This window comes from Podarcis melisellensis (genome assembly GCF_964234715.1).
Source record: "Podarcis melisellensis genome assembly, chromosome: 10".
NCBI lineage: Eukaryota > Metazoa > Chordata > Lepidosauria > Squamata > Lacertidae > Podarcis > Podarcis melisellensis.
The window spans coordinates 66,039,391-66,111,479 of record NC_138542.1 but is presented as its reverse complement, the minus strand read 5'-3'; positions in this window follow the sequence as shown (position 1 = coordinate 66,111,479).

Genomic DNA, 72,089 nt, shown 5'->3' with positions numbered 1-72,089 from the left:
TTTTCAATTCCACCATTGACAGGTAGGCTTGCTGTTCTCCTACCTGTCTTTTCAGAGGTCTTACTTCCCCTTTGATCTCCTCGACTTTTTTACACGCTTGCTCAGCTTTTTGGTTGGCTTCCGCAGCTAATTTATAGTTCTCTGCCGTAGCTCCTTGCAATTTCTCAATAGCCTGGGTATGCTGGGAAACCTGATCTGATAACTTACTGATAGTAGATGTAGCTCTATCAATTTTAGATGATTGATCATCCACCTTTTTATTCAGAAGTGCCAATTGTTCCAAAATTTGTTTCAAGACTGGATCAGTTCCTCCAGTTGCCATATCTTCTGTGGCAAGCGTTTCAGCTTCTTCCTCCTGCGCTGTCAACACAGTTGGTACAGAGGATCTGCGTTGATGAATTAACGTTGTTTGAACAAGCTGCCCAGCTCTCTTATCTTTTTCTTTAGCTTCCTTAGCTTTAGCTGCTCTTGTTTTCCCTGGGCCACTCATTCCCCAGCTGCCTCTGTTCAAGGTCAAATAGTCTTTCAATCCATGAGAAAGGCAAGTCCAGAATGTAAACAATTAAACCACAAAAAATCTCAATATAGCACAGTTCCCAGACCTCTATACCTCCGCAAATCCACTAGGGGGGGTGTTTCATAGGAAGGAAAGTTTCTTTTCCACCATCAAAGTTCCTATTTCAACTTTTATAGTCCCCAAGTTCAAAAAGGAGGCTTCCAGATAAATCTGTTTCAAGATATTGCCACAAGGTGACAGAAAGGTTCCAGTATCAGTATTAAAGCGAAAATGTATCCATCAATGCGACAATTTTTACTTCAAAGAAAGTTTCAACAGCCTGACAGTTCTCCTTTGCAACACTGGCAGTCCGACAGCTCGGTTATCCCCTTTAACTCCACATCGCTCCACAGCAGGGGGAAGGTTCCGTAGCAAAATAAACCCCCAAAAAAATTAATCCTTCAATCCTTTTAATTTCTAGAAACACAGTCTATTGATGCCCCTTCGTACTGCTTTCAGAGTCTCTTTTTAAGCGCTTCAGCCCACATCGAATTCTTTGCTTTGCTCTGATTAGCAGGATCGGGAGACGGACTTCCTGTTACTCGCCTCCCGTTTTCAGCCGAATTAAGTAAATTTAAGTCAATCTTTAGTACCCCTTACTCCCGGGTAAATTGCAGCCAATTCCGATGTTTTTCAAGAAGAAAGGTCGACGCTCATCAGCAGCAGCAGCGCGGCTTCACTTCCGCGAAAAGAGCGATGAACTCACAGCGCCGCTCCCCCTTTCACGCTCCGGAGCCTCTTACGAGGTCCCTTCTCCGTTTCTGGGGGGGCTTCTGGCACCCGCCGAGTCCCACGGCCGCAGGCTCGCTCTGCCTGCGGTTTATCTTAATGGGTCTCCGCTTTTCCACAGCGGACGACCCTTTTTCGCGGAGCCCCTCTTCACAGGGTAAAGAGGACCGCCATTGCCGTTTTGCGCCACCTCCGGAAGTCCTGATCGCCGAAGAATTGATGCTTTTGAATTCTGGTGCTGGAGGAGACTCTTGAGAGTCCCATGGACTGCAAGAAGATCAAACTTATCCATTCTGAAGGAAATCAGCCCTGAGTGCTCACTGGAAGGACAGATCCTGGAGCTGAGGCTCCAATAATTTGACCACCTCATGAGAAGAGAAGACTCCCTGGAAAAGACCCTGATGTTGGGAAAGATGGAGGGCACAAGGAGAAGGGGACGACAGAGGATGAGATGGTTGGACAGTTTTCTCGAAGCTACCAGCATGAGTTTTTTTGTTTAAGGTTTTTGGTCCTCAACTTTATTGATTACAGGAATGAGAGCGGTATTGGCTTAGGCATTGGCAAGACTATATCTGACTCATGTCCCCTTTGTGGGAAGTCTGTAAGGGTAAACCACCCAAAGGGAAATTGCTTCGGGGGAACCCGCCTGCATCTCCCCTGGTGTTCCCAGAGGCCTGGCATGGCCCTCACCCTTCCAGCGGACTTTGGACAGGAACCAGGCCCCAGATTCCTTTAACCCTTGAAACTGGAGGGGCAGGCGATGGCTGACCTTCCCTCCCCCATTCACCATAAGCCAATGCCTAACCGCCAAACCTTAGAAAGTTGTGACGATTGCTAAGAGGTAGGTAAAAACCAAGTGGCCCGTGCCAATTTGCCAAATGGAAAAATTCCTACCCGGCCCCCAACTCAAGACGGGAAACCAACCAAAGTCCAAAGCAAGGCCAAAGGATCTAAATTAAAGGAAGGAAGGGTGGGTGTGAAGCAGTGTGAAGCAGGAGCCTGGCACACGTCGCACTGTTGCTTTTATACTTTCCCCCACTATCACCCTTTGACATGATTGGGCAATAGCCCTAGGTGATTGTGGTGCCACCCCAGTGTGAAGGTGATAGCTCCACCCACACCAGGGTGGGGGGAACCAGGTTGAGGGCGTGCCCGCAACCAGACCATCTATTAAGATGATCCCATTTGTATGATAAGGGTTGGCATAAGAACGTTAGAGCAGCCTTGCTGGATCAGTTCAAACCTTTATCCAGTTCAGCTTCCTGTCCTCACAATGGCCAACCAAGATGCCTACAGGAAGCCTCCAAGCAGGACCTGAGTGGAACAGCACTCTACCCAGGGCCAGCCCAACACATTTTGGCACCTGAGGCGAATCACAAAATGCTCCCCACCTCTGGCCAGGGTAGAAGGGATGAATAAAGATCTGGAGATGGAGACCAGTAGTGCCTCCTGTTCACCAAGAGGCCACTGTAGGGGTGGAGTGCCAAGGAGATGGCAGATCCAGCCTCCAAGGAGCACACCACAGTTATCGCTACAACTGCAGCAGCGGTGGTGGGTGAAACACTCCTTGTAGGCAAGATCTGCTGCCCCTGTGGATCCTGCTGCTTGAGGTGGCCACCCCACCTTGCCTCATGCATGGGCCGGCCCTGTCTGTACTCATGTGCGAGTCCCAGCAACTAGTATTCAGAGGTATACTGCCTACAACAGTGAAGGGAGATCATGGTCATCGTGCCCAGTAGACGTTGACAGCCTTATTTCAATGAATTCGTCCAATTCTCTTTTAATCCCACCCATTTTGATTTTCCCCCTCCATTCCGGATTTGTACTCTAAGTTTTCTCCACCACTCCCAGACTCGGCTATACCCTCTGAAAAATTGCATCTATGCATTTTTAAACATTTCATCTCCAAACAAGCTGGTTAGGAGAACAGGGCTGGTGAAGATTTTGAATTCACTGTTTTTCATCCCCCCCCCCCAAGCTTAAGTTCAGTTCTCAACATTTCTATATCAGTTTGTGATTTTCTAAAAAGTCCTCATGTAAATTTCTCCTGATATAGACATCTTGGTATGGAATTTGGCTTAACATGCATATTTTTGAAAAGCAATCTCCCTGGATATAATGCATTTTGTATGCTATTTTCACTTACAGAGGGATTGATATACACTTCACCCTAGTATATGCATTTTTGCACATATCATTTCGCTGGAGAAATGCATTGCAAAATTCAGAGAAGTGCGAATTTTGAAGGACGGCTGTGTTTTTGTTCACATAATGCTTTGAGAAGTGTGAATTAGCCAGATTTGCCCCTAGGAACAAACTGAATCTCTCTCACACACCCCTTTCCTTGTAGAGAGGTACTACAGTCACTTTCCAAACATTCTCTACCTCCTGAGATTATAGTCTCCCCCAGCACCGTGGCAGTTTTGTATTTCAAGCAAACAGTAAGTCAATAAATCAAAATGTTTTCTTTTTGAACGCAATACATGGTCATTTGTAGCAGCTGCTCAAAGGTCAAATTGTTCAGTTCATGAGCTTGTCTGGGCTCTTTCCTATTCCATAGCTTGGAACTGGAACTCCTCATGGGACAAGCCATTAACTCAAACAAACTACCCAAAGTAAACCACAATATATTCCTCTGCTGTGTGATTCTTCCCTCAAGCACCATGCAATGAAATCAGTAAGGGATGGAATCAGCAGAGCTGTTCAGAATGAAGCGGTAAACTGAGGTGGAAGTCAAACGTATCTGGATTCTGTCCGTCACATAGATGGAGATGTGCAAATCTGTCAATGTTTTTCATTTTTCCCATCTTAAATTCAGTACTCCATGTCGTCGTCGTCATCATCATCATTAAAAAGTCCTAATAAGCCAGCCTCCAGAAATTCCCTTCCCCTTCAAAAGTGCAGAAGGGTGTTCATCTGTTCCCTTATTTTCTAGAAAAAGCGACCCCCTCCCCAATTCAGAGCTTTGGCATAAATCTGAGTCCAGGCCTTATTGAGCTATTTTAGCTTTGTACATGGAAACATCAGGATGAATGATGGTTGCAGGATAGCTATTTAAAGCTGTGCTACAAGAAATGACAGCCAGCCCATCAGACATTGTGCAGTGGCCACAAGACATGAATCAAGCTAAGCATATTATTGGAATATGGACTACATTCATTTCCTCCCCATTTTTGCTCAATGGACCATGCACATAGCTGTGCGGTTGGCATAATTCAGCTCTAAATGCATGTAATAATACAGACCAGTGGACGGAGACCTGCCAAAAGACAGGCTGGCTTTGCTAGCATTTTGGAAAGGATTCTATAGCACATGAATCAGAAACACGGCCAAAAGATGAGTTCTAGGTGACATCATCATCATCATCATCATTATTATTATTATTATTATTATTATTATTATTATTATTATAGTATTATTATTATTATTATTAGAATCTCTGAGCCAGATTAAACAATGAATAAATCTTGCCCACCAGGTCTCAGGATTATGGAGCAAGCTTCTGTTTTAATGGGTTTGTGGAGTGGCATCAGGAATATGCCACTTCCTTGTCTCAACCATTCCAGTTACACTTGCAATTTGGCCAGGAGAAAGGACAGCGAATCGCTTGCCAATCTGAGTAACTCAAGTGACCATGTTTTCCAGCCTTGCGCGTAGATTGCCGATGCTAGCGATTAGTCAGAGAATTCTATTATCCATTTCTGGGCATCCTGAAGGCTTGGGTACTGATTTGGTGTTCTCCATACTCTTCATTTGTTTGGGGTCCGCTTCTTCATAGGTCCTAGTGTGTCACTAGTGTGGAGCCCCTACTTGGGGGTGACAGTACACTGCTACATTTGAGCAGGGAGCCTACCAGAATTCATAATTCTCAGTGCTGAATGTGTGGATGTCAAATGCAGGGCCAATGGGACATGAGTTATTTTGAGCAGGAGCAGGAGGCAGAGACACACTCTTCCACCTACATCATGGGCGAGGAACCTCAAGCACAGAGGCCAAATGTGTCCCTTCAAACCTCTCTATTTGTCTCTCAGAACTCTGCCCTTCCTACACTTACCCATGAACCTGATTCACATTTTTGTCTGGTTGGGCTGTGTCCAGGCCTTCTATTCAGCTGGGACTTGCTGGAACTCACCAGAACCCACTTCTAGCATCTCTCAGGTAGGTGTCATCATACGAGAACAAGAGAAGCACTGGCCATGTCCTTAATATCTGAGATTGCCTCTTGCTTGTCTGGATGGAGGATAAAGTATGTAGAAGTTACACTACTGTATACAGGTAAAATTTGCATCAGTTGTTGCTTGCACCCACTTACGCTCGTGGCTCTGCCCACCACTGGCAAGCGGCCTCCTGAAGGTTGCTCAGAATAGGATGTGTCCCTCAGAATTAAAAAGGTCTCCTATCCCTGCCCCACGTTTTGGATATACATGTGGCAGGGGGACATTTGAAGACTTTTCAATTACCTCTCTGAGAGCACTTGAGGACCAAACAGGCAGCGGTTGGTGGAATAACCTATACGGTTCTTGCCATTTAGGTCAACGCATCCAGCATCCATGAAAGTCCAATTACTTTCTTGTCTGAGTCCCATAGAACCTGTGTGAATGCAATTCAGTCAGTTTCTGCTTGGGCGAAACATCCCAGCAACAACATCTCCCGGAGGAGGGGAGGGGGTGGACACCACAACATCTCCAAGTTGCCGCAGAGTTTGACCTGAAGTGAAATTCCTTTTTTAAAACAAAACAAAACTGTTTTAAGATATTTTGGCACATAGGGCTATAATAAGTAAGCTCCCAAATGCATGACAACAGTTATAACGAAACAGGAGGCAGCACAAACACTTGGAGGTTATTGAGATAATTTTGGAGGTTCTTCCTTAGTTGTACCATCTGAATAATTTCAAGAGAAGCAGGAAAAAAAGTTTAACAGAATGAGCAACTTTTCTCAGAGGGATCTGTGTAAGAAAAACACTGGAGCCTAATTTGATCAGTAGAATGTTTGGTAACTGGTGGGCTGGGCTTGTGTGTTATGCTCCGGAATCAGCTCCTTCCTTCAGTGTGTTCCGTTAAGAATGTCAGTTGTTGTTGTTTAGTCATTCAGTCACATCCGACTCTTCGTGACCCCATGGACCAGAGCACGCCAGGCACTCCTGTCTTCCACTGCCTCCCGCAGTTTGGTCAAACTCATGTTAGTAGCTTCCAGAACGTTGTCCAACCATCTCATCCTCTGTAGTCCCCTTCTGCTTGTGCCCTCAATCATTCCCAACATCAGGGTCTTTTCCAGGGAGTCTTCTCTTCTCGTGAGGTGGCCAAAATATTGGAGCCTCAGCTTCAAGGTCTGTCCTTCCAGTGAGCACTTAGGGCTGATTTCCTTCAGAATGGATAGGTTTGATTTTCTTGCAGTCCAAGGGATGTCAGTTCTTGCCTCTTGCCTCAGACTTAACTCAGACTTAACTCATATTGTTGTGTTTAGTTTCTCTCATTATGTTATTGCCAGGGACTCGTCTGGGCCTGAAGATAGGTCGTGGGAATATGCAGAGCATGTTCCTGCCCCAGAAATGCACAGTAGCCACCCCAACAGACTTAAACTGGAAGGGTGGAGGGAGGAAGAGGAAGAGGAAGAGGAGATTTCTGGAGAGGGGGATGATGTCAGGGGCTGGCCTGGATCAGAAGATTCGGGAATGCAATCGCAGGGAGATCAGCTCCTGACAAAAGAGGAGGGGGAATACCCCCCACTTCCAGCATTTCCAGAAGCAGAAAGAGACAGGCAGACATAGAAGCTGCTCAGTTGAGATAGGAGCTGCCCAGCTATGAGATAGTAGCTATGCAACCAGAAGGGAGGGAGCAGCTGGGCGATACATCAATTGAGAGTGGGGGAGAACCCCCTCCCTCCTTCCTCCCAAACTTGGAAATCCAAGCGTGTCAGAGAACAAAGGGGATGTGGGGGGGGGGGAGGAATTTCCCATTGCTGTGGAAGTGGGGAGGAGTCAGGGTAGGCAACTGATATCCTTGAGGAGGGTTGCCAGTTTCTGCTTGCAACATAATGTTGTAATAAAAGGACTATAAATCTACCAAATGCTTGTTAATTCTTATCAATGAGCTACCAGAAGGGAGAGGGGAGCTCCCGTACTTGACAGTTATTTGGTTACAATTTTTTTTTATTAAAACTTAGTTTACATTCACGTGAGCCACTTATTTTTTCTCAAAGTCAAAGAAACTCTGCTGAAGAATGGTGGGATATCCTAAACTTGGGTGAGTGAGGGGATATTCCCAGTTTGACAAGAGGATTGATTTTGTTACCCCACCCCACCCCCACCGCCTCCACAACAATCTGGACATCTTTGTGCACATTTTGGCAACCTTTCAAAAGTCAGTTAAACAATGAAATCTTACTTCTTCCAAATAGCCATGGGTGAACTCTCCAGACATCAATGTGGAAGCAGAATAGAAGAACACGAGAGAAGACCTGGTGGATGACATCAAAGGCCCATCTAGTCCAGCATCCTGTTTTCACAATGGCCAACCAGATGCCTCTCAGAAGCCCACAAACAGGACTTGAGTGCAACATCTCTCTCCCCACTGTGATTCCCAGCATCTGGTATTCAGTAGCACACTGCCTTCGACACTGGAGGTTGAACATAACTAACATGGCTGGCAGGATAAAGCCTTATCGTCCCTGGATTTTTCTAATCCTCTTTTAGAGCCATCCAAGTGTTGGCCATCATTGCATACTGTGGTGTGAAGACCTTTCCCATCTGTTCCCAAGAGACCTTTCCCAGCCTGGAATTACAGAACCATAAAAATGTAGAGTTGGAAATGACCCCAAATGCCATATAGTCCAACCCCCTGCAATGCAGGAATCACAATTAAAGAATTTTAATGTTGCCACCAACTGTGATCTGGGCATGCCCCTTGTCCCATTTCCCCTGGTAATTCTAGGTCCAAGAATCAGGTATGGCAGTTTGGAATGTCAAGGCCACTATATCCCACCTATGTCAAAACAAACAGATCTACAAACAAGGTGAGGGAAGCCTTGGACAGATTAATCCAAATAAAGAGAAGATACCCACCAAACTGAAGGCAGCTAAATGGGGTGATCTGAACTCATAGCTTACAGCAATCCATGTGAGTTTCATCTCATTACATTAACATTAAAGATTTATACTCATCTACTTGCAAAGCAGCTGACTCTGTACTTCCCATAGATTCACAGCTAACCATAAGAGTTCTGTTTTTTTTAAGGGAAAGGGGCAGCTAGATTAGTCTGAGCACTGAACACACATTTGCAAAATTTCACTTTATATTTCACTTCTGGCTCGGCAAAGCTAAGCATTATGAGCTGGACAACTTAATAAATTGAACCTGGTAATATACTGTAAGGCACCTTTCTGTAAGGCACCTTTTAACATATTGCCTGGGATTTTAGTTCATTTAGGATTAGGATTTTATAATGCATTTAGGATTAGAAGTAATTATTTTCAGTGTCTCTGACATTGTTCCCAGCCTTTGGAGAAAGATGTCACCCTGCTCATCTTCTTTTATTTATTTTATTTACTTTTATTTATGGTCTGCTCCATCTCAAAAGCTTGGGAACTATCTGGTTCTGCAGTATCCCTTCATATCAGAAGAACATGCAAACGTAAGAAGACTTCAGCTGCAACATGGGGAAGGTCCATCTACTCCAGCATCCAGTTTTCCACTAGGACCAGCTAGATGCCTCCAGGAAGCCCACATCAGGGCAATAGTATTCTCCCACTGTTGTTTCCCAGCAACTAGCATTCAATTGCATTCTTCTTTTCATCCTAAAGGGTTGAATATAGTCTTTCATGATCACTATCTATCAACAGATTCATCCTCAATGACTTTCACAAATTTCCTTTTGAAGTTATCACCACATCCCTAGCTCCCCTGGACTTTGGTGATTCTCCAGAGAAAAAGAGCTCCAGCACTGAGGAGCATCTACCAATATTGCCTCTTACAGAGAATGTACAGAATGAAAGAGACCATTTCTTTTCAATCTCAAAAGTGATAGTGCAGCACATGGGGTTTCATCAAGACTAAGTTAGTGTCTTAGTGTCTGTGCTTATAGTCCTCCATATGGCTTGCAAGCAGACTGAGAGGGAGAGACAGCAACAGCTGGTGAGCCATCACCCCCAGCTTCCAGATCAATCAGGCTAGAAGGTGTGACATCTCCAGTTCTGGGGACTCCTTCCAATTCATCTCTCACTGCCTCCATATCATAGGAGCCAATGGTTACAGAATGACTCTTTAAGCCACCCCACAGAGATGGCAGGGCTGATGAGAGGTTCACGCCAGCCAACTTCCATAAGACCTCAGAAGGTTTCCATATGCTGCTGAGGCAACAACTCTTCCAGATATGTAGAATCAAATCACAGTGGTAGCTGCTGTGAGCTCTCCAAGGTCCTGATAAACTGGCTTTTGCCCTGCCATCCTTTTTAGATTCTGACAGTGCCTGCTGGATTTGACTGAAGTGCTAGACTTGCCTTGCTGTCACTATGCTCCTCAAAGGTGGCCTCTGTCCCATACATCACCATACCTCCCCTGAGATCCTAAAATGGAACACTACAGGGCCATTGCTGGTACTTGGTTCCCAATATGTTTCTGAGCACAATTCAAAGTGTGGTCTGATCTTTAGAGACCTAAACGTCCTTGGCCCCGTACACCTGAAGGAGCATCTCCACCCCCATCATTCAGCCCGGACACTGAGGTCCAGCTCTGAGGGCCTTCTGGCAGCAGGAAGTGAAGTTACAGGGTACCAGGCACAGGGTCTTCTTGGTAATGGCACCTCCCTTGTGGAACACACTTCCATCAGATGTCAAGGAGATAAATAACTATATAACTTTTAGAAGACATATGTTTGATGTATTATTATGTTTTTATATCTGTTGGAAGCTACCCAGAGTGGCTGGGGCAACCCAGTCAGATGGGTTGGGTACAAATAAAACTACTACTGCTACTATTACTAGTAGTAGTACTTAGGTCCCACTGAAATGAGTGCAAAAAGTGAGTCCCAGTTAACCCAAGTACTATTGATTTCAATGGGCTTTACATGCAGTTAAATTAGTCAGCATCTTTCCCAAGAGTCATGGGTCTAGACTTTATAGCTTTATATATCCTCACCAGCACCTCAGATTGAGCCATAAAATCCACAGCAAACTGATAGAGGCTCCTTTATATAGCAAGAATTTGTGCTGTCTCTTCTCCATCTTGTCAAGGGGAAAATATTCAGCTCTTTATTGTCACCGCATCCACCCAGGCACCTGTTTTCTTTTAAAAATCTCAGAATGTCACAAAAGAGGCAGCTATAACAATGAAAGCCATCTTATTTATGGCTCTGACAAAACCAAAGCAGTACCTCTGGGATCCAGCAGTGGAGTTTCAACTTGCAGGGACTTCTAGAAAGCATCTCCAGGGAGTCATTGCTCAAAGCTGCCTTATATAACCACATTGGTAATGAGCAGGGTGAATGGAGGTAAGCAGCATGTTAATGAGATGCACAGCTAGTAGAAAGTTGAAAGGTGATGCCAACAGTAATGAAGACAGAGGTGTAGTACAAAATGGTCCTGAAGGACTTTGCTGAAAAGCTGCACTTAGACCAGAAGTACAAATTAACATGGGGAGGGAGGAGCAAGAAATAAGCCAAAATGGTACACATGAAACTATCCTATTTTAGAGGCTTAAGATTCGGGGAAGGCGGGGAGAATCAGAATTAAGGTTCTCTTAATTAGGTGGTTTTCAAACTGTGTTCTTGGAAGCAGTTGTGCTCCCTGAGAGCGTGGGATTGTCTCCAACTAAGTTCACCTCAGAATAGACTCGTTCAGATTAATAATGTAGGAATGGGTTTAGGCACCAAGAGAGGATTTATTGTGTAGTACCATCCTTTGAAACTTTAAACTTGGAAGCTAAGGCAAGATTGATTGAACCTTCTAGAAACAACAAACCAGGATGCGATAAGGCTGACTGGATTTTCCCTTGTCTCCCCCTTAAAAATAACAATCACGAATTGTTTTGTGAAGAAGCAAAAGTAGTATTTACTTACATAATCTAGGTCTTGAAGCAGCATTTTGTTGTTGTTTAGTCATTCAGGCGTGTTTGACTCTTCATGACCCAATGGACCAGAGCACGCCAGGCACTCCTGTCTTTCACTGCCTCCCGCAGTTTGGTCTGAGAAACAGCATTTACAGTAGCAAAATGAGGGCAGGTTTATAACTACTGCCTAAGTTAAAGGTAAAGGTAAAGGTACCCCTTCCCATACGGGCCAGTCGTGTCCGACTCTAGGGTTGTGCGCTCATCTCACTTAAGAGGCCATGAGCCAGCGCTGTCCGAAGACACTTCCGGGTCACGTGGCCAGCGTGATGAAGCTGTTCTGGCGAGCCAGCACCACCGCAGCACATGGAAACGCTGTTTACCTTCCCGCTATAAAGCGGTACCTATTTATCTACTTGCACTTAGGGGTGCTTTCAAACTGCTAGGTGGGCAGGAGCTGGGACCGAAAGACGGGAGCTCACCCCGCCGTGGGGATTTGAACCGCCAACCATACGACCGGCAAGTCCTGGGCACTGAGGTTTTACCCACAGCGCCACCTGCGTCCCTTACTACCTAAGTTACAAAAGTACAAATCTAAGTTCAAAATAGGGTCTGAGCTGTGGTGTGGTCAGCTTGGAGGCATGATGAAGAAAGACAGAGGTGCCCAGGCAGGAAGGAAGTATGTCATGTTACAGCTTCCTGCCGAGGCAGATAAAGGAAGTGATCTCACAGAGTTCTCTCTAGCAAATTTTACAGGAAAGCTCTGTGATCCTCAGCCCCTTCATGTGCCTATCTGATAAAACATGAATTGTTGGCTTGACTGCAATAATGCCCCAGTCATGTACAATAACCTCAATGGTCCACTCTAAGTAGGACTAACACTGGATGCAAGCCATGATCAGGACTGAGAATGCCTGCTATCAGGACTTTGGACACTCTTGCCCCAAAGAAGGAAGCATCTTGGACCAAGCTCTCATTACCCAAGGGCCAGCACCATATCTTCTTGGTCAGTCACAAGCCTGGCAGACTGAAAAATATGCTACAAGGATACTCCACCTATGCTTTGGTACCAACACAGGGTGAATACTCTGCCAAGGATCAACCAACCAGTCTCCACTAGGCCAGTGGTGGCTAACCTGTAGCCTGTCAGCCATATCTGGCCCCCACAAGCTTTTTGTGGCCCTCAGGAATCCCCAATTTGTATTTTTTCTTGGTCTTTGTTTAAAGTAATTGTCAACTGCTCCTATGGGGACCCTGTTGTGATGCCCTGATGCCAAAGTATCGTTTGTGCCCCCTCTCAAGTTGCTACGATTTTATGGGAGTTTTCTTAGGCCCCGATCACCGAAACAGAAATGCTTATCCAAGTTCTCATTTAGTTATCTATACACCTATTTAAAAGGCATCACTGTTCCCATGAAGATGAAACGACATAATTGTTGATATGCAAAAATATGCTCCCACCTCTGTTTGAGGCAATTCTCATCCCCCGGTGTTCCATCCATCCATCAAAAATGAGAAGCGTTTCTTTTCCCCTTTCATCTTGTTCATTGCAACCTACACATGAAGTCCTCGAGGACAACAGAAACATATGTGATATCATGCAATCAATGCTGTATGACAGCTGAACATTATGCAAGGAACAAGTTTTTACAAGGCTTATTAATGAAGTTATTCAACTCTTTCTTAAAGGAGACGGTGGTGCTCAGCTACTAAGCTAGCCTCAACTGCTATTGGTTGAAGCTCTATTACCATTTGGTTTATTGCAGTTTTATCTTGCCGTTCCTCTGAGGAATTCAGGACAGTGCAAATGGTTCACTTACAATTTTAACCATTGTAAGAGATACACACACACACACACACACAGAGAGAGAGAGAGAGAATTCAAGACCACCCATTGCTCCTTGCTCCCAAGTACTCAAATTTTGCACAACTTGAGTTTTCACTTGCACAAAGGCAAAATCTTCTGATTGTGAACATCTGCGGAGATTGACAAACTGATATTACACTCTCAGGGTTTTTAAAAATATATATTTGTGGAACCTATTCCTGTGACAGCTGCAAAAAGAACACATCAGTCTGTATTTTAGTGAAGGCAGCGGCTCAAATTGCACAACCAATTCCTTTGCCAGATCTGTTTTTCTCCTGCGCCAACTCAAATTGTGCTGGTGATTTCTGTCCCCCTGTTTTCCCCCTTTGAAGTGTATTTACATTTGCTCAATTTATGGCAGTCATCAACATTCTTTGTCATCTTCCCTTCCTCTTTGCTATCTTTCAAATCCTTCTGTTGATCTCTTAGTTATTAAAAATGAAATGCGGTCATCCAGGTCTCTATCCAGTCTTCAGAACTCTCCCCAGTCCACACCCCTCATTGGCTCCCCTCACTGGCTGTGCTTCATGCCCCAAGAGTTTTGCCTGGTTTGAATGTATCCTTAAGCTACAAGGATGCCTTTAACACTGTGTGTGTGTGTGTGTGTGTGTAGAAGCCAGCCCACCATACAAAGGTAACATTTACATTCCTTGCTCCGCCCACTTGTGCCTTTGGCCCTGCCCAAAACCAGCATGTGGGCCTTACAAGGGAGCCCAGAAGAAAATGCAGCCCAGAGGGGGGATGCCAGAGATTGAATCTGCAGCATTCCCTATGCAAAGCATGTCTTGTCCATTTGAACTATGCTCCGTCTCCCTGAAAAGAGTGGTTAAAATAGATAGCTATCCACCAGGGCATAGATATCTATTTGTATAGTTTATTCGTTGTACTCCTGATGGAATCCCATCTAGTTAGATGTCTGATAAGATTGATGGGAAACTAAGCCCTGTGGAAAACACCGCTTCTGAGTTCCTGGGCATATAATTAAAGCTTACCTGAGACCTTTGATGAGCAATCAGCAGCATCACCTTTTGAACTGCTCAGAATGACAAGAGATCTAATATTTTCATCTAAACTTTTCTGTCACAAAGTCTCCGGAGCAGCTGATGGATCAATACTAAACAAACTGGGCACTGGGCTGTGACCAAATGTCATTCTCTGTGTGAGCTGTCAATAGAAGAAGAAGAAAAACGCACAATGTATTGAGCAGTTGGCATGTTGTAGTCAGAACCAGGTTGTCGCCAGAACAGTGGATCATGAACTCCCTCTATCCCTGCTCCCCACTCAGTTCGCATCCGTGAATTCTGCAGCAGCATAGTACACACTTAGACCAATGGTTAATGAATTCCACCAGCCGATCAGGATAATGGGCCAGTATCTGAGCTTACAGGACTGGCTCTACAAATGAGGCAACCACCTCAGGAGACAGGTCATATAATTGTAGAGTTGATAGGGATTCAAAGGGTCACCTAGACCAACCTCCTGAAATTCAGGAACCACAGTTAAAGAATTCTTGGCAGATGGTCATCCTTTCTCTGTTTAAAAACCTGCAACGAAGGGGAGTCCACCACCATCCAAGGGAGTCCATTCCACTGTCAGCTGTATCACAGCTCTTACCGTCAGAAAGTTCTTCCTGCAGCCAATGGGAAGGAGCTTCCTGCAGCCAATGGGAAGCCAGCCAGCATTGCGGAAGGCAGGCCCTTCTCTGCTCGCTGCTGATTTAGCGCAGTGCACGGGAGCTGACCGAGCGGATGGCAGGAGTCCCCAAGAGGGCAGCAGGGGTCCATGGGCCTTAGGTTGCTGATCCCTGCCTTAGAGAAAGTGAAGATCTTTAGCTCCAGGCATTTAGCCTTGGACTATATCTAAACCACCCAAGTGCAGCTGGCATGCTAACTCTAAACAGTATCTAGATGCCGTGGGTAGGCTGCTCAAGACATGGACCCAGCACTTTGCGCAATTTCACCCATTTTTTTCCAAATTACACCCGTACCCCTCACTCTGAGAGTTTTCCCCATCTCTCCTCTGATTTCTCTCGACTTTCAACTGAAGAGTCGTCTGAGGAACGGGCCCTCAAAATGCACTCCCAATTTTGCTTCCAGTGAACTTTCAGCAGCAAATCTATTAAACTCCATTTCAGGAGAATCAGAGCAAGTGTGCCGAACTCTTCACTATCTCCCCTCCCCGATTTGTTTGGCTTTGTTTACTTCTGCAAATGAATGAATCAAGCAACGGGTAGCTGGGGAAAGGAAAAGAGAGAGAGAGAGATTCCCCGGCAAAACTGCAAGCTGCAGACTGATTGACATGAAAATGTCATTCCGATGCAGCCTCCACTCCTCTATTGATCTTCTGATTATTTTCTCATAACTTAAAGGACAGGGCTTGTCAAACTGCCAGTGGAGGCTCGCCATTGTTTCCAGGCATGTCGGAAAGCTCTCCGGAAACATGAGGCTGGTTTTGACAGTTATTATTGCCCTGCCTTGCAGACATGACTGATAATGTTGCCCAACACTTACTGCTGCTAGAGCGATAAGGTTGGGTTTCCTCTACAAACACTGCTTTTTATCTTTATTTTTTTTAAAAAAAAGTTTTAAAAAGAGAGAGAGAGAGAAAAAGCAAACCTCCAGCAAGGCTATTGGTATCGGCAAGAAGAAGAAGAATGAGACTTTAAGGAAGTCTCCATGCGTCTTGATAATTTAAGCAGGGATTGCATGGAAGTGACAGATTATCTCCCAAGCGCCGGCACTGAGTGCAGCAAGAGAATGAAAGATTCTTACTCTTTCGGAAGACAAGAAGAAAAGTGGGACGTTTCCTAATGAGCCCAATCCATTCCGCAATCGGGCACAGCCATCTTATCTAGCGATCAGACACTAAACGAAGAGCATCTTTTATTACCTTGCTCTGACCGATCGCCGAGAGTCGCCAAGTCCATCCACTAGACTGATTGCTAACCTCACCCCGGTAGTCACAGATCAAAGTAAATGGGCCTGGCTGGTCGACAGCACGGTCTCTGCAAATCCTTATTTCTGTCTCTGAAGCAAATTTCCTCACATGTCTTCACTCTGATTCTGCTTCCACAGCAGTCTGAAGTGGACAGGGCAACAGAGGGCCAACACAGAGGTGGGTAGGAGCCCATGTTCCCTACTTCAGGTCAATAGCAACTGCAAGGCTCGGGGGTGGGGGGAATTCAGAGGTGCCAGGTTGCCCCCAAGTTTGAGGGGGCCTGGTGCATGGTGCATGTGTGTGATGTCACATGCGTCTCTCGACACCACACAAGCTGGTGCTGGCTTCTGATAGGCTGTGCCAGTCCCCACAGTATCTTCTGACACTGTGCAGGCTTCTGTGACCCCTCAGCATTGAGGGGCCGGGCCCCCTTCAAACAAATATAGAGGGGGCTGAAGACGCCTTACCCCCCTAGAGTTGGTGCACCTGGGTGGACCTCAGACCCAGAGGTCAAATATGGTCTAAAGGCCTCACTATCTATCTTTCTGGAATCTCCCCAATGTCCCCTACAGGCCACACACATTCTTCTCAGGCCACACCCCTCAATTGACCCTCTGCTCTCCTTAAGTATTTTGCCTGGTTGAAATGTGTCCTTGAACTGTGAAACTGCCTCACCCTCCTATAGGATGATAAGAGTTGCTCCTCCTACCTCTGCTTCTGGCCACATCTGCCTCTGGCTTGTGGTTCTCATGTGGCAAGGCACAGACTTTTGCTTTCCCCTATTCTGTTAACCCAATTAAATTTCCCCTCCCCAAAATGCTATTTGCCCCATGGGCAAATTACTGACAGCAGTAATGAAATTAAAAGAAGCCTGCTTCTTAGGAGAAAAGAGATGACAAACCTAGACAGCATCTTAAAAAGCAGACATAAGGGACTGGGATAAGGGACTGCCCCACCAAATAAGGGACGCTTGACAGCTATGCTCCTTGCCAACAAAGTTCTGTATTGTTAAAGCTATGGTTTTCCCAGTAGTGATGTATGGAAGTGAGAGGTGGACCATAAAGAAGGCTGATTGCCAAAGAATTGATGCTTTTGAATTATGGTGCTGGAGGAGACTCTTGAGAGTCCCATGGACTGCAAGAAGATCAAACCTATCCATTCTGAAGGAAATCAGCCCTGAGTGCTCACCGGAAAGACAGATCGTGAAGCTGAGGCTCCAATACTTTGGCCACCTCATGAGAAGAGAAGACTCCCTGGAAAAGACCCTGATGTTGGGAAAGATGGAGGGCACAAGGAGAAGGGGACGACAGAGGATGAGATGGTTGGACAGTGTTCTTGAAGCTCCTAACATCAGTTTGACCAAACTGCGGGAGGCAGGGGAAGAAAGGAGTGCCTGGCGTGCTCTGATCCATGGGGTCACGAAGAGTCAGACACGACTAAACGACTAAACAACAACAACAACATCTATTGGGGCAAAGACTCCCTACACCGATGTCAAGACAAGGGAGGAATTTGAGGAATGGAGTTGCACAGGGCAAATCCAATGTATGAAATTTACTGACCATATTTATTCCTTTTTACATTTCGTCATTCTTGTCTATTGTTTGAACCAAGGGCCCCTCCCTTTCCCTAGCATTAATCACACTGTTTCTGTCAACATCTCTTACTCACTTATACTTTAAGAGTTATTGCTAGGTAATATTCAGCATTCTCCCTGTTTCCCAGTTTAAGGGATTGCAGATGGTGGCATAGGAACACCCAGAACAAGAGCCAAAACGCATCTGCATTTTCCAAAACTGCAAGCAGGAGTTTGGACAGTCTGTCACTGTTCAACAGTCACGCTGTTCACGCTGTTCAACAGTCGCAGTTTCTAAATTAAAAATCCCCATCTTTCCACCAGCTGATGATGCCATATGCTGCTGTTCTCTCTCAAGCACCCAACTTTTGGGGCTGCTTGTTTTTTTTTTGGGGGGGGGTTTTGTGTAGTTAACATTTCATTAGCCTTTTGTTTCTTTCATTTTTTGACATTTTGACATTGAGAATTCAAGCCTATACATTGGGGGTGAAGAATCTCTTGCAGGGGAGGTTATATTCATGTACTGCCCCTGGGTGTTGCCCAGATAGCCCTGATCCATGGCATCGTCTTTTCAGTGGTGTCTCCCTATTTGTGAAATAACTTTCCGGGTGAGGTGACACTCCCTCGTTGTTAATTTTCAGGAGAAACTTCAAAAACATGCCTGTTTAGCCAGCCCTTTGATGGCTGAAAGAAACTGTTCCTGGTAACCTTGAAATGGTTAGCTTTGAGAGCGTGTGATAGTTTTACATGTCTTAGAAGTTTTTGATTGTTTTAAATATCTTTTTAATTCATTGTTAATTGTATCACTTTATCATTTCTAGGTTTGCTGTCCTACGCACCTTTGGGAGAAAGGGCAGGATATCAATTTAAATAATATCATGTCTACTGGCTACCCTCTGCCTCCATGGTAGAACTAGTTTAGAGAAGAACAAGGCAGACCTGCTGGCTCCTTTGTTTTCCTACCATGGGGGCAGAGGGTAGCCAGTAGACATGATATTATTTAAATTGAACTAGTTTAGAGACTAGAACTAGAAACTAGTTTATATAGTTTATTTAGAGACTAGAACTAGAAACTAGTTTATATAGGATATATTGATTGAAAATGTCTAGTCCATGGGTAGGCAAACTAAGGCCCAGGGGCCGGATCCGGCCCAATTCCGGCCTTCTCAATCCGGCCCACAGACAGTCCGGGAATCAGCGTGTTTTTACATGAGTAGAATGTGTCCTTTTATTTAAAATGCATCTCTGGGTTATTTGTGGGGCATAGGAATTTGTTCATTCCCCCCCCCCAAAAAAAATAGTCTGGCCCCCACAAGGTTTAAGGGACAGTGGACCGGCCCCTGCTGAAAAAGTTTGCTGACCCCTGGTCTAGCCAATCAGATTGGTAGTTGGGCTCCTATTGAAAATATTCGGTGAGCCAAAAGGACAGTGATGTATCACTTTAGCAATTCTAGGTTTGCTGTCCTACATTGAGGACTGGAGTGACCCTTCTGTGATATTATGGCAGTGGACAAAGCTGTATTGTAACTTTTGAATAAGTGTTTTAATAAACATTGGGGGGGGGGGAGAAACCGAAACTTTTCTGTCCAAGTTACGTCTTTCCTACAATAAACAACTTTATTAGTTTCTTACCTACAAGTATTTTTGTGTGTGTAGCAAGGAAGTCTACCCAAGTAACACTTGCTTAAATGCTGCATGCTCTGCATACAGAAACGGATTTCAGCAGGTACAGTAACCTGTTTAATCTTAACAGTCATCTCATCGTGATTTGTGATATAATAATAATAATAATAATAATAATAATAATAATAATAATAATAATTTATTTATACCCCGCCCATCTGGCTGTGTTTCCCCAGCCACTCTGGGCGGCTTCCAATCAAGTGTTAAAAACAATACCGCATTAAATATTAAAACCTTCCCTAAACAGGGCTGGCTTCAGATGTCTTTTAAATTTCCTGAAGGAAGGAAGTTCCATAGGGACTGAGAAGGCCCTCTTTCTGGTTCCCTGTAACCTCATTTCTCGCAATGAGGGAACCGCCAGAAGGCCCTTGGTGCTGGATCTCAGTGTCTAGGCTGAACGATGGGGGTGGAGACACTCCTTCAGGTATACAGGACCGAGGCCATTTAGGACTTTAAAGGTCAGCACCAACACTTTGAATTGTGCTCGGAAACATACTGGGAGCCAATTCAGATCTCTCAGGACCAGTGTTATGTGGTCCTGGCGGCCACTCCCAGTCACCAGTCTAGCTGCCACATTCTGGATTAATTGCAGTTTCCGGGTCACCTTTAAAGGTAGCCCCACATAGAGCGCATTGCAGTCCAAGCGGGAGATAACTAGAGCATGCACCACTCTGGCAAGACAGTCCGCAGGCAGGTAGGGTCTCAGCCTACGTACCAGATGGAGCTGGTAGACAGCCGCCCTGGACACAGAATTGACCTGTGCCTCCATGGACAGCTGTGAGTCCAAAATGACTCCCAGGCTGCACACCTGGTCCTTCAGGGGCACAGTTACCCCATTCAGGACCAGGGAGTCCCCCACACCTTCCCGCCCCCTGTCCCCCCAAAACAGTACTTCAGTCTTGTCAGGATTCAATCTCAATCTGTTAGCCGCCATCCATCCTCCAACAGCCTCCAGGCACCATTGTTTTTATTTCACCATAAATCCCTCAGAGAACTCAAGTTCTAGAGCAGCATCTGAATACAGTAAATAAATAAATATTTTGCCCCCGCCCTTAACAGAAGGACTTAATTTCTAGAGCAATTAGTGCCATAAGCTTTTTTTTTAAAAAAAGGCACTTAAAGAAAACTTGCACAGAGTTCTGTTGAAACCTTCCGTCCTTATTTGTACATGTTAATGAACATGTGTTCCCACCACCTCTGCCTAATTGATAGTTTGGAGCAGACATGTGGACTCTCTTTGTTCCCTGTTTGCCTGCGCTATTGTTGTGGAAGTCTTTTAAATTGGTATCCTAGCACTTCATTTCCAGTTCCTCCCCTCCCCGCGTTGCAATTTCAGAGTCAGTTAAGTCATCTGATGATGTCTCTTAATTCGCTTAGAAATAACAGGTTTTGTTCAATGAGTGAACTCTGCTGCTAAGAAATTATAGCCCGTCAAAGCAATTGGCCCCATTTCAGGGCGGAGGTGACACATGAACTTTTAAAATTATTATTTTTAAATTATTGTTGTCCTCGCTGGATTCCTTATTTATTTATCTTTCAGATATTGTGCTAAGGAGTTGCTTTTCAACACCAGCTGGAAGCCCAAATTTGCCTGGCTTTGGCTGCAGTTCTGCTAATGGGTAAGCAGTTGAAATCCCCTTTCACTTCAACAGGATTTAAGTCATTTAAACTGTGCGCAGGATTGCAGGTTTTGAGAGCAGAATTATCCACTGATCTCAGTTGGAGGGTTGTTCCAGTCTGCGTTGGTCGAAAGTGATTGTGCTAAATGGAGAATAGTGAGCAAATAAGCTACCCTGAGGGACATCAAACTGGGATTTACCTCCCACTGGAGATGCCCTATGGTTAAAGTGAACTTTAGAGTTGGACCAAGGTTATCTGGGTTCAAATCTCTGTTTAGCCTTGAAACTCACTGCCTGACCTCGGGTCAGACTCTCCCACTCTAACTTATCCTACAGGCTCGCTAGGTAGATTGGGTGGGTGGGTGGGTGGGTGGGTGGGAAATCCTCATGGGTGCAACATTGGTCTCTAGGGTGTTACAAGAAAAAAACTGCTCCCTTTCCCTTATAGAAAGGTTGTGCTGTGGTCTAAACCACAGAGCCTAGGACTTGCCGATCAGAAGGTCAACGGTTCGAATCCCCGCGACGGGGAGAGCTCCCGTTGCTTAGTCCCTGCTCCTGCCAACCTAGCAGTTCAAAAGCACGTCAAAGTGCAAGTAGATAAATAGGTACCACTCCAGTGGGAAGGTAAATGGTGTTTCCGTGCACTGCTCTGGTTTGCCAGAAGCAGCTTAGTCATGCTGGCCACATGACCTGGAAGCTGTCTGCAGACAAACACTAGCTCCCTCAGCCTATAGAGCGAGCCTATGAGGGCGTAACCCCAGAGTCGTCCGCGACTGGACCTAACGGTCAGGGGTACCTTTACCCTTCCCTTTCCCTTATGGGCTATTCTGGAGCCCATATAGAGTCGCTATGTGGGTTCCCTATGAGTAAGAGAAAATAACAGAGGCCAACCAGAGTATATTGAGAAGCAGAGTGGCTAGTAAACCTGATCTTTATTCAAGGAACTGTTGCAACAGGGTCCCCACTCACCACACGCAGGAAGGAGGAGACCCCTGAACAATGGTGCGCAAGCCCTTATATAGACTTTTGAAAATGCCCACCCTATAGCCCAAGACCACCTCCCAAAAGATCATACATACATCACAGAAGGAGGAGGTCTACAGCAGAAATCACAGAAGGAGGCAGACTACCACAGGAATCCTGTGTGTCAGGATTCTAGTCACTGATTGCATTACCTGGGCAGCCTGGCCATTATTTTGTGATGGTTAATACTTTAATTCCTGAGTCCAGGTCTCAGGCTCACCCTAATCATACACCTTTAAGACAGGATTTGCAAGCAAAAAGACAATGAGAAGGCTTTCCCTATTTGCCTCCCTTACTGCAGAGGAATATTTGAGGTCACTGGGAGAGTCAAAATGGCTTCAGGATTGCTCTCCCATACTATTTCAGAAACATGGTTCATATACGTATTTAGATATGTGTGCATTTATGAATATTTATTCTGTTTTTGAGAACTTATAACATGGGGAACATTGGAATATAATTGCAGCAATAGTACTGTAAATAAAATCTGTTTCCATATGGAATTTTTTTTTGCAACCCATCTAAGTTTTCCATGGGCAAATCTGTGCCTACAGAGGGGGTAACCACTGTGGTGCCTTCTAGATGCTTCTGAAATACAACTCCCATCATTCCTGGCCATAGGCCATGCTAGGTGGGACTAGATGGGAGCTGGAGTCTATCACCACCTGGAAGGCTGCAGGTTCTCTATCCCTGATCTAACTAGATAGCTCATGGACAGTTAAGGGTCCAAATCCTGGAACTATGTCATATCCAGGGAAGTAGATCAATATGAGATGATTCCAGTTGCCACTGGAATTTAACTGGTAAGTGAAAGATAAAGCTCATTAAGAGCTGCCCCTCAGATGAAACAATAAAGGTATAATGGGAGATAAATTCCCAGAGTGGTTAAAGAATCCATCGCTCATCATGGGGAACTTGTTAGTTTTTAGTCTTTTGGTAGAAATACTTCAGGTATGGGAAAACAAAAGGGAAATTCAACAGATGTCTAGATCATGGGTAGGCAAACTAAGGCTTGGGGGCTGGATCCGGCCCAATCGCCTTCTAAATCTGGCCCACGGACGGTGTGTTGTGTTTATGTGTGTGTGTTACTCCAGACTCTTTTCACCTGCTCCTTTGTCTCCATGTTTCAGCTTCATGAAGGAGAAGGAACACTTTTTGCAACTCAAGATATCCACAAGCCCTGTAATGACAAGGCAGACACAGAGACATCCACAACAACCAAAATGGCTTGTGTACATATCTATATATGCCCCTTTCCCTAGCTGTCTTTCCCAGGCCTCTGAGAGCCCCGTAACCATGGCAACGTAACTACAAGCTGCTCAATTTTAGCCAATTTTGGTACATTGTTTATTTTTTCCCAGAGTATGAAGAGCAAATGGGACTCAGACGCTCCGTGTTTTGTTTGTCTTGTTAAGCAAAGTTTGAATAATCTATACAACAATTTTTTCCTCTATTGCGTTCATCTAGTATTCCCTTCCTCCTCCCCCTGTTCCCCACCCACTCCAGCACCGATATTGTAGGTGATCACATTTTTCTTCGAACAAATAAGGGTTGTCCTTACATTAATAGTAATGTATTCAAATGAAGCCACATCCTTAAAACACCTGGACTGAAACAAGCAACCAATGCCTAAAGAGAACGTCGATGCTCTCACCATTGAAAGTAATGCACCAATTTAAATCGGAAACTTGAGAACCTAAGAAGGGACTGCTGGATCAGACCAAAGGCCCATCTAGTGGTGTAAGAGAGCTGAAAAGAATGCCAATGTATTTCACCTCTGACAACCAATGTGCCCCTTTGCTTTCAGATAGTACATGGGTAAAGGTAAGGGGACCCCTGACCATTAGGTCCAGTCATGGCCAACTCTGGGGTTGCGGCGCTCATCTCGCTTTATTGGCCGAGGGAGCCGGCGTACAACTTCCGGGTCATGTGGCCAGCATGACTAAGCCGCTTCTGGCGAATCAGAGCAGCACACGGAAACGCTGTTTACCTTCCCATCGGAGTGGTACCTATTTATCTCCTTGCACTGGTGTGCTTTTGAACTGCTAGGTTGGCAGGAGCAGGGACCGAGCAACGGGAGCTCACCCCGTCACGGGGATTCAAACTGCCGACCTTCTGATCAGCAAGCCCTAGGCTCTGTGGTTCAACCCACAGCGCCACCTGCATCCCAGAAGCTAGCCTATTCTACCACAAATAAAAATTTATAGTTGCTTACTTACTTTTGTCTCTAGCCCTGCCTTCTAAGGGCATTAAGCTCCCAGAAAGTTGTCCAGAATGGAATTCGGCCCTTGGTTTCCCTGTGTGTGCTGGACCTCAACTTGTGTTCATTAGAGAGCTAAAATATATTTTCTTACTCCCCTTCCCTCTCCCTCCACCCCTCTCTCTTATTGGCATACTCAAGCTGGGTTTTTTGGTCTCGCTCATCATGACGCTATCTCTCTTTGTTCAGCGTCTTGAAATGTATTCTCTCAGATGTCAGAATTCAATCAAAAAGGGTTTGAAGTATAAGGTAGTTGAAGGGGGGGGGAGAAAGCAGATGAAAATGGCATTCAGGCTAATTTAAATAATAATCAGCTGCTTAATGTGAATGATAATGAAAATGCTATTTAGCTTCTGATTTAATTCTTAAAATTTTTTGAATACATATTACCCTTTTAATTGTCTTGCTAGGGAGGAATACATTGTATTAAAGGGTTTCTTTTCTTTCTTTCTTTTTGGCGGCGGTTTTTCGCGCCCACATCTTGCAAGGTGGGGAGCGAGCCAGCGAGCAAGCGAGATCATGGAATAAACCATTGCCTTTTGCCTTCCAGTTTTATTCTAATCTTAATTGGTTTAATACCGCTAGCTTTTCTGCTTTACTGAAGGAAACACTAGAATCTTGTAAGGCATGCATCCCCCTTTCCCCAATTTCATCTCTTGTAGCTGTAATAAAAGAACTTTCCCAGTTTCTCTATAATCGGCTTCATGTCAATTTCCCTCCGGTTCCTCGCCTCATTTTAATTTGATTTCTTAAACAAATGTATTTTGAGGCTTGTCGTTCGCAGCCACCCTTCCTTTAACCCCCCCAGTTTGACTCTACCTCCCTTTCTTGTTTGTCAATAATAAGAACTGCATGAGCAAGGGATAAGGAAAAAATAAATCTGCCTTTACTTCTTCTTTTTTAATTGAGAAGGGCTACGTTTTGTAGGAGTCCAGCTGATGCTACATTAAGCCTTTTGCCACTCTGATGTTCCACCCCAAAAGGACAACAGCTTATGAAGGGACAGTGTGGTGCAGTGGTTAGAGTATTGGACTAAGACGTTGGAGACCAGGGTTCAAATCCCTACTAAGCTGTGAAACTCACTGGGTGACCTCAGGCCAGTCACACACTCTCAGACTAACCTCACAGGGTTGTTGCGATGATGAAATGGGGAGCTACCTTGGGTTTCTTGGTAGAAAGATGGACCATAAATGAAATAAATGAATAAATTCTGGACATCCAGTCCATTGAGGTTAATATGGGTATGTCCCCTGCCAGATTGCAACATATGCACATCTGGTTGTTGTTGTTGTTTAAATAGTTTTTATTAAGTTTTAAAGTTTTATAATCATCACAATAGCATTATCTCAAAGAAAAAAGAAATACAGTTCGCCAGCTCTCCCACCCCCACGACTTCCCTCAACTTCCTCTTCTCGTTTGTTGCACAATAACTTCTCTTGCTTGTTTTTACACCTTAATATTGCATTCTTTAAGTTGAATATTTGACATTCTTATCATTTTTGTTATTTTCAATTGTTATATCTTTCTGTTTTTGTTTTGTTAATTGTAAGTCTTTACTCAAACCCTGCTAGTGAGTCCACCTCTTTACCATGTTTCTGTAAATACAACATAAATGGTTCCCAATCTTTTTTAAAGTCTCTATTGTCTTTATCTCTTAATTTTCCAGTTAGTTTCGCCATTTCAGCATACTGCATCAGTTTTTCTTGCCACACATCTGGTTTTTGTATTTTTTAAAAACCAATGCTTGACAAAGCTCAGGAGAGTTTTATTTCCACCAAGCATCTAAAACGGGGCTGAACAAATTATGGGTCGCTTGTTTTGTGAGCAGTGACAAAAAATAAAATTAAATTAAAAATCCCCATTTTGGGCAGTTTGGCGGAAAAAGGATGAGAATGTCCACTGTTCATATAAAAAACCAAAGGCATTTTTCCTAGGAATGTTTGGAGAGGACATTAAAGAGGAAGATCAGAAATTCTTCCTGTATGCCACAACAGCAGGAAGGCTACTCCTCTCACAGAGATGGAAACAACAGGATATCCCAACAATTGAAGAATGGCGACAGAAAGTATTGGAATATGCGGAAATAGCAAGGCTAACTGGAAGAATCTGACAGCAGGATGATGAGAAATTCCAAAAAGAATTGTCCAAATTGATGGTATACTTAGAGAAAACTGTACATAAATAAAGACACTCACAGGACTTAAATAAAACTCATAGCGTTTATTGTAAACATTTGGTTAGACCACAAGATGTAATGCTGTATAAGGAATGTATGTCTAAAGTATAATACAAAAAAATTATTAAGGAATTATAGACACTTATAGAATGTATATATAGTAATCACGCATAAGCAAGAGCAATGCAGAGAAGCCAGAAGAGGGGTGGAGGGAAGTTAACTCGGATAAGATATAGATTTAAAGGAGAATAATATTGTTAAGCTGTATTGTGTTTAAGATATTTGGAAAAATTTAATAACAATTATTGGGGGGGGGGAGAGTGTTCACTGTTCAAAACTGCAATGCTATGTACAGATTGGGCTGCACTGCATCACAAAGGGGCAACTGAAGAGGGAGGGTAATGTATATTGCAATCATTGCCCTCACTCTGAACAGACTTCCTTTACTCTCAGTGACATCATCACATATCACTGAACCTGATCAGCTCCATGGCATTGTGGCCTCCTCATGCTCACTATGGCTCCATCTGCGCTGTATATTTCAAGCACCATCATGCTACATTAAGTAGTCACAGCTTCCCTAAAGATTCATGGGAGTTCTAATTTGTTAATGGTTTTCCCAGTAGTGATGTATGGAAGTGAGAGCTGGACCATAAAGAAGGCTGATCGCCGAAGAATTGATGCTTTTGAACTATGGTGCTGGAGGAAACTCTTGAGAGTCCCATGGACTGCAAGAAGATCAAACCTATCCATTCTGAAGGAAATCAGCCCTGAGTGCTCACTGGAAGGACAGATTCTGAAGCTGAGGCTCCAATACTTTGGCCACCTCATGAGAAGAGAAGACTCCCTGGAAAAGACCCTGGTTTTTGGAAGGATGGAGGGCACAAGGAGAAGGGGAGGACAGAGGACATGATGGTTGGACAGTGTTCTCAAAGCTACCAGCATGAGTTTGACCAAACTGCGGGAGGCAGTGGAAGACAGGAGTGCCTGGCGTGCTCTGGTCCATGGGGGTCACAAAGAGTCGGACACCACTAAACAACTAAAGAACAACAACAATTTGTTAAGGGTGCTGAGATATTCCTACTCCCCTCACAGAGTGACAATTCCAGGAGTGGTTTAACAGTCAGCCTCTCTCCCTAGGGAACTCCAGGGATTGTAGCTCCATGAGGAGAATAGGCGTCTTCTAACATTTCTCAGTATCCTTAACAAACTACAGTTCCCAGGATTCTTTGGAGGAATCCTGAGTCTCCTAGTCACCATGCAACTCCCTCTCCCAGTCACTCCTAAATCACAATGATGCTAATCTCAGAGCCAATTCCCATAGACACAATTCCTAGAGTTCCCTGGAAGGGGAGGGATTATTAAGCCACTCCGAGCATTGTTACTGTGAGGGAAATGGAGGTCTCCTCCAACTGGAGCTCCCAGAATTCTCTGGGGGAAACCATGACTGTTCAAGTAGCATCAAAGAGCTTTAAATGTATGATGTACATGTGTCCATGGTATTTGAAAGCAACACCATCTCTCCCTGGCAATTATCCCTTCAGGGAGAAGAAGAGGCCTCTATCCTAAAGCTGTTAAAGCAGCAATAGAGAAGAAAAACTGTGTAACCAAAAATATAAGAGGAAGGAACTGTTTCAGCATCCCTTCCACCTTTTATTGCACTCACCAGATGCTTGTGGGTGACGACTGATACAGTTTTAATTCTCTGCTTATTTTTTGCTGTGTTTTCTCACTACATATATTTGTAATGTAGCTAATTCCTCATGCAGTGGTTCTCCAGAAATGAGACATCATGTTGTCTGGAGTTCTAAAATAATGAGGAGAAATTTAGATCCTGAGAACTGCAGAATGCTCACACTCATATCTGATTCGACGCACCTTTCCTCCTGGGGCAACACACATCCTTTTCAGATTGCGTCTGCCCAATGCCATATAAACTGTTGCTCCCTCCTGCGACATTAAACACATGTGTAGCTGAATGGAGCAATCAAATTTGGGCAAAGGGGAAACATCTGTCTCCCGCAGAAAGACGGATAACTCACTCCCAGCCAAATCAAAGGCAGGCTTTATTTAATAAAAGCAGAAGCAATCGCTCCAGTGCCCTAACATGGTAGCCACCCAAAGAGTGATAGTCCACCGGCGAGTGATAGCAAGTGGACTCCAGTTTCTTTCTGAAGCCAACCATCAATTATGTCGCGAGGGGATTCAGGGTATTGCAGAGAGTGATTTGGCTCAGCCACTACACAGCATTGCACTGTGGCTCCGAGAAATGTATTTTGTGTTACAGACTGCTCCATTTAGCGCTATTTAATATCACAGATAAATGACCCAGTTTAGCAGTTAAGGGCAAAACTCAGTTTGACACTTTGGTACTCATCCAGTATTGCTATCTCTCTCTCTCTCCCCCCCCCCCCTCTCTCTCATCATGAGGCATGAGAAGTACAAGGTGTTTTTTCTTGCAGGAAGTTGAGACTTAGAAAGGTTGCATCTGTTCTCAACAGAATATATGCGTTCCAAATATTTTAGAGCTGAATGATGGTATTCCACTCTGACTAGAGCAGAACATTCTTCTCTTTAAAGGAGTCCACTCTATGAAGAGTTTTCTAGTCCAAGTCTGGTTTAAAAATAAAGAACCATCGGAAGGGAGACTAGGGTTCATGAAGTAGCCCATCAACAGATAACACTCAGACAGCAGATAAAGCAAACATACAGGTCACCTGGACAAAAGCTTTGCTGTCATGGTAAAAAGAATTGCCTTTCTATTTGAATTACAGTAATGATTTCTAAAAATACATCTATACATATGGAATCTTCTTGGGCAATCACTCATAGCTGAGTAAGATTGTCTCCATGGATGTGGTCTTAACAGTGTGTCCATAAGTGACTGTGGAGTCAAATTCTGGATCCACACAACTTTCCACAGTGGGGACATAGGTTTCCGGGTGGGAGTTGATCACGGTGAGGATTTGCCAAATGTGCCTTCCTCTTAGTTTCTTTCTCCCTTTCGTCCTGAGTCTGTGCTTCTTCAAAGTCCATGACGCCCTTGGTAGAAGCTATTCTTGGAGCACTCACAGGCCAGTATTTCCCAATTATCTGTGCTTATACTGGATTCTTTAAAGATTTGCCTCGAGAGTAATGATTTCTAAATGTACATCAATCCATATGGAATAGCATACCATAGAATAGTGTGTTGCACTTTTGCACCTAAAAAGGATAGTCTGGTAAACTCAATACAGTGGTAATAATAATAATAATAATAATAATAATAATAATAATAATAATAATAATGTATTATTCTCCAGCCACTCTGGGCGGCTTCCAACAAAGATTAAAAATACATCAAAATGTCACACATTAAAAACTTCCTTGAACTGGGCTGCCTTCAGATGTCTTCTAAATGTCAGGTAGTTGTTTATCTCTTTGACATCTGATGGGAGGGTTTCCACAGGGCAGGCGCCACTACCAAGAAGGCCCTCTGCCTGGTTCTCTGTAACTTGGCTTCTCGCAGTGAGGGAACCATCAGAAGGCCCTCAGAGCTGGACCTCAGTGTCTGGGCAGAACAATGGGGATGGAGACGCTCCTTCAGGTATACTGGGCCGAGGCCATTTAGGAATTTAAAAGTTAACACCAACACTTTGAATTGTGCTCGGAAACGTACTGGGAGCCTGGTACCTTGGGTTACAAACACTTCAGGTTACAAACACTTCGGGTTCTGGATCATGTGGCCAGCATGACTAAACCATTCCTGGTGCAACGCGAGACCATGACAGAAGCCAGAGTGCATTGAAATGCTGTTTACCTTCCCACCACAGTGGTACCTATTGATTGATTGAATTTATATACTGCCCTATACCCAAAGGTCTTCTTTTCAAGGTCACAGAAGTACAATATTTATCTTCTTGCACTGGCGTGCTTTTGAACTGCTAGGTTGGCAGGAGCTGGGACGGAGCTCACCCCGTCAAACTGCCAACCTTCTGATTGGCAAGCCCAAGAGGCTTAGTGGTTTAGACCACAGCGCCACTCGTGTCCCTACTCTTTGCATAGATCCACTGTACACCCCCCTGCCCTGGTTAAGCTTCAACACATCCAAGTGTTCCCTCCATACATCCCAGCCACCAATGAACATTTCAGCAGCATTAGAGGTTCCCACTGTTTTTTGTTTTTTACATTCTCTGAGTTATATAAAAGCCACGGACTAATTTATCTCCATCCTCTCTTCCTACACCTTCTTCTAGTTAATATATATATATATAATTCAGAACAAGAATAGGAATGAGAGACAGTGCACAACCAAGTATGGAGATAATGTTCCCTGCACTATTAATTACTGGATATACCTTCTGCTATCATCTCTCTTGTTAGTCTTCTTTTCAAGTTAAATAATCAATCATAGCGCATTTAATCTCTCCTTGATGGAAGCCACCTCATGCCGGCAATCATTTTTTTAGTGCCCTTCACAGGACCTTTTCTATTCCTGATGCTTGCATTTCTGAAGATGAAGTGATCAAATCTGAATGTAGCATTCAAGGTGGGTGAATAAAATTGATTGTCATAATGAGCTGGTATTTTCTACCCAGATCTTACTTCACCCTAACATCATTATGGCTTTTTAAATACATATATCTATAATTGCTCGACAACATCACGTAGATATCACAAACATCTTCTTGGTGAGGCGTGGGCAGCTAAGCCCCAGGGATCACCTTTCGCTACCATGGAAAGATTGCTCTGTGATAGCTAACGAGACACCCATTACTTGTCAAGTAGAGTTGAGGTATTTTGTTCTCCTCGGCAACGATAAAGCTACACTTGCTGAAAGTTACACTGTTGGGATGAGCTCCTGTGAACATGAAGATTGAGAACACATGAAGAGCCATGCTGAATCAGGTCATCTGTGCTGGTCCCGGGGGTCAACTGAGAGGCGAGGTCTGAGTCCAGTCTGAGGTTGAAGGTGCAATATGGAGGCAGTCCGTAAAAAGCTGGAGCTGGGTGCAGGGCAGGGAGTCAGGTGAGGTCAGGAACGCAGGACAGAGTTCAGGTAGGAACTGGCAACCTACAAAGTTGTTCCCGCAACCTGGGATTGGGGCTGACTGGCTTTTATCTGCCCCGAGGCATAGGGCAGGTGACTCGCCTCTCCTGGCCTGGAGGTGAGCACTCCTCCTGCGGGAACTTAGTTCCCTCCGCCTCTCTGCCCTGAGCCTCTGCAGCCCAGGAGAGGCTGGAGGGTTACTGGACCCAGAGGCAACCTCCGCTTCCTCTGACGGGGCTGAGAGTGGAGCACCTGCAGGCAATGGGTCCTCCCTCACCTCAGGAGCCAGAGCAGACTCAGCTGGAGCCTGCGCCTGAGGATCCAGCACAGGTGAGGACCCTTCAGTCTCATGCCCCAGCCCCGGCTCAGCTGGTTCTGGAGGCAGGGAATCCTGTGCAGGCTGGGATTCCTCGGGTTCAGCATCCAAGTCCAAATCCCAGGCCATCACATCATCTGTTCCAGCCCTCTGCTCTCATGGTGGTCAACCAGATGTCTATGGGTATGTCAAAGGTGCAGGGGTAGTCTCCCCACCTGTGATTTTGAGCAACCAGCATTCAGAGGCATGCTATTTCTGATGGTGGAGGTAGAACACAGCCATTGTGGCTAGTAGCTACAGATAGACTTGTCCTCCATGAATTTGTCTAATGCCCTTTTAAAGCCATCCAAGCTGGAGGCCATCACTACATTCTGGAGGAGTGAATGCCATAGATTGTGACGATAGACTGCTCTGCCTCCTTTCTTTTAGTTTTGTGCCACTGGGGAAGTGGTTATTCTGTATCGATCTGTTTTTGATGTTTGTATGTGATGCCAATAAAAGGTTTGATGATGATGATGAATGCCATAGATTAACTATCAAATCAAGGCCCAGGTAGAAACAAACCGGGGTTGGCTACTTGGCCATCACTTTCACATCCTCCTTACAAGCTTCCAGGGGCATTTGGCTTGATTGATCAGATTCAGCTGAATGATGGGCTGGATGTCCCCTGTTTTCAGGTGTTCAATTACAAAGGAAGGAGACTGGTTGTTTGCTTGTGCCACTTTTCTCTTAGCAATTTGGACATTCCACCAACAATGTCAGAGAGGAGTCCACAAGTTGCAGCTGCACATTGGCTAAAATTATTATAATTTAAGTGGATGCCTGTTGAAGCTCTTCATGCTTTCAATTCAAACCTTATTTGATGTATAGATTCAACCCCAAAGCCCACTTTCCTGTTTTATCCATGCGAATTAAGAACCATTTGATTTGCAACATCTTCTATGTGTGTCCTTGCCAAGAAGCCCCCAACAAATCTTCCTTTGGAAGTACAGTGGCCAACACACCCACTCTTCCCTTTCCGTAACAGGACTCTTCAGTCCAAATTCCACCAAGCTGATTCCCATTCATACACTGGTTGCTGCAAATGCTGCCGTCAGTCCATTCCCTTGAAATTCATTCACATTCAGGGTAACTGGGAATAGATGGGAAGAATTAATCCAAGGGGCAGCAACACTGGAATGAGAAGATGTTAGAAAACAGGAATAGGGAAACTGACAGCCACAAGGTTATCTCTGTGTTATGAACTGGTTGGAAGCAGAGGAATGGTAGAAGCAACCAGCTGAAGAACCCCCAAAGGAAGAAGGCTCAGAGCTGACGATGCTGAGTGGTCAGAGGGAGAAGAGGGAGAAGACTGGAAAGAGGAGATGTTGGAAGCTAAAGAGGTAACAGGGCTTAGTGAGCTGGGAGAATATGTTGCAGACAGAAGTCCAGAATCAGAGATAGAAGCTGAAGCAGGAGAGGAGGGAGACCAAGAGGCAGAGATTGGTCAGGCTTGTAAAGAATCACGGGTGTCTCCTGCTGCTGCTGCTGCTGCTGCAACAAGATCCCCTCTCCCTTGTTCTCCCGGTAGCAGTAAAGGCATTAAGGGGGAAGAGCAAACAAGAGGTATGAAGGCATAATCTCTGATTGCTTGGAAAACACCCTGGAGCAGAAGAGACAACCATATGTGGAGAGGCAGGGACCTTTAGTCTTGGCAACTGCTTCATGAGGGCAAGACCTGAGTTGCCGTGCTCATTAGGCCTCACACTGCTGTGCAGATCAAGCTTTTTCTAATAAAGCCTTAACTCCAATGTGTTTGGTGTGATTACTGCTGGCTCACTCCTGTCACTGGGCAACCATCCCGGGGCCACATGCCAGTGACGGGCAGGGCCAGAAACAAAATTGGGTGGAGTATTGATCTTTGTGCAGTTGGCTAGTCTACACATACACACACACCCTACTCTACCCTTCATCCATCCAACCAGGAGGCATTATGTGAGCTTAAGGACACATTCCCACCAGGAAAAAAACATGGAGGGTTTTGAGGGGTGTGGCTTGGGGAGAGGGGTGTGGTCTGGGAGGGGATGTGGGCAGGATAACCCTCTCTCACTGTTGATTTCTAGCAATTAATATCCAGAGGCATGCTTCCTTTGAGACTATACCCATCACAACTTGTAGCCACTGGTATTCTCCATACATTTGTCCAATCTCCTTTTAAGGTTGGTGACCATCACCATATCTTGTGGCGGTGAATTCCACAGATTAACAGTGCACCATGTGACACAGTGCTTCCATCTGCCTGCCCAAAATGTCCCCACATTCGGTTTTTGCATTCCCTGTGAATTCTCCCTCCTATGTTACACCAAAGCAGCAGTTTGCAAATGTACCCCCCAAGTTTTCATCAGCTGAGGATCTCTGTATATTGTTTTCCTTTAAAAAAAGGAAAGAAACACATTGAAATGATTAAAAATAAATAGGTTGGCCAACAGCTTGTGAGCCTCTTATTGGCACTCGGCAGGCCTCTGTGGCAAACTGGATGCTGGACTAGATGAGTGTTTGACCTGAGCTAACAGGACTTTTCTTGTGTTTCATACCTCAAGCCCTGACATTTTAATGCAGGAATAGAATTACCCACATGTAATTAATATTGGTACATCATTAATATTCAAGGAAGGTGCCTCGATGCCTTTACAGGTCTGGAATATTAAGGATTCCACATGAATTTCTGTTGGTTATTACTCTAGAGCTTCTGCAGACCTTCAGGGGGATAACTTATTCTGCTTTATGTATACATAAATGTCCTTTAGGGCTCCTTTTTATTTCTTTTTGAAGCCATATATAAAATAATGAGGTCCCCAAAGAAAGTTGTGAGGGCCTCCTAAATAACTAGGGAGGACCACCACACACTGCCTTATGAGCCCTTGTGAAAATAGCAATTTGTTCATTAATCATGGAAGTAAAGCTTCATCATTAGTTAATTCAGCCAGCCTCAGTCCGTAGACAACAGAAATACCTTCGGCATTAAAAAGCAACAATGGCAGGGGGTGGAGGGGGAGAATCCACAAGCCTAATTCTCATGCTCCCTCCCCCTTGCTTTTAAACCTTCATGTGCTCGTTACAGCTGATTTGCATGCTACACTGAAAACAGAGTACCCTGTCAAATTAAGGACTGGAAAACAGAACACAAATGGGCACTGCGCTCATATGAAAGCCAAAACCCTTCTCCAGCAAACAGTCTGCAGGAACTCTTTGGCATGGAGAGGCCATGGTGGGAAGTACTTCATAGGCTGGATTTGCTTTCGGGTACAGAACTTTTTGGGTACAGGGATGCAGGTGGCACTGTGGGGTAAACCACAGAGACTAGGACTTGCCGATCAGAAGGTCGGTGGTTCGAATCCCCACAACGGGGTGAGCTCCCGTTGCTCGGTCCCTGCTCCTGCCAACCCAGCAGTTTGAAAGCACGTCAAAGTGCAAGTAGATAAATAGGTACTGCTCTGGCGGGAAGGTAAACGGCATTTCCGTGTGCTGCTCTGGTTCGCCAGAAGCGGCTTAGTCATGCTGGCCACATGACCCAGAAGCTGTACGCCGGCTCCCTCGGCCAATAAAGCGAGATGAGTACCGCAACCCCAGAGTCAGTCACGACTGGACCAAATGGTCAGGGGTCCCTTTACCTTTACAGAACTATCAAAGGAAGATTAGAGAACTGGTGGCCCTTCAGGTGTTCCTGAACTTCATGACAAAAATCCACCAACAGCATACAAAGCAATATGGCTAACCTGATCCAAAACACCCACCCACCCACCCCACTCACACATGAAAACAAAGATCACCGCAGCCAATCAAACAAACAACCACACCCTAGGCCAACCCCAACCTCTCTCGCCACCAAAGGAACACAAGTGAATAGCAGAGAACCTGCACAAGCAACACTGACACAAAACCCCACATATATTAAGTATAATAGAAACATCACCATCTGACCCCACCCCCACTCACCTTTCCCCCCCCTCCACCTCTTTCCCCTTTTTCTTCCTAATGTATCAAGAAATGAAACTGATCTGTAAAAAAATGTTACTTGGAGGAAGAAAAAAAACTCCCATTGCCCTCAACAATTGGCGATTGTGGCTGGTGGAAATTGGAGTGCAACAACATCTGGAGGTAGCTTTGCCAGGTCAGGAGCATCCCAGACCCTGAGATTTCAGGTCCCAAACCTGAGACCAAGGGGCGGCTCCTGGTGATGTCATTAAACATGGCACATGGACCACAGTTGCTGAGTGCATGTCATTCAAATAAAATAATAATAATACCTGTATTAAAGGAACAGAAGCACAACCCTATCTCAAAACAAAAACAAAAATCCTTCCAGTAGCACCTTAAAGACCAACTAAGTTAGTTCTTGGTATGAGCTTTCGTGTGCATGCACACTTCTTCAGAACTAATTTAGTTGGTCTTTAAGGTGCTACTGGAAGGATTTTTTTTTGTTTTGACTATGGCAGACCAACACGGCTACCTATCTGTAACCCTATCTCAGACAGTCCTGAAGGCTGCTTTGACTTTACAGAGATGGTGTAGCTTTCCATGCAGGGCATTTTGATACCACTTTAACAATCATGGCTTCCCCTCAAAGAATCCGGGGAACTACAGTTTGTTAAGGGTGCTGAGAGTTGTTTGGAGACTCCTGTTCCCTTTGTTGTTGTTGTTTAGTCGTTTAGTCGTGTCCGACTCTTCGTGACCCCATGGACCAGAGCACGCCAGGCACTCCTGTCTTCCACTGCCTCCCGATGGTAGCTTCGAGAACACTGTCCAACCATCTCGTCCTTTGTCATTCCCTTCTCCTTGTGCCAGGGAGTCTTCTTTTCTCATGAGGTGGCCAGAGTATTGGAGCCTCAGCTTCACGATCTGTCCTTCCAGTGAGCACTCAGGGCTGATTTCCTTCAGAATGGATTGGTTTGATCTTCTTGCAGTCCATGGGACTCTCAAGAGTCTCCTCCAGCACCATAATTCAAAAGCAGCAATTCTTCGGCCATCAGCCTTCTTTATGGTCCAGCTCACACTTCCATACATCACTACTGGGAAAACCATGGCTTTAACTATATGGACCTTTGTTGGCAAGGTGATATCTCTGCTTTTTAAGATGCTGTCTAGAAGTCCCCAGGGAAAGAGGAGTGGTTGTTAGCCCATTCTGGAAACTGTGATAGAATTTAGGGCTGAACCACTTTAGACTCCAGGTGTGGGTACCATTTGAGATCTCTGATCCCCAACAGAAAATATCAAGGTCAGTTGGGGATGCAGTAGAGGCCACGTGGACCTCCCTTGTCTCCAAGGGACCAGCTTTCATTGCTTTCTCCCATCTGAGCCCCCAGGGGTTGGCCTCTGTGAGAGCAGGATGCCGGACTAGTTTGGTCTTTGACCTGACCCAACAGGACTCTTGTGAGGACTTTGAAGGTTATTTTTTAGAGTCAAATGGAAAGCTCGAGGGACTCGATTCATTTTCTGAGTGAGCAAAAAATAATGACAAAGTTGCTTGCTTATTTCTACTCCTAAACGTGTTCCTCTGTTCATCTGCGAAATGCTGGAACGGTTGGTGTATATAGCTTCTAGCAGCCTTGAGCCTTTTGTCTTCAGAAAGTAACCTTTGTGCTTACAGTACTTTTATGAATGAATCCCATGGATCTGATTGCTCTTTTGATAACATTTCAAAGTTCTAGTTTAAGCCTACATGTAAGCATCAATATTATGGAACTTTTCTAACAGTGTATTGTGTGTGAAATGCTGTGTGTGTGCCTTGCGTCTTTCTGTATGCCTGTGTGTGTGAGAGAGAGAGCAATTGATTTCCCCCCCTCCTTTGTGTTGCGATAGCTGCCAATCCAGAAATTGTTTTCTCTTTGATCATTCAAAGTGTACTTTAGAAAATAGATTTTTAAGGTATCGATCTCTTTCCTTCTTTTTTAACAGGCTGGATTGTTTTTAATAAGATATGTTTGCCATGAGAGGGCCTGTCAGTAACCATGGGAAAAAGAGCATAAATCAAAATGCAACACCAAAAAAATGTGTGTATTTGTATATGTGCATGTACATGTGTGTGTGTGTGTTGTGCACAACACTATTGCATATATACCAGTATATGTGTGTGTGTGTGTCTGTTAATCAGCACTAAAGCGGCTTAGTCTTTAAGCTGATAGTTGTGCTATCCATTTAAAGCGTGAACAGCATTCTTGGTGCTGCAAAGGTTATTCGTGACTCAGGGTGTGATTTGCAATCTCTGTCATGCCAATAAAACCCACAGCAATTAGGGATGGGCTATGTACTTGATAAGGCTGGTGCTGTGGATTAAACCACAGAGCCTAGGACTTGCCGATCAGAAGGTCGGCGGTTCGAATCCCTGCGATGGGGTGAGCTCTCCTTGCTCGGTCCCAGCTCCTGCCAACCTAGCAGTTCGAAAGCACAAAGTGCAAGTAGATAAATAGGTACCGCACTGGCGTTTCCGTGCGCTGCTCTGGTTCACCAGAAGCAGCTTAGTCATACTGGCCACATGACCCGGAAGCTGTACGCTGGCTCCCTCGGCCAGTAAAGTGAGATGAGCGCCGCAATCCCAGAGTCGGCCATGACTGGACCTAATGGTCAGGGGTCCCTTTACCTTTACCTTTAAGTATTTGATGCCAGTCTGGCTGGCTGCATGAGCATCCCTGAAGGAATTAGATGAAGCAGAACTGAGGTGGGCACAACCCATTTTGTGCTAGGCTCCACCTCCATTTTGCTTGCACCCTATCTTTCCTAAGCCCTCTGTCCGCTATCTGCTATTACTTCTTTCTTTTTCTTTTTTTAATTGTTTTTTGATATGGGTTTTTCTTTTTAAGAAACACTCATACAAACGAAGACAAACAAACTGAAAACACTATCAGTTACCAAAGACATCACAGAAGAAAACAAATTAGGAACACTTGGAAAACCATAACAATATCGCTACACTACAATTAACAAAAGACTTTACATATTTCTTTGACTTCCGACTCACCTCCCTGTGTCTCTTACACGTCATTTACCATTTCACACTTTCTACTATTTCCATTCCTGACTATGTTTTTCAACATTTACTCAATTTCAGTCAAATCCTGTCAAAAGTTCCAAGTTTCCACATTCCTCTTTTAGATATTCTTTAAATACTATCCATTCATTATTTACTCTTTGATTTGAATTTCCTCTTATTCTTCCCATCTTTTTAGCTAATCCTAAAAACTCTGTCATCTTTACTTGCCAATCCAGTTTTGTAGGAATTAATTTAATTTTGTAGGAATTAATTCTCCCTTCCAATTTTTTTGCTATAAGGATTCTAACCACCCCTGTTGCATACATACATATTCTTCTACAATTTTTAGAAATGTCATTAGACATAATACCTAACAGGAAGAGTTCTAGCTTCTTCTTTTTTTTGAATGAGAGATTAAAGATTTTCTTAAAATCTTTATATATCATGTCCCAAAAAATCTTCTCACAGTCCCACCACATGTGCCTTGTTGTACTTCTTTCTTTTTAAGGCCATCACACCTGGAAATAGATGGCCCCAGCAAAGCAAGCAGAGGCTCAGCAGGCCTCCCCCAAGAAGGGGAAGTGAGATGTGCACTTGTAGGGAAATCATAATTTTATATTTTGTTTTGTTTCTGGCAGTCATTTTATTTTCCATTTGTGACCATGGAGGTGGCACGCTAAATACCGTATTTTTCGCACTATAAGATGCACTAGACCATAAGACGCACCTAGTTTTTGGAGGAGGAAAACAAGAAAAAAAATATTCTGAATCTCAGAAGCCAGAACAGCAAGAGGGATTGCTGCGCAGTGAAAGCAGCAATCCCTCTTGTTGTTCTGGCTGCGCAGCCTGCATTCGCTCCATAAGACGCACACACATTTCCCCTTACTTTTTAGGAGGGAAAAAGTGAGTCTTATAGACCAAAAAATATGGTAATTATGCATGGCATGGAGGAAACAGGAGGAGTAAAGAATTTCTCCCTCTCTCTTAATGCTAAAATTCATGGAACATATAGAATTCTGCGGTCCCTTAAATTTATTTTTTAATATCTTCTGCATATCCAAATTAATTTAACTTGCTCATTTAATTATCTAGTGTTAATATACACTCCTATGAAACTGCAGGTTATTACAATAATCCTGCTATTTTTTTTTATCTGTTTACAATTTATCTGTAGATAGCCAATAAACCATTTCCATTCTTTTATAAAAAGTGAAATATACTCAGAGTCGCAAAGTGATTTCATGCTCTTTATTCAGCTCATAGTGGTGAGTAGGAATGAATGAATGTCCCCTCAAAGTATCTGCTTTATATACATTATTTACACAATGGGCTGCACATGATTGGCTAATTCTGGAATTCTACTGTAAGCCAATCACGTTGTGGATTCACTTCTACCTGGAGCATGATTGGGTGGTTCCTGCCAACCAATCATACTGCTGCATTGTTCTAAGACCAATCAGACTGCTGCATTCTGAATCCTATTGTTCTAGGACCAATCAGACTGCTGCAGTTTGGATCCTATTCAATTCAGTACATAACAAAAAGTTTGTCATCTTGGTTTTTTATTCTTCCGGTAGGTTTTGCCATTTCTGCATATTCCATAAGTTTTTGTATCCATTCTTCCTTTACTGGGGCTTCTGCTTTGTTCCACTTTGGGACAAGTAGCATTCTTGCTGCTGTAGTAGCATACATGAATCAGTTTCTATACAATTTAGGTAGTTCTGTCCCCATAATTCCCAAAAGAAAAGCTTCTGGTTTTTGTTGTTTTTATATATGAAAGTTATTTTAAACATCCTTTTCAATTCATTGTTTATCGCACCACTTCTCCTCATCCAGCCAGTCTCTGGATGCGGGTAGCGCTGTGGTCTAAACCACTTGCCGATCAGAAGGTCGGCGGTTCGAATCCCCGCAACAGGGTGAGCTCCCGTTGCTCTGTCCCTGCTCCTGCCAACCTAGCAGTTTGAAAGCATGTCAAAGTGCAAGTAGATAAATAGGTACCGTTGTGGCAGGAAGGTAAATGGTGTTTCCATGCACTCTGGTTTCCGTCACAGTGTCCCATTGCGCCAGAAGCGATTTAGTCATGCTGGCCACATGACTCTGAAAGCTGTCTGTGGACAAACGCCGGCTCCCTCAGCCTGAAAACGAGATGAGCGCTGCAACCCCATAGTCGCCTTTGACTGGATTTAACTGTCCAGGGGTCCTTTACCTTTACCTTTTTTACATCTCCACGTAGAATAAGGGGAACCTATGGACTGAAACCATAGAATGTCACTGCCAGTGTAGACAATAGTTATAGACTGGCATCCTATGCTCCTAATCTGTTCCCTCTGCTAAGGACTTCCTGATTCCTTATTTGGCAACAGATTTTCCAAGTATCTCAGAAGTAATGATAGAGAACTCATTGGAATACTCTCACCAGATAGAGGTTTTGTCTTCTTTTTTCCTCTTCAAAAGCCTGCTTCGTAGCAAGAGGCCAAAAGACGGGTTAGATAGTTCTGCCCCGACTTCTTTCATAGCGGCCCTTTCCCCACCATTACTTGGAAACCATTAAAATATTGAAATGTCTATAAAAGCAATAAAATGATCACAGAGGTATGTGGTGATATTTAATTTTCCCACAAGTTAAATATCACTGATAATTAACAGTTAGAAGTTTATTTTGAAATGACATTTCACTGGAATATCAGACCTTTACAACATAATTAAAAGGTTTTTCATTGTAATGGTGTAAAATTCCTGGTACTGAAGCATTTTTATTTCAAATAAAAAAAATATTAAAAAGCCTACTTATACAGTGGTGGGGGAGTTTTCAGATCATTTCGTCTTGTCAATTCCCTGCTTTCACTTCCCTTGGTTTTGAACTATAACAAACACAATTTGGTACCCTGGCACTAAACCGACTTTAATAGGCAGAAACGTTTAAGAGATGCGGCGACAAAATTAATAGTGCTGCAAACTTTGCTTGCTTTAATTTGGTATATTAATCAGCTAAGCTGATTCGTCAGGGAGGGCAAGTTTCAGTTGGAGGGATAGGGAGCCGAATGCTTTCATTTACTTTCTGGGGCTATTTGGGTTCTGTATTCTATACGTTTCTGGGAAATGGAAAGCACAAACTAACTTAGGGCTGGGGCATTTGAAAAGCAATGTTGCTTTCTTTTAATTATCAGCTCCAGGCACTGAATCAAGTGACATGCTGTGAGGTGCAGGGTCAGAGATCTTGGGAACCAAATGCCCAAGGCTGCAGGACATCTTTTGGTTCTCACTCTTACTGGCCACTAGAGGGGGACAGAAAACTACTATTTTGAGTCCAGGAAGCATATTATTTCAGGGGTGTTGTGGAACACACACACACACACACCAGAAAGCATAAAAGTACAGGAGAAAAACAAATCTTGAAACTGCTGCATTAAAAACCACACAAAATTCCTCATCTGTTTTATTAGAGTCTGTTTGTGTGGCTGCGGTGTGCGTTGCCTAGGCAACTGCTTACAGGTCAGCCCTTGATTGGCTGTGTTGTCAGTTTGATTGCAGTGCTTCACGCGCCGCGTCTGCAGAGTTGAACGCCAAAGAGAGTTGACGCGAGCTGGGCTGAAAGCTTTTTAATTTATCAAATAAAAAAGGACGACCTTGATGCCAGGTTTGGAGAGGAGCATCAAGACGGGGAAGGGGGTGGAGTGTGAGGGGGGGCTGTTTCCTGGGTGAGAAACTGAGTGGAAGGAGGCAGGCACTGAGGGAACATGTTCAGGCCGTGCTAAAGAACTTGGAGCTGCCACCTTGCCCTGTAGAAAGCCAAGCGTCGCTTGCAGCTTGAATGACGCAAACGGATGATCTCCATAAATGTAGGTCAGGGTTCTTCGCTTCCCTCTCTTTCATTTCATATGGGAATCGCTTCCTCTGAAATCTCCGGAAGCGAACACGGACAGAAATATATACACACAATTCCAAACCCAGAGTAGATATAGAATCTCCTGTTAAAAGTCTTGTTTTGAAAAAGGAAGGGGCAGCAAATTGATAACAGAGAGACCATGTTCTCAACAATGTGTAATGGGATTTCCAAAGACCCAAAGACCAGCACTAATGACCCAATTCCAACATTGTTCAGAACATACCTCCAGATGAAATGGTACCTGCATCTTATCTATATGGGAGTTTATTCAAAACCAGGCCTATAACTCATCACATCAAAACAGTGTGATGCAGCAACAGCAAAAAGCTAATTCTATTCTAGGCTGCATCAAAAGAGGTGTAGTGTTCAGATCAAGGGAAGTATTTTTATTATTGAATTTATATATTGCCCCATATTTGGAGGTCTCAGGGCAGTTCACAAAAGTAATAGTACCACTCTATTCTGCCTTGGTCAGACCACACCTGGAATACTGGGTCCAGTTGTTCTGCGTGCCACTGTTTACGAAGGTAATTGACAAGTCAAACATGTGCAGAGGATTGTGACCGAGATAATCAAGAGTCTGGAAACCAAGCCTTATGAGGAATGGTTGAAGGAGCTGGGTATGTTTAGCCTGGAAAAGAGGAGACTGAGAGGAGATATGATGTTGTTGTTGTTTAGTTATTTAGTCATTTCCGACTCTTTGTGACCCCATGGACCAGAGCACGCCAGGCACTCCTGTCTTTCACTGCCTCCCGCAGTTTGGTCAAACTCATGCTGGTAGCTTTGAGAACACTATCCAACCACCTCGTCCTCTTTCGTCCCCTTCTCCTTGTGCCCTCCATCTTTCCCAACATCAGGGTCTTTTCCAGGGAGTCTTCTCTTCTCATGAGGTGTCCAAAGTCTTGGAGTCTCAGCTTCAGGATCTGTCCTTCCAGTGAGCATTCAGGGCTGATTTCCTTCAGAATGGATAGGTTTGATCTTCTTGTAGTCCATGGGACTCTCAAGAGTCTCCTCCAGCACCATAATTCAAAAGCATCCATTCTTTGGCGATCAGCCTTCTTTATGGTCCAGCTCTCACTTCCATACATCACTACTGGGAAAACCATAGCTTTAACTATACAGACCTTTGTTGGCAGGAGATATGATAGCCATCTTCAAATATCTCAAGCTTGTTTTCTCCTGCTCTGGAGGGTAGGACTCAAACCAATGGCTTCAAGTTACAAGAAAGAAGATTCCGCCTAAACATCAGGAAGAACTTTCTAACAGGAGGAGCTGTTCAACCGTGGAATGGTCTCCCTTAGGAGCCTGTAGACTCTCCTTCTTTAGAGAGGTTGGTTGGCCATCTGTCCTGGATGCTTTAGCTGAGATTCCTGGATGCTTTAGCTGAGATTCCTGGATTGCTTTAGCTGAGATTCCTGGATTGCAGGGGGTTGGACTAGATAACCTTTGAGGTCCCTTCCCACTCTACCATTCTATGATTTCTCTCTCCTTTCTTTAAATGTTTTCCTGCAGGAATGTCATAACCCATGTGATTTATTTAAAAAAGTGGAAGCAGCAGCAACCAGGGGAAATTGGATTTTCAAAAGGCAACTAATGATACAATTGAAACTTTTTTTGGGGGAAATTCTGTGCTGTGGAATTTGCCACTTTGGGCTCACAATCAGAAAGTGGTGAATACTTGGTATCACCTTAATTTAGTTTTTCTTGATTTCCTCTTCCACCAACAATATATTTTTGTGTTTCAGGGATATTAAGAATCCATTGCATGGTACATGGTACATAGAGGGAGCTATTGCAAAAGGTTTAAGGAAGCCATGTGCAATGATATAGCCCCCCCCCTTCCCCGGTGTCACAGAGCACTTCAGAAGATTCAGTTATTACTTTAAATTGGAAGAATCATATCCTTCTCGATGCATTGGGCAGGCCCGATATGGAAATTTGATGAACTTGAAAAACTGTAATCCTGCAGGAGATGATATTGTTTGCAATATGAGGTCCTCCTCTGTCTGAATACCATCTCGTGACATTAATATAAGAAGTCCAAACAAACACATTCTTTGGTTATCATCAACAAACATGACATTATAAAGCTAAGACTGGTCTCCATGAGAATCTATGCCTGCACACTTACTTAAGAGTAAACCATCTTGAACGGAACAAACTACACTTAACAAACTATGGGTGCCAAGATTCTTCGAGGTTTAAAGTTGTATGATACTGCATTAAAATTTGTAATGCAGATGGAGTCTAAGTCAAAACTACAGGATAAACCAGGAATGGGGGAAAGGTGGAGGTCATGACCAATGGAAAAGGCAGGACCAAGGACAATGAATCAGGTGGATCAAGACTAAATAATAACCAAGAATAAGGAAAATGCCATCTCCCTAGGAGCAGGAAGCTCTATTAGGTTCCTTCCTAGATCCAGTGGCCATTATGGATGGATGGAGTCAGCCCAGGGATTAAGAACTTGCAGGTCAGAGGTACACCCCACAAGAAGCTACATAGATATCCAGCAATGCCTGGCCCCAAGTTAGAAAGGGGGCAGGACTATTATATCTAATAGGCTTAAGTTACAGGATGGTAGATTTTGGCCAAACATTAGGAGAACTGTATTGACTGAAAAAGGGAGCAGTAGACTATTCCCTCCATGAAAGTCTTCAAGTGGGGAATCAATAGCCATTTGTTAGGGAGGCTGTAGCTCTGGGCTTCTGGAATGGAGTTAGATAGCCTACAAGATCTCTCTCCAACTACAGTGGTACCTCGGGTTACATACGCTTCAGGTTACAGACTCTGCTAACCCAGAAATAGTACCTTGGGTTAAGAACTTTGCTTCAGGATGAGAACAGAAATCGTGATTCGGCGGCACGGTGGCAGCGGGAGGCCCCATTAGCTAAAGTGGTGCTTCAGGTTAAGAACAGTTTCAGGTTAAGAACAGACCTCCGGAACGAATTAATTTCTTAACCCGAGGTACCACTGTATACGCTTTATTATTCAGTCCTGCACTGGAATAGCCATCTCTCGTTAACCTCAGGGCTATCAGCCATGACAGCTAAATGGAAGAGATGGAGTGGAAATTTATATGGTCCATTTGTTAGCATTGGGCTGACCTGATCTACCTCTCCTGAACTTGCTTGTGGATTGGAACAATTTGGTCAAACTCATGCTGGTAGCTTCGAGAACACTGTCCAACCATCTCGTCCTTTGTCATCCCCTTCTCCTTGTGCCAGGGAGTCTTCTTTTCTCATGAGGTGGCCAAAGTATTGGAGCCTCAGCTTCATGACCTGTCAATCCAGTGAGCACTCAGGGCTGATTTCCTTCAGAATGGATCAGTTTGATCTTCTTGCAGTCCATGGGACTCTCAAGAGTCTCCTCCTGCACCATAATTCAAAAGCAGCAATTCTTCGGCCATCAGCCTTCTTTATTGTTCAGCTCTCACTTCCATACATCACTACTGGGAAAACCATAGCTTTAACTATACGGACCTTTGTTGGCAAGGTGATGTCTCTGCTTTTTAAGATGCTGTCTTAAATGTCATATGCAGTGGCGTAGCGTGGGGGGTGCAGGGGGGGCCGGCCGCACCGGGCACAACATCTGGGGGTTAGGGTTAGGGGGCGCAAATCCATGGGTTAGGGGGTGCAAATTACTTGCCTTGCCCCGGGTGCTGACAACCCACGCTACGCCACTGGTCATATGCTACATTTCATTAAACCAGTGGTTTCCAAAAATTTCAGGCATCTCCACCAAAGGTACCCCACACACTTGCCAGCACATAGGTGGGGTATATTTATGCACCTATGAAAGCTGAACTGGGGTTAAGTACCATTTCTGCATTATCTTCAATGTTCTTTCCTTGATGCTGGCTGAGATCATTTCAGGAAAAAAACTTGCCGCAGAGTTTACTCCAAGATTCATCTTCTATTTCTGTTTCCAATTGTGGACTAGACGGTCCCTTTGGACCAAAATCCCCATGAGGAAATTCTTAATGCCTTATATTCTCTGTGTTTTTGCACGCGCTGCATTTTAAGCAGACCGAGCAGAAATCAATTCGTAGGTATTGAAGGAATGCTTTGTGTGGGACTCCTGAATGGGAAGCGTTTCTTTGCTTCATGTTTTGAGAGAAAACTAAAAACCTCATCTCAGTACTTTCTGCTCAGTTCACGACACTAATAGCGGCGGTAATTGTGATGTTGAGGGGAAAGGAGCTTTCTATTGTCAAAAATATGGGCCAAATTGTTCCTAAGTAGCTGCAAAGATCTTATTGTTCGATGATTATTTCCCCCCCCTTCCTCTGCCACACTTACACCGCATAACTTGTGTACTTGCGGTGAATTTACTTCTTACTGAACAATCCTCGCCATGGCAACACACTCCACAATTTCATAAACATTCTGCAGTCTGAAGAATGTGTTGCATGAGGAGCACATACAGAAGTACAAAGGTCCCTAAATAGCCAAGAATGGCTCCCCAAACCCCCTCCGCATAGAGGGAGCCGTTTTATGAAAACCTCCATTCAAGGGGAGAGGATTTACAAGCTGGGGCGTCAAAAACAATGGAGGAAGCCAAGTGCTATGGGATGGAATAAATCAATTTGTTAAACCATTGAGATAAATGTTAATGAGACAGTGGAATTTTCAAGCAATGGTAGTTTGAGCTGTGTTATATATACACAGGCCTAAATCCAATACAGAATTAAGCCTGCTTAAGCCCTTCAGCTTAAGGAAAGTATGCCTAACGCTGTGTTGAGTTTCTGTCTGTCTGTCTGTCTGTCTGTCTGTCTGTCTGTCTATCTAAGACCCTCCAAGTGTCCCTATTTTACAGGGACAGTCCCAGATTTACAGAAGCCATCCCAGATTCTGATTTGATTCCGGAATATCCCGCGTTTCCTTCAGATGTCCCTATTTTCCTCAGAGAAATGTTGGAGGGTATGGAGTTATGCACCCCCGAGTGAAGACAATAAGTAACTTTACACCCTTTAGAAGACATCTGAAGGCAGCACTGTATAATGAAGTTTTTTAATGTTTAATGTTTAATTATGTTTTTACATATGTTAGAAGGCACCCAGAGTAGCTGGCACAACCTAGTCAGACGGGTAGGATGGTGGTGTTGTTGTTGTTGCTGCTGTTGTTCTTGTTCTTCTTCTTGTTGTTAATGCCCTTATTTTCATTGGAGATATGTTAGAGGGTATGTTACCTCTCTCTCACACACATATATGTTTTGGGAGGAAGCAGATGTGTGCTAACAGGGTTGGACAGACTTGTGGGATTTACTTTGCATTCACTGGAACCCCAAGATTTACTAAATGGAGTGGGCTGCAGAAGACACACAGAAGACACACAGAACCCCAAGATTTACTAAATGGAGTGGGCTGCAGAAGACACACAGAAGATTTACTAAATGGAGTGGGCTGCAGAAGACACACACACACATGTTGGAGCAGGCTTGCAGGATCAAGCCAATGGCCCATCTAACGTAGCATGGTGATCTCAGAGTGGACAACAAAATGCCTATGGGAAGCCTGCAAACAGGCCACTGCCCCCTCAACTTGTTTCCTCTTCATTTCAACAGTAGAAATGTTGGAACATTATTTTGCTACTAAACAATTTGGGGGTCTGAAATCTGCCCAGATCTACTGCTTGATCGTGATCTCCCTACTGCGCATCCCTGATCTAATCTATATATACATCAAGACCCACAAAAATGGTGTGTTGATTTGCTACAGTCAAACCTCGGTTTTCGAACGGCTCCGTTTTTGAACGTTTTGGCTCCCGAATGCCGAAAACCCGGAAGTAAATGCTCCAGTTTTTGAATGTTTTTCGGAAACTGAACATCTGATGCGGCTTTGACTTGGGTGCAAGAAGCTCTTGCAACCAATCTGAAGCCGTGCCTCAGTTGTCAAACATTTCAGAAGACGAACGGGCTTGTGGAACAGATTATGTTTGACAACCGAGGTTTGACTGTACATGTATATATATCACTGTTTTGCCAAAGCAGGCTTGGCAGGTGGGCTTCGTAGAACAATGACTTAGACTATGATAGACGGAACATAATCAGAAACATAGAAGGGACAGTCAGTTCTTGGAAGGCTAGTCAACGTGGCCCTTGTCAGACTCATCTCTCCTTCTCACACTGCCACAAGGGAGAATAATAATAATAATAATAATAATAATAATAATAATAATAATAATAATTTATTTATACACCACCCATCTGACTGGGTTTCCCCAGCCACTCTGGGCGGCTTCCACAGAGACCAAAAATACACTAAAATGACACACATTAAAAACTTCCCTGAACAAGGCTGCCTTAAGATGTCTTCTGAATGTCAGGTAGTTGTTTATCGCTTTGACATCTAACGGGAGGGTGTTCCACAGGGCGGGCGTGACCACCGAGAAGGCCCTCTGCCTGGTTGCCTGTAGCTTTGCTTCTCACAATGAGGGAACTGCCAGAAGGCCCTTGGCACTGGACCTCAGCATCCGGGCGGAACAATAGGGGTGGAGACGCTCCTTCAGGTATACTAGACTGAGGCCATTTAGGGCTTTCAAAGTCAGCACCAAGACTTTGAATTGTGCTCGGAAACATACTGGGAGCCAATGTAGGTCTTTCAAGACCGGTGTTATGTGGTCTCGGCGGCCGCCCCCAGTCACCAGTCTAGCTGCCGCATTCTGGATTAGTTGTAGTTTCTGGGTCACCTTCAAAGGGAGCCCCACGTAGAGCGCATTGCAGTAGTCCAAGCGGGAGATAACCAGAGCATGCACCACTCTGGCGAGACAGTCTGCGGGCAGGGAGGATCTCAGCCTGCGTACCAGAGGGAGCTGGTAGACAGCTGCCCTGGACACAGAATTGACCTGCGCCTCCATGGACAGCTGCTCCCTTGTACTGAGTCAGACCATCAGTCCCGTTAGCTCAGGATCATCTGCACTGACCAGCGGCAACTCTCCCAAGAGCAAACGGCGGTAGAGCAGCAAATGTTAATTTCCTTTATTTACCTTTTATTTATTTAATGCATTTATATCCAGTGGCGTAGTGTGGGTTGTCAGCACCCAGGGCAAGGCAAGTAATTTGCGCCCCCTAACCCGTGGATTTGCGCCGCCTAACCCTAACCCCCAGATGTTGCGCCCGGTGTGGCCGGCCCCCCCTGCACCCCCCACGCTATGCCACTGTTTATATCCTGCCTTTAGCCCAAGCTGAGATTCAAGACAACTTGCAAGGTTTTAAAAAAAATCACTATAAAATGCAAGTGAACGAAAGGGAATTAGTTAAAAGCAACAGTTAAAATACAGATTGCCTTTGTACAGTAGGCTAATTTTTACCTGACCTTCTCTGGAAAAGCAAGCAAGATGCATTATCAGGGTTCAAGGATGTATTTCAGCCTGGCAAAAACAGCTGGGCTCCAAAACTGACCCAGCAGAATGTGTGGCCTGCAGAGAGCTCCCAGGGCTGAGGGTTCTCACCCAGTATCCACCTATAATGCACATCTTTCAGAAGACTCAATGTATTGATCTGTCTTATTCACTCCTTACAGTTTTAGCTGTACACCGAACAAAAATCCGAGCTATGTTTCAAACCTTCCCATCAATCCAAAAATCCCACCTGAACGTTTTGCGTGCTGAGGTCCCCAAGACACCCCAACCCCAATAACTCAAACATCACACATTATTTTTGTTTAAGGTTTTTGGCATAATTTTGGCCACAACTTTATTTCAATACAAATTGTGAGTGGTTGCTTAGGCATTGGTTAGACTATCTGTCCCCCCCGCCTTGGGGGACAGCCCTGACTCCGTAGTCAGTGCGGAAGAGCAAGATCAGGGTCAACTGGAGCTGCGAAACAGACCCTCAGCTAATCCCCGCATGCTCCTTGGAACTTACACGGCCCGCACCCTGCACCAAGGGTTTGGACGAAGGGGATGGTAAGTTCCAGAATTCCTTTAACGGAATACCCGTGCAGCAGCAGCATTGGAGGGGCAGGCCCAGCCAATCCTTACCCCTCCACCAACCAATTTAAACCAATGCCTAACTGCCAACCTTACAAGTTGTGACGATTTGCTACGCAGTAGGCAAAACCCAATTGGCACACACTAATCAGCCAAGAGGTAAATTCCTACCAGGCCCCCGCACCAATGCGAACGACCCCATGACAGGCATAGCAAGGCCAAGCGAAGCCCAACAAGGGAGGGCGGGCGGGAGATCCGATGTCCACAGCAAAAGAGAAAGAGAAAGCTGTGGACCTTGCTTAAATAGCCACTGACCCACCCTTAAATTTGCAACATCAAATTTCCCCAGTAACCAGATCCTCCAATCTAAACAAGCCCTGGCTTTAACTTGCCTAGCAATCATGGGGTGCCTTGTATAGCCCCATCCGCAACCCGTGCTCTCCTTTTAGTGAGAACACGCTTTGTCATTTAAAATGTCGGTGACAACCCTAGGATAAATTGTTCTTTCTCTTAGACCTTTACATCTCGGTTTTTCAAGGCATACTGAACCAGACAAACTGGTTCAGTTTGCGTTGTGTCCACACACAGAGAGAGAGAGAGAGGGAGGGAGGGAGGGGGAGGGGGGAGAGAGAAAGCTTTCAATTAAAGTCCATTTCATGTATTTTTCTTCATGAGCTCTTTTCTCGAACTGAGGAAGTTCGCCACCAACGCTTCCCAGAAACAGGAAGCTAATGATTTTCTTCGGAGTATAATATGTAGATAATTAAGTTAATGTTTTTTTTAGCAATCGGAGTGTTTTAACTGCCCTCAGACAATATATATCTCCCCCCACCCCCCCACCCCTCGCTCAATTCATGTAGTTAATTTAACCGCGCGTCTTCGCAACGGCAGAAAGAAAGAAATACAGTGGCTGGCATAATTGCAGCGCCATGTTCATCATTAGATTTCAGAAACCATTCCTCTAAATCTTCGGCTTGGTAATTTCCTTCATAGCTTGGCAATTTAGGCACTTTTCTCGAGCTCCCCATGGTATTAAACGTCTGGTTTAAGTATGAAGGATTTGCTGTTGGTGTCTTCTGCTTGTTAAAATCTAAGTTGCACTGTGTAAACCTCTTCGTGAAAGCAGTGGCATTTAGGGAGGGCAGGAAAGGGGCTTGACTCCCTGCTCCAAATTGCAAATGACTTGTCGTTATTCCATATATATATATATATATATATATATATATATATATATATATATGAATGAATGACATAGAGTTGGAAGGCACCTAAGGATCATCTAGTCCAACCCCCTGAAATGCAGAAACCTCAGCTAAAGCATCCATGGCAGGTGGCCACCCAACCTCAGCTTAAAAACCTTCAAGGAAGTCCACCACCTCCTGAGGGAGACCATTCCACTGTTGAACAGCTCTTACTGCCCAAAGCTTTTCCTGATATTTAGTTGGAAATGTCCTTTCCAGTGTGGTGTAGTGGTTAAGAGCGATAGAATCATAATCTGGGGAACCGGGTTCGCGTCTCCGCTCCTCCACATGCAGCTGCTGGGTGACCTTGGGCTAGTCACACTTCTCTGAAGTCTCTCAGTCCCACTCACCTCACCGAGTGTTTGTTGTAGGGGAGGAAGGGAAAGAGAATGTTAGCCGCTTTGAGACTCCTTCGGGTAGTGATAAAGCGGGATATCAAATCCAAACTCCTCCTCCTCCTCCTCCTCCTCTTCTTCTTCTCCTTCTTCTTCTTCTTCTTCTTCTTCTTCTTCTTCTTCTTCTTCTTCTTCTTCTTCTTCTTCTTCTTCTTCCTTCTTGTAACTTGAAGCCACTGATTCATGTCCTACCCTCCAGAGCAGGAGAAAATAAGCTTGCTCCATCTTCCATGTGACAGCCCTTCAGCTATTTAAAGATGGCTATGATAGCTCCTCTTTTCCACGCTAAACATATCCAGCTACTTCAACCATTCCTCATAAGGCTTACTTTCCACACCCTTGATCATCTTAGTTGCCCTCCTTGATGGTCTTAGTTACCTAGCTCATTCAAGATCTGCAGAACCACCCTCTAGAGCAGCCTTCCTGAACCTCGCGCCCTCAGGTGTTGTTGGGCTCCAACTCCCATAATTCCTAGCCAGCATGGCTCATGGTCAAGGATGATGAGAGTTGTAGTTCAAAGAATGTTGGGGGACCCAAGGCTGAGAAAGGCTGTTCTAAAGGGTGGCATCATGGATGCTGAACTTGATGGACTAGGACAAGTATCATGGCAGGTTTGAGGCCACATGGGCACAACAGCTAGGCTGTCTTCATCAGTCCAGCTTCTCTGACATCTCTGTAGCTCCAACCGTGCTGCTATTTTGTCCCCTGCCCAGGTAAACAACAGCACGGATAGGGGTGGAAGAAAATTTGAAATCGTTTGCCTCTAAAGCAGTGGTTCTCAACCTGTGGGTCCCCAGATGCTGTTGGACCACAATTCCCATCACCCCTGAGCTCTGGCCTTGCTAGCTAGGGGTGATGGGAGTTGTAGTTCAACAACATCTGGGGACCCACAGGTTGGGAAAGGCTGCTCTAAAGGCAAACCCAGCTAATTCACACTTTTTGAAACAATGCACCACTCAAAACACAGCTGCCTTTCAGAATCTGACCATCTCTGAATTTTGCAGTGCAATTTTCTAGTCAAGTAATGTACTCAAAGAATCGGACACGCTGTGGTTAAGTGTTCTAAAAATGAGCATCTTAGTGAAGCTTACATGCAAATATTTGCTCTACGTGGGGAAATTACTTGAGGGGGGGAATGTGCCCGTTAAGTCAAAACTGCTCTGAAATATATGGCTATTTGCATGTGAAGACCCCCCCAAACCTCCAAAATAAATCACACAGGACACAGATTATTTGTTTAAGATTTCTGGCATTAATTTGGCCACAACATTATTGATTACAGCATGTGTGTGCTTGCTTAGGCATTGGTTCGGACTACCTGAACCTGCACCAGCAGGAACAGGACTGACAACGGGAACCTCCAGAGCTCAGTAAGGGAAAACATACTGGGGGAGCACGGAGGCGGATTTCCGCCTCTTAGTTCGCCCCCAGATGCTCCCAGGAACTCTGGCCTGGCCCTACCCCTGAGAGGGGATCGGACAGAGCAAATTGAGCCCCGGGATTCCTTTAACGGAATTCCCTAGCAGCAGCAACAAAAATGAGAGGCAGGCACAGCCAATCCATAGTTCCCTCCACCAAAGAATGAACCAATGCCTAACTGCCAACCTTACAAAGTTGTGGCGATTTGCTACACGGTAGGCAAAAACCAAATGACACCTGTCAATCAGCCAAGTGGTAAGATTCCTACCAGGCCCCTGCTCCAAGAACAGAGGACCCCTAGACAAGCATAGCAAGGTCAAAAACACAACCTTAAATTACAGGGAGGGAGGGAGGGAGATCCGCTACATGTTGCGAAAGAGAAAGTACTTTGCCTCATGCCTTAAATAGCCCCTTAGTTGCGTGGCGAATTCCTGCCTTCCCCCATCGGAAATAAAGACACATGACACCAGTATTTAGTTTAAAGGGCAAAAAATGGCCACAACTTTATTGGTTACAGGTAATGAGCGGTATTGGCTTAGGCATTGGTCCTACTGACTATTCAGCTTCAGCCTGCTTGCTTGAAGACCGGGAAGGGTTAGAAGAAGAAGAAGAGTTTGGATTAGATATCCCACCTTTCACTCCCCTTCAGGAGTCTCAAAGCGGCTAACATTCTCCTTTCCCTTCCTCCCCCACAACAAACACTCTGTGAGATGAGTGGGGCTGAGAGACTTCAGAGAAGTGTGACTGGCCCAAGGTCACCCAGCAGCTGCATGTGGAGGAGCGGAGACACGAACCCGGTTCCCCAGATTACGAGACTGCTGCTCTTAACCACTACACCACACTGGCTCTCTGGTTAACCACCAGTAGGGGGAGTCCTGCTGATGCACATCAACTAGGAGCTCCCCCGGGGACACCGCTAGGGGGCATGCCTTAGGCCCTCACCTCCATAGGCTTCGGACAGGGCCACACCCCAGGAATCCTTTACCGGACTACCCTTCAACCTGTGGGGGAGGTGATGGTGTTTCCTCCCCCCTCTCATCTACATAACAATACCCTTACCAATGCCTAACCACCAATGCCGAGGAAGTTGTGACGATTTGCTATGAGGTAGGCGAAAACCAAGTGGCTGGAACCAATTTGCCAAGTGAAAAAAATTCCTACCAGGCCCCTCAATGGCAACCAACCAAGGTCCATAGCAATGTCAGAAAGCCAGACCTAAAGGGCGGGGGGGGGGGTGGCAAACCGGAGCAGCTGGAGCGTCTGAAAGAGGGAGATCCCCAGCCACGCCAGCCCTAAATAGAGCGGGCCATGCCCCCCAGGCCAGCCGATTGGCTGGCCAGGGGATGACGCTGCCAGGGATTCCCTCAATCACACGGGGGCTGGGAGTCGGCCCCTGTGCACGTGGGGGGGGGCATGAAGACCGCAACCCTACCTCCTCTCCAGCTCCGAAGTGGCTTTGCCAATCAAACCCCAACCGACAGAAAATTATCCCCAGCAACAAAGGGGCAACCAATGAGGTGCAGAGAGCATCCAGCACCAAGAAGGCAGTTTGATGATCTCACCACAACACGTGGCTCTTCGTGATTTGGAGGACACAATTTGGAGAAATTCTCACCAATAAATCCTGATGAATTTTCAAGGATTTTGCTTAAAGAATTTGCACCTTGCTGGAGAGGTGTGAGGAACTGAAATTAAGATCAGAAAAATGAGAAACCGAGAGAAACAGTATGGGCAGCTCAGTGGCAGGACATGCCAAGATCCCAGGTTCAGTCCCTGGCAATTCCAGGCAGGGCTGGAATAGACCCATGTCAGAAACTTTGCCAGCCAGTGTAGACAATTCTGAGCTAGATGGACCATCACCTTGGCCCGGTGTAAGAGATCTTCTGATGTTTCTACGTTCTGAACCAAAAATAGTCCAATTCACCTATTCCTATGCGCCACACACACAGCAAAACTGATCAGCAGTCCCTGAATTCAGAAACCAGAGTATTAGGGGGTAGACATTTTAGATAGCTGCACATCTCCGGCTTGTCTCGGTTCTAAACTAACAATCCCCATCAGGACTCTTTATGGCACTTTAAACAGGGCCTGGCGCCTCTCTGGCATCAATACTGTTTTGCGAATGCTTGGTTCTATTTGTTGCTTTATGGGATAATGCCGCTAGTTTGACATTCCCCCATGCTCGTGGGACTTAAGAACTGACAGGAAATAAAACACTCAGTTGTCTTTTGGTCTGGGATGGAATTTTCCCCTTTGGTGAATAAAACATTTTTATCGTTTTTATCTATTTATTTCGGTTTTACTCTTCCGGCGCCATCTCAAAGGCAGGTGAGGAGGAGCGCCGGGGACCGTGCCAGCTATAAAATGTATCTCCTTGGTGCGCGAGGGAGCGCTCTAACTTTCTGTTATGCGCGTCTGAGACGTAGGGTGCCTGCACGTCAAACATCCTCCAAAAGACATGGAGCATTTTTGTGTGAGGAAAAAGAGCTCCAGTGAATCTAATGTAACATAATATTTTGCCTCAGATATTTTTGTTTTGTTTTGAACCACATCCCTAAGAGGAAATGGACGAGAAGCCATAGGGCTGCTGGTTATCAGACCGTGTTTGTGCCACAGGAGATGGGTGCCAGGGGGAGTTAGGACCTTGGCTCAAATTCTGACCATGAGGTGGAAGTAGTAGAGTCTACTACAGTGGTACCTCAGGTTGCGAACGGGATCCATTGCGGAGCCCTATTCGCAACCTGAGCAGAATGCAACCTGCGTCTGCGCGTCTGTGTGTGCACAGATCATGATTCGCCGCTTCTGTGCATGCGTGTGATGTCATTTTGAGTGTCTGCGCATTGGCGAGCGGCGAAAGCCGCAAGTAACCCGTTCCGTTACTTCCGGGTCGCCACGGTACGTATCCTGAAAGAACGTAAACTGAATGAACGTAACAAGAGGTATGACTGTATATAATCTGGAAAGAGACTACTATATATACCTCTTGAGTCGTCACTGCCAAACTTGACACGAGGCTAGGGGCCATGCTCTTTGTTGATGTTTGGGTGCCAGCGGCCATTTTTAATCATGATGGAGAACCGGAAAAGTGACTTTGGCCATTTTACAAATAGGGTTAGTCACCTCTTGAGATATTTTCCACCAAACCTAGAACAAGGGCCCCTGAGGTGGGGGGTGTTGTGCCTGCTTTGATGTTTGGGCGCCAGGCGCCATTTTGAATCAAGATGACAGACTGAGTGAAGAGAGACTTTGGAATGACTGCATGCATTTTTGACATATATTTGGCCGCCTCGCAAGATATATGTTTTTATGGCATAGATTCAGTCCCTCTTGAGATTTCATCACCAAACTCAGCACAAGAGTTCCTGACATATTTTCATATGTTATTTTCTCTAATATATTTGCCAATATGTTTTGTTTTTGCTGTTTGTTGCACGAACTTGAGAAGAACTGAAGGAACTTGGAAGTGCAGCAAGCGATGTATATTTTCCAATTCTTGAATTGATGTTTGAAAACCAGGATTCAAGACGAGTGGCGTTACCCAGGGGAACAAAAAGAAAGAAATGGGACAAAACAAATAGCCTTTCCTCTTTCGAAAGGGGGCAAATGGACATTTCACCAAAAAAAACAACAACACCCAGTTCTTCATTTCAGCAGATAGAACAAAAGGAAACAAACAAACAAAAAAAAACAGCTGTAGATCAGGCCACACACACACACACCAGATGCACAAGGATTTATTATGCCAACACATATGGAGAACCCAATCTCTTTATCAAGGGAGTTCCTTCAGTGTGTGTTTTTTGGACATCTTCACTCACTGGCCACCTGGTAGACTCATGTCAGCAGCAATCCATCTTAATTTTAGTTGAGGTCCCTTGGATTCATTAACTGGCTAGCAAGCCTGATCTCCATGTCCTCATGTGGCCTAAGTTGCTCCAATGCGGGACACAGCACTCTAGAGGAACATTTTGAAGTGCAGGAGCGCTTCACAAATGCCTCTATACCCACACTTCCAAGGAAATGTCCAAAACTGCAAGCAGCTATTTGGCCTGCTTTGTCCCCCCCCCCCAAGTGTTTTTGTCAGGCTCAAATGTGTCATTGAAGCCAGATTGTTGACCAAGACCAGATGCTCCAGACATATAACACCAATTCTGGCATGACTGCATTGGCTAACAATTACTTTCTGGGCTCAGTTCAAAATTATTTAAATTTACCAATACAGGGCAGTCTCTAGGTAAGTTGCAGCCAACCTTTAGTTCCCACTGGAAACACATCTACATAGCATAGTTGGTTAGAGCGTGATGCTGATAAATGCCAAGGTTGCAGGTCCGATCCGGGTAAGGGACAGCTGCATCTTCCTGCATTGCAGGGGTGATTCTATGAAGTCAGAGTCCTGCAAAGAAAGTGCTGTAATTTAAACTGCTAGCCTGAAACAGGAACCCCAGAAAAGAAAGGGAGGGAAGTATCTAGCCTCTGCTTGAGTATTTCTCCCTCATTCGACTTCCTCTGTGAAACAAACTTAAGGGACTCATCATCACCTCATTCACTTGCCAGAGCAAGGTGAATTCATCAGTTAACCCAGCATTCTGGCAGATGATGTCACTGTTTCTGCTTGGGGTGGGGAGGGCCTGAAACTACACTCACTCATGTTCCTGCTCCACTATGACATGGGCTTGATGTACTCACTAGTACCCATAATGTCTCTCCCCCCCCCCCCCCGTCAGCAGACAGGGATCTAGAGTCTCAAATTTTGTGCAAAAAGACTCTTTCTCCGCCTCTCCCCCAAATCTCCAGCAAACCTGTCATGTTACCTCGTTACTTTCCTTGCAGGCACTCCAACTTCCTGGTCTGCAGCTCTCCTTTCTCTCATGGGGAGTTGAGATTAGAAATTCCCCCATTTAGTCCCGCCGCCTCTCAGCTCAGTTGTGCCGTTTCATCCGTGGGATCAATCTGCTTTTCTGTTGCGCCCGCTTCTCTCTCCCTGACCCTGTGACCTTTGAGCAAATGAATCTATTTTTTGCTTCTGAAGATCGGATGGCAGATAACACAGTTATTAAGGGTTGCTTTCTCTTGCTCTAATAATGACAATTCAGCCTTCGATATATTGTCCAGGGGCCCCCCGAGTTATTCTCTGCACTACGAATTCTAATATGTTGATGCAGAATGGGGAGGCTCAGAAATATCAGGAGCAGGTTGGTCCGACTTCAAAGTATTACACGTGCATTGCCATAAGAAAATAAGAACTCCGCTGACAAGCTCCAGAGTGAGAGTCTTTTGCTCTGGCGCTCTGGAGCGAGGTGCCACACCAGACCCAAAAATGGGGTATTTCAGGATCCAAACAGAAGCCAGGTTTGGCTTCTGTGAGTCCGGGATGTCCCGTTGAAAACAGAACAATTGAGGGGTATGCTTTAACCAGTCGTGGCTCCCTCAAAGAATCCTGGGAGCTGGAGTTTGTCAAGGGTGCTGAGAGCTGTACTCACTAGTACACACTAGTGTAGTACACAAACACACCAGAACACACACACACCACAGAGCTCCAATTCCTGGTGTGATTTCACAATCAATCTATCTTCACAGGGAATTCTGGGAATTGCAACCCTGGGAGGGGAAGAGGGATCTGTCAATCTGGCAGGGCTCATATTATCTCCTTCCTTCCTTCCTTCCTTCCTTCCTTCCTTCCTTCCTTCCTTCCTTCCTTCCTTCCTTCCTTCCTTCCTTCCTTTTTTACAAGTAAGCAGAACAACAATGTAAATAAAGAGACCAGCATGGAAACTGTAAGCACACAGGAAAAGGCAAATACAGTGCAATTCCTCCAATAATTGAAATACTTTATTGTCACTTGTACAACTTCTATACAGTGAGATTGCACGAGCACCCCCCACTCAGCTCTCTTAGTCTTAATTCCCCTCGTTTACTGACGCACACCCACCAAACCCGAAAGTCAGTTGCCCTGTTGTTATCTTTTCATTCAGCAGCCTAACAGCCCACAGATAGAAGCTGTTCTTTACCCTGTTGGTGCGACAAATCATGCTTCTATATCTTCTGCCTGAGGGCAGGAGATCAAGAATGTGCCGGCCAGGGTGTGAATCATCCCTGAGAATTTTCCTCACTCTCCTGAGGCAACGTTCTTCTGCTATGTCATCCAGAGGATTCACGGGACAGCCCATAATATTTTGTCCTGTATTCACCACCCTCTGTAGGCACTTCCTATCAGTTGATGTCAAACCAGCGTACCACACCGTGATGCAGTATGAAAGGACACTTTCTATTGTGGACGGTAGAAGGAGATCATCAAATGTTGATTGACATCGTTCTTTCACAATACTCTGCAATAATGCACAGAATTGGGGAGGAAATTAATTAATACCAATGGAATAGCCACACACTTAAAACTACAAAAATGCCCCATCTATTTGCTAGTATTTGAGTTTAGCTGCCATACCGTTCAGCACTTTACTTAACCAAGCCCAATCCTTTTCTGCCTTGCTAATTTGGTGTCCTGGGTGCTGCTTAGTTGTTTACTTGCTGTCAAAATGTCTCTGGTTTTTTTGTTTTTGTTTTTTTAAATAAAAAAAGAATGTGTGCCCTCCCCCCAAGAAAAAGGCGAACAAACTTCGAGGCTGCTTCAGGAACCCAGAATCCTCAGAAATGGCACCTCATTACATGGAAGCCCAGAGGCAGCCTTTATAGCCCAAAGAAGACTGGTGGGGTTCCCGCTGGCAGATGCCATTTAACAAGCAATCTGCTAGGTTGGAGCTTGCCTTCTGCTTTTAAGAGGGCCCCAGATAAGATCAGAAGCCCCTTGCAATACATAGCCGGAGCTCAAATTGACACGAGGTTATAGCACAAACTAATGTAGAGGTGGAGAGAGAGAAAGAGACTCTGTTTTGGCATCTCCCCTGAATTAATGAAGGTTGCTGGTAATGCGATGTGCTGCTCTTATGAAGATGCTGAGGCACATGGAGGATTCAAAGAGAGCAAACTGCTCAATATTCGGTCAGACCATCAGTCCTCCTCCTCCTCCTCCACCTCCTCCTCCTCCTCCTCCTCCTCCTCCTCCTCCTCCTCCTCCTCCTTCTTCTTCTTCTTCTTCCTCCTCCTCCTCCTCCTCTTCCTCCTCTTTGGCGATCCCTTGTAGCCGAGTAAGATTGTCTTCCATAAACACGGTTTTAACAGTGAGTCCATAAGTGATTGTGGAGGCCAATTCTGGATCCACACATCCTTCCACAGTGGGGACAGTGGTTTCCGGGCTGGAGTTGATCATCACGGTGTGGATTTGCCAAGTGTGTCTTCCTCTGAGCACATTTCTCCCTTGCGTCCTGAGTTCGAGTGTCTTCAAAGCCCATGACACCAATGGTAAAGTCTGTTCTCCAATTGAAGCATTCTCAGGCAAGTGTTTCCCAGTTGTTGGTGTTTATACAACTTTTTTTTTTTTTTTAGATTTGCCTTTACAGAGTCTTTAAACCTTTTTTTGTTGACCATCAGCATTACGCTTTCCATTTTTAAGTTAGGAATAGAGGAGCTGCTTTGGAAGACAATAATCAGGCCTCCGCACAACATGACCAGTCCATGGCTTGGGGCACCCACTAAGCTCAGCGCCCTGTGCAGCGGAACTGGTCACACTGCCCTAAGTCCACCTCTGTGCCCGTTGAGAGTAGACACTGGCACAATTGCTGGGAAACACAAGCAAGGGAATGTTGTGCTCATATCCTGCCAGAGATGGTCTCCTCATTATGCCCAATGATAGGGCCGGTCCCTGCTGGCTGCAGCTCTCCAGGGTCCCAGAAAAGTGTCATTTTGAACCAGAATGTTTTGCATCCCAAGCACATGTTCTGGCGCTGAGCTATGAGCTTTCTGGAGAGTAAGTACATAGTTCAAAAAGGGGTGTTCAAACATAACATTCAATAGGTGTACAATCTTGTGTACCTGTGTATATACAAATAGTAGAGCTGGACACCCCTACAGTTATTCAAATATAACAATAAGAATTTATTACTTGTACTCCACCCATCTGACTGGGTTTCAACTCTGGGCAGCTTCCAACAGAATATAAGGAACACAATGAATCATTACACATTAAAAGCTTCCCGGTACAGGGCTGCCTTCAAGTGTCTATGGAGAATTGTATGGATTTGCTATAAAATAGGAATGTTCACACATTACATCTGATAACTGTACAGTCTAATGTCCAATGACAAAAAAAAGCTGAACTGTACACAGTTATTCAGGTGTTCGATGAGTGTAAAGTCTGTGCATCTAGGTAGACCAATAGTTAAGGCTAGACCTGGATAGCTCGGCTGGATAGAGTGGGGTGCTGATAACATCAAGGTTCGATCCCCATATTGGACAGCTCCATATTCCTGCGTTGCACGGGGTTGGACTAAATGATCTTCAGGGTCCCTTCCAACTCTACAATCGTATGATTCTATGTACAAATCGACAAGCGTACTCTTTCACAAGCACACCTACATGGATAGAGAGAGCCTCTTCCTGTCTTCAGCATGAAATGTAGACAAGCCAATGTAAATAAATGACTGTGGCTCCTCATTTGGACCCTGAGTAATTTCCCTGCTTCTTTTCCAAGACATGCGAAAGGAACTGCTCTCCTCTTTCACTTTGCTTTCGTTTCCTGGGGCTGGAGACCGGTGCCAAAAGCAGGATCTGGGGCTCAGCGCCTTATCGCAAAGGAAACCCTGTTTCAGTTTATCAAAAGAACAGTAGGCGAGACATTAGCACAGTGAATAAATAAATATTCACACTTCACCGCTTCTCTGGGATTGCTCCCTGTTAAGCAGATTTCGATCTTGTAGAATGCAGGAAAAGAGACTGTTGATATTCTTTAAACATATATTGGGACATCCCTGTTTCCTTGTAAAGTATCCCATGCGTGCGTTTATAGCAGTGCAGTAATTAAGACAGAAATCGCTTCAGGATGTTTGATGTTTAAAGCTCTAAATTATACTTCTCCCAAATAAAAGAAGGAAGAACGTGCCTCACGCTAGCCAAGATTCCTGTTATTTTTGATCACGTAGAAGACATTTACATTAACGATGGTGGATGAGAATACTAAGTTTTCCGGTATGCAATATTCAGCTGGGTTGCGATTTGTACCATTTCCCTGAGAAGGTCTTACCTGGTTTCAGGGCCGGCCAGTCCATGAGGTAAACTGAGGCAGATGCCTCAGGTGACAGAATCCAAGGGGAACCTCTACTGGTGCGCTCCCTGCCTCCACTACCAGAGCTTTGTGGCGGATTCTGGGTTCGAGCAAAATCTCACGGTGGCCAGGCAGCATCTCAAGAGAGCTCTGTGAAATCACATGGAGGCTTCGTGTGACCGTCCCAAGGCCCTGGTAAGTGAGGCAGAGCTTGCAGACCTTGCAGTGTTGCTCGGTCTCATGGTGTGCTTCGCAAGACATGACAGCCAGCTGATGATCAGGCCTTGCAGAGCCCTTTGCATGGCACTCTGAATGGGGTTTTACTGGGCGATTCCCTGCAAAATCAGACAATTGCCCGCAAGAGGTCTTTCAGCTGTGTTGTTGTTAAGATTTGAATATTGCCCTATGTCCATAGATCTCAGGGTGGTTCACAACAATATAATTTACCTGTTCCACACCTGACACCATACATAGCAATAGTTGTGGATGGCAGAAATTGCCTTGAAGGCCAACTGCAAGGTGGAATTAGACCCATGTGTGGGAGGTTCGCCTTCCCTGCCTTATAAAAAGTTTCCCCAGTTTCTGTTCCTACCACCATCATCAGGTGGAGTGAAGGGAATAGAAAGTGAGGCAAGGCTCAAGGGCTTGTGACTGTCACATCCTACATTTCTTCAACAGTGGACTGGTCATGTTGTGCAGATGCCTGATTATTGTCTTCCAAAGCAACTCCTCTATTCTGAACATAAAAATGGAAAGTGTGATGCTGGTGGGCTACTAAAGAGGTTTAAAGACTCTCTCAAGGCAAATCTTTTAAAAATGTAGTATAAATGCTGACAACTGGGAAACAGTGGCCTGCAAGTGCTCCAATTGGAGAACAGCCTTTACCAAAGGTGTCATGGGTTTTGAAGATGCTCAAACTCAGGATGCAAGGGAGAAACAGGTTAAGAGGAAGGCATGCTTGGCAAATGTTCACTGTGATCAACTCCCAACCGGAAACCTATGTCCCCACTGTGGAAAGACCTGTGGATCCAGAATTGGCCTCCACAGTCACTTACAGACTCACTGTTAAGACCGTGTTTATGGAAGACAATCTTACTCGGATACGAGGGATCGCCAAAGAAAGAGAAGACATTTTAGATTAGCTGTTGCAGATGAGCTGTAGGCAGTGGTATAGCACAGGGGACTACAGAGGTGGGTGACCCAGGTGCAAAATTGTTAGGGGCACAGTATTGAAACACCTGGTGCTGCCTCAAGACAGCTGTGTACTTCGGTCACAGGGCTCCATTGAAAACGGCTTCTCCATGCAAACCAGAAAGCGACGTCTCCAGATAACGGAACAACTCTTCTTATCTTTGTGGCTACGATCTCTTGAGTGATGCAGACGCCGTTAGCCAGTTGAATGTGCATGCATACTCTGTCCATTTCCCAACCAGCGACCCACCCCCTATGCACAGCCCCGGGTGCTCACAACCCATGCTGTAAACCACTGGCTGCAAGGATCTCCTTTTGGTAGCAGCTATAGGACTCTTAGTGTTGACATTTCTATTCCATCTTAAGGAACAGGCATGTGGAATTGTTCCATGTCACATGTCTGTGTACATTCCAGCACAGTATGCTGGGAACTTCCGTTTGTGCATAGCTTTTGCTGTTCTCTCCGAGACGACATGAGAGAGAGACAACGTGCTTCTTTGTTCTGATTCCTGTTTAATAAATCTGTAGCTGTAGCATGACTTACGCCTCACGCCTACTTCTAGGTGCGCAGTACACTCTGCTGATTGTGTGTCCTGGCTTTTGAAGTTCGGGTTGCTGATTTACGTCGGAGCATGGGCCAATGGAAGGAGACGTCTGAGCTGGGCTTGCCAGCTGGCCCCCCCCAACCGCTCTGCATGTTGACACTTTGAACATCTAGCTTCAGCCTAGGAATCAAATGCAGACTAGAAATTGCATTCTCATTGTGCTCTGCTGTGCATCCGTTGGCCAACTCAAGACCCTCTACCATTTGCTAAATGCTTTTAGTATAGCTCTGTGTCGTTATCAGGGAGAATACTAACGTATCCTATATGCATGTGGAGAAGGCTAGAACATGTTATGCTTTTCCAGTGCACAAAACACTTTAAAACTGAAGGCAGAAACCACTCTTGGGTATCCTCTGCAGACGTCCGCAGCAATTATTCCAAACCACAGTCTTATCGTGGTATTTCTCTCTCTTCTCCTTCCCATCCCAAGGCAAACTATAAGCCCCCTCCCCTTTGCAGATCTCTCTGCTTTCAAAGGCAGGAAACATTTTCTCACTCCCCCCTCCCCCTTTTCAACTTTTTCTCTCATTTGATTGTCACTTGGCTGAAATATAAAGAGCATTACAGCTTGTGGGAATACCAATTAGAGCTAATTATAACCTGACTGATCTGCCTTAGCATGAGAATGCCTCATCAAATGATTTTCTCTCTCTTTCTCTTCAGCACACATGTACATTTACAGACTAGCTTCATTTTCTGCTCCACGGACTCAACCACAGTCACTGCCACCGTCTGAAGCAGGCGCACATTTGGGAATATTCACATATAACTGTCACATAAAAACTGCCTCCAGCAAAATTCGAAGGTGGCAGTTGGATAATGACTAGGGGAGGTCCAAACACATCCCCTTCTGAGCCAAACAACAACAACAACAACAATAATTTATTATTTATACCCTGCCCATCTGGCTGGGCTTCTCCAGCCACTCTGGGCGGCTTCCAAAAATATATATATTAAAATACTGTAATACACCAAACATTAAAAGCTTCCCTAAACAGGGCTGCCTTCAGATGTCTTCTAAAAGTCTGGTAGTTGTTGTTCTCTTTGACATCTGGTGGGAGGGCATTCCACAGGGCGGGTGCCACTACCAAGAAGGCCCTCTGCCTGGTTCCCTGTAACTTGGCTTCTCGCAGTGAGGGAACCGTCAGAAGGCCCTCGGAGCTGGACCTCAGTGTCTGGACTGAACGATGGGGTAGAGACGCTCCTTCAGATATACTGGACCGAGGCCATTTAGGGCTTGAAAGGTCAGCACCAACACTTTGAATTGTGCTCGGAAATGTACTGGGAGCCAATGTAGGTCTTTCAAGACTGGTGTTATATGGTCTCGGCAGCCGCTCCCAGTCACCAATCTAGCTGCCACATTCTGGATTAGTTGTAGTTTCCAGGTCACCTTCAAAGGTAGCCCCATGGAGAGTGCATTGCAGTAGTCCAAGCGAGAGATAACTAGAGCATGCACCACTCGAGGCAGTCCGCAGGCAGATAGGGTCTCAGTCTGCGTACCAGATGGAGCTGATAAACAGCTGCCCTGGACACGGATTTGACCTGTGCCTCCATGGACAGCTGTGAGTCCAAAATGACTCCCAGGCTGCGGACCTGCCACACTTACCCACAGCTTCTTAGAATCATAAGATTTTAGACTTGGACGGGACCATGAGGGTCATCAAGGCCATTCGCCTGTAATGCAGGAATCCTTTGCCCAATGTGGGACTTGAACCTGTGACTTGGAGATTAAGAGTGTCTCTGCCTTGCTGCATTTGAACACCGGGTTGTTTTTGGGCTTCATCCAGGGCACCTCAGCTGTTCAGCTGTATCACTTGTTTCTGAAAACGCTATTGTTCTGACAGGCTTCCCCAGATGGATAAATGGGTCTGGATCTATACAGATAAAAGAAACACGACAGGAAGAAACGTCGTAAGAGCTCTTTACTGAAAATCCCATTGGCGGCAGATTACTGCTCTACAGCACCATCCGCAATGCAATTATAATGCAATTATAATGATGTATTTGGCTAGTGTAGCTGAGTCCCGTGTGTGTCCATTTGTTAGGGTTTTAGTCTTGTTTAAAATGTAGCTGTTGTCTTTTGTGTTTTTAACTATTTTATGTGTAAATTGCATTGAGATGGTGGTTTAGAAAGCAATTGATAAATCAACTGTAGCAATAATAATATAATTTTTCTCCAAAGTCTAAACTCAACTTAACTGGTTTATATCAAAATATATGCTTGCGTTGTTTTAATTAGGAAAATTTTGCCCCTCTGCTTACCCACACACATTAATTTATTTAAACCATTTTTTTACCCTACTCTTAAGCCCCCCCCCCAAAAGACTTCATGAGCAACTTACAAATATTGGTGGCAATGTCAGTCTTTACCTTTCAGCTTGTGGATGGTGGTGGGGAGTCATGACATGCAAGGAAAAAGGGATACGGAGGGAAGAGAGAGGAAACAAGCTCATAGAATCATAGAATCATAGAGTTGGAAGAGACCACAAGGGCCATCGAGTCCAACCCCCTGCCAAGCAGGAAACACCATCAGAGCACTCCTGACATATGGTTGTCAAGCACAGGAGTGCTTAAAGCGACAGTTCTTCTAACAGGCAGATGGGATGGAAATAGTTCAGGTACCTTGGTGACAACTGAAGGAGGATCTGTCAGCAGAAGCGGTGGAAGATTCCTACTTCGCCACTCTCTCTGTTTCTCTGCTTTGCAGCACGATGATTTTGTGTAAGATGTGCTGGTGTGGTGGTGATTTTTAAAAAAGGGATATAAATTATATAAAGTTCTAGTTTCTTGTCTAAAGAGCTAAACAATTGCCTGTAGAAAGTGGCTCTATAGTGTTACTGAAGAGTTGTAATCCTCTCTTAATAAGTGGGGAAAGAGCTAATTGTTTGTTTCCAAAGCAAACGTGCACCTTATCCTTAATTTAGCGAAAATACCAAGCAAGGGGAAACAGACTGAAACCAGGAAGCTCATGAAAGGAAACCTTCCGCCAAAAAGAGCTTGAGTTGATATTGGGATTCTGCAGAATGAAGAGGGTAGATGGAGACAATAGTATCCTGGATTGTACCATTTCAGACTGTGGGGGTCGCACAGGTTTGTCTCAATGCTAGAGCTCCATCAAAATGTCTCAAAAGACATTTACTCCTGAGATTTTTTTCCTGAGATTTTTTTTCCTCAACCCCTTCCTACCCCTGGCCACAGAAAAAAAATAAAATTAGGGGCTCCTCCCAAAAAAAGATTATCCACATCTTTCTTTTAAAATGGTGGCCTCCACTCCACTTCCACAGTGCCCAAAGGTATTACTAGGACTGGAGAATGCTTGTGTGTATTGCTGAAAGGGTTTAACTGAAATATTCCACTGAAGCTAAGGGAGCGTTTAACTTTAAATCACATGGGAGGTTATTGAATTGCAAACCATCATCTTGGGGAGCTGGTCTTTGGTCTTTTGTTCCCAGTCACAGTAGGAGTAAGATGTGATAATGAAACTATCCAGATGCCGCATGGCCGTCGCCAGGATGCAGGATTTTACAGGCTATAATGGGGGATAGACAGAATTTTGATATCAGTCTTGTTTAAAGTTATTTTTAAGATGCTGAGCTTGTGTTGGACATGCACAATATATTGTACAACTGTTTGGATGTATCATTTGCTGTTGTTTTTTCTGTTTTGAAGAAAGTTCTGCAAGTACAGCTTTGAATCAAATACTTATGGGTCTGGACAATGTTTTATTCCAAAAGGAATCAGCTTTTATGTAACCAGTTGCTTCATGCTGCACAATATTAATATCTGCAATAAGACAGGCGGGGCAGAGGCTGCTGAGAGTTGGCTGAGCCACACCCACTGGCAACCTGAGCTCAGGTAAATTCTTTCATGCACACAGGTGTGAGTCAGTAACTGTTTATTACAACAATTATTACCATCAATTTATTAATCACCTTCCACACCACCATCTCAAGGTAATTTACACACATTTAAAAACACACATTTAAAAATGTATTTAAAACAAGACTAAAACCCCAACAAGCTTACGACACTTGTGGTAAAGATCCACTTATTCAGCTGGGAAAGGCTGCCGAAACAAAAATGCCTTCAGCTGTTTCTGGAAAGTTAAGATGGTGGTCACCTGTTGCATCTCAACAGGAATGCTGTTCCACAGAACAGCATCAGCCCCACTAAAAGCCCCACTGTGAGTTACTGCAGAGGGTCTACTGAGATCTTTAGAACTTGCAGGAGAGACTCTCCCACACACCACAGTGATCTTCAGGGGGGCCGGGGCGGCAGGGGGGGGGTAGGATAGCTGCTCTGTGCTTCTTCTATCTAAACCAAATCTCCATTTCCCAATTGTGTGCATATGTTCTACAGATCATAAACATGCTTGCATTGCCTCTTCGGCTATTATCACCAAACTTATACCTGCTGTTTGCATGCGTGACTGAGCCTCAAGACTTCAAAAAAAGAAAATGTGACAAACTCCATTAATAGCGCTGATAATGGGATTCTAGGCAGAGCAGTCTAGGGTGGTAAATGCCGGCATCTCGCAGCTCATGGCAGTGCAAATGTATTTCATTATTCCCCAACTCCTTTCTTCCTTCTCCCTCCTCTGAAGTATTCCATGCTGTGGGACCTGCCCCAGCTTGTCTACTGAGACTGGATTCTCCTGCTTGCACTTTCCATCGATTTAATGCTTGTCTTGAGAGAAAGGATGTAGACAAATGGGATGAAACAGACAAAGGGTCTTCTCTGTCTATTTCAGCTGACACTATTTCAATTGCAATTAGGCAGAATTCGAATAAGGGCAGTCATATACAGCGGTACCTTGGCTGTCAAACTTAATCCGTTACGGAAGTCCATTCCAGAACCAAAGCGTTCCAAAACCAAGGTGCTCTTTCCCATAGAAAGTAATGCAAAATGGATTAATCCTTTCCAGACTTTTAAAAACAGCAATTTAACATGAATTTTACTATCTAATGAGACCATTGATCCATAAAATGAAAGCAATAAAAAAATGTACTGCAGTCACATAATCAATCAATCAATCAATCAATCAGTAGCTGAACTGGGTTCCACACAGTCACAAAAACAAAACAAAAAAGCCGCAAAAACAAAAATTCAAAATAAATAGCAAAGACAGACAGACCTCAGCGTAACACTCAAAATGGAAGTGTGGCGCTCAATACAGAAGTGCAACACTCAAAACGGAGCACGTTCGGCTTCCAAAAAAAGGTTGCAAACCGGAACACTTACTTCTGGGTTTGCAGTGTGTCAGTTCCAAGTTGTACGAGTACCAAGGTACCATTGTACTACAGATTCTTCTTCTTCTTTTAAACTCTCTCCGTATGGAGCTGTTTCAGACCAGGCTGCTAATGTGAACTGGATATTGTGAATACTATGTACAGTCCTCGTCACCTCACCTAAAAAGAACATTGTAGAGCTGGAGAAGGTTCTGGAAAAGCTGAGCCAAAAGGATCAAGGCCCTGGAGCAACTTCCCTGTGAAGAAAAGTTACCATGTCTGGGGCTTCTTAATTGAGAGATAGGATGAGTAAGAGGACAGATGATAAAAATTTATAAAATGATGCATGACATGTAGAAAGTGGATAGAGGGTGGGAAATCCCTCATCATATTAGAATGAAATCCAATGAAACTGTCATGCTAGCCTCTTCAGAGGAGGAAAAAACTTAAACACAATGCTGAGTTCCCCAAAATAGACCAGAGGCAATTGTACTTCATCCAGCAGAGCTTTGCTGCTACTGAGGGCAAGTGAGCATAAATGGTCACAAATCCAATATACTCAGGATTTGCACTGTCCATAAGAAATCCAGTTGTAGCAGACTTAACCTTAACCTTAGCAATGACTTATAATAAGACTAAACCATATCACTATAGCATACAGGACAGAACACCAGAACAAAGAGACAGAAAGAGAAAGTGAGCGAGACTCAGACTCCTCCTGGTCTTATTATTATAGTCAGCATGACCTTGACAGAAAGATAACAGAACCAGTTTAAACCAGCCTTACTCAGCTTCCCAGAAGGAATAACCCAAACATCAGAAACCTTCTGCCTATTTCTTTCACATAGAAAGAAAACTTTCCAGAACCCACTCAAACCAAGTAGAATAGGAAAGCTACATCAGATCAATACTTTCTGTACAGTGGTACTTCACGTTACATACGCTTCAGGTTACAGACTCTGCTAACCCAGAAATAGTACCTCGGGTTAAGAACTTTGCTTCAGGATGAGAACAGAAATCGTGCTCTGGCGGTGCGGCGGCAGCAGGAGGCCCCATTAGCTAAAGTGGTGCCTCAGGTTAAGAACAGTTTCAGGTTAAGAACGGACCTCCGGAATGAATTAAGTACTTAACCTGAGGTACCACTGTACTAAAAAATGCAAACGGACAGAAATAGTATGTTGGGAGATTCAGGACAGACAAAACGAAGGACTTCTGCACACAGCACATGGCTCAGCTTTGGAATGCGTAACCACAAGATGTAGAGAAGAAGAAGAAGAAGAAGAAGAAGAAGAAGAAGAAGAAGAAGAAGAAGAAGAAGAAGAAGAAGAAGTTTGGATTTGATATCCCACTTTATCACTACCCTAAGGAGTCTCAAAGCGGCTCACAATCTCTTTTCCCTTCCTCCCCCACAAGAAACACTCTGTGAGGGAAGTGAGGCTGAGAGACTTCAAGAAGTGTGACTAGCCCAAGGTCACCCAACAGCTGCATGTGGAGGAGCAGAGATGCAAACCCAGTTCACCAGATTACAAGACTACCACTCTTAACCACTACACCACACTGGCTCTCCGTGATGACCATCATCATGGATGGCTTTAAAAGAAAATCAGACAAAGGCATGGAGGACCCAGCCACCAATGACTGCTAGACACATTGGCTATGTTCTCCCACCACTTTTGGAGGCAGGGTGCTTCTGAATACAAGTTGCTGGAAACTGTAGGTGTGAAGAGTGCTGTTCCACTCAGGTCCTGCTTGTGGGCTTGTGCAAGGTCCTGTGTTCATAGCAGACCATCACTCTTTCTACTGACCAAACTGACTTCTTCCATCTTCAAAGGAGAGCCCCCCAGCCATCCCAAAGCCGGCTAGTTGTCACTTAGGAACCTCCTATGATCGAGTCTTATTGGTTGTAGCACTGCCCTCCGGAAGGCAATTTGGGATGCTCTATCAGTCGGATGTTTCAAACATCTGTTAAAAAGCCCCCTGTTCAGTTCTTGATGCTCATCCTGATGCTTAAAATAGTTAGCCAGCTGTTGACTCTGCTACTTTAACTGTTGGATTTTTTTATTTTTACAAAAACTGGGTTTCTTTTGTAGTTTGACTTTTATCTGCAATGCTCTACAATATTTTGTAAGCCACTTGGCACTTTCATTGGGAATGTGGGTGGTGGGATTTTTGAGATTTTAAAGTAAGCAAAATTTACATAATAACAAACAAGATGCATAAAA